Source organism: Zootoca vivipara, chromosome 7, assembly GCF_965207765.1.
Source record: "Zootoca vivipara chromosome 7, rZooViv2.hap1.1, whole genome shotgun sequence".
NCBI classification, from domain to species: Eukaryota; Metazoa; Chordata; class Lepidosauria; order Squamata; family Lacertidae; genus Zootoca; species Zootoca vivipara.
Window position 1 is genome coordinate 33375606 of NC_142590.1, and position 71534 is coordinate 33447139.

At 44.3% G+C, this 71534-nt stretch overlaps 2 protein-coding genes and 1 long non-coding RNA gene across 5 annotated transcripts in view; 2 read left to right on the forward strand and 1 right to left on the reverse strand.

Annotated features, from left to right (window-relative positions):
- Nucleotides 1-9244: 9244 nt before the first annotated feature.
- GADD45A (growth arrest and DNA damage inducible alpha) lies at nt 9245-12816 on the reverse strand. Its single transcript, XM_035121632.3, has 4 exons — nt 12483-12816; nt 11728-11829; nt 10699-10918; nt 9245-9966 (listed from the first exon to the last, which is right to left on the reverse strand). Exons 1-4 carry the CDS (start codon nt 12524-12526, stop codon nt 9853-9855), a joined length of 480 nt encoding a protein of 159 aa, XP_034977523.1. The 5' UTR covers nt 12527-12816; the 3' UTR covers nt 9245-9852.
- A 20466-nt stretch (nt 12817-33282) lies between these two features.
- Nucleotides 33283-53343, forward strand: LOC148685030 (uncharacterized). 2 transcript variants are annotated; one of them, XR_015951016.1, is made up of 3 exons: nt 33283-33397; nt 44822-44943; nt 52592-53343. It is a non-coding gene; the product is annotated as an uncharacterized LOC148685030 (long non-coding RNA). The 2 variants fall into 2 exon arrangements; XR_015951015.1 differs by lacking the exon at nt 33283-33397 and adding an exon at nt 40800-40953 and having other exon boundaries at nt 52592-53339.
- A 13877-nt stretch (nt 53344-67220) lies between these two features.
- The window catches only part of SERBP1 (SERPINE1 mRNA binding protein 1), a 25738-nt gene continuing 21424 nt past the window's right edge, over nt 67221-71534 (forward strand). For both annotated transcript variants that reach the window (XM_035121748.3, XM_035121749.3), the window contains exon 1: nt 67221-69443. In XM_035121748.3, coding sequence (XP_034977639.3) covers nt 69029-69443 — 415 coding nt within the window. In that variant the 5' untranslated portion in view covers nt 67221-69028. The remainder of the gene's footprint in view (nt 69444-71534) is intronic.

Here is a 71534-nt window from a genome sequence, read left to right on the forward strand (position 1 = left end):
GGTAGCACAGAAAGCAAAGCCACTCAATATTGTTTTTACAGCAAGGCCCAAAGGTTTCCATCTTCAGCCAAACTAAAGAAAAACCTCCCTAGTTGCAAAGAACTAGAATTCTCACTTTAAACTAACAGGAGTAATAGCTGGTTTGCGGCAGATGGGGGGACGGAACCCAAAAGACCTGACTTTACTGTGACTGGATCCTGAGAAGCTGGCTGCAGAGCCAGCAAAGCAATGTGCCTATTCCACTCCATAATGCTCTGCAATATATTAACTTGAAATTGCAGGAGCAAGGTCTTGCAGATTTCTGCCTAAAGGCAGATTTGGCCTTTATTTCTTTTAGTACTGTTCTATAAACTTTCACGCTGATTTTGCTTGCCATATACTTCAGTCTGCCCTCTCAAAAGGAATGTACCATATGTCTGTTGATAATATTAATTAATTTGACTGCAAATAATCTGTATTTGTGCTACCCATTGTGGCCATTTCCCTTGCTACCCGAAACATAGTTAATGGCTACTTCATCAAGAACCAGGATAACAGGTCCTACGAAACAAATACTCCCGATTACACATTTTGAAATAGCTGCCTTCCTTTCTCCGTTGGTTTATTTCAAAATATAGGGCAGCTTTTGATTTGTGAGATACCCAGATCTGTCTTTCTAAAGGCTGATTTACACATCCATATTATTACATGGGCAGTCTTGCATTTTCTGTAGGCTTGTTCGCATTGAATCAGTCATGCCAGTACAAGCATGGGTCTGGGTCATGACTTTACTACATACAAAGATCTTTAAAAAGTGTGTCAAATGAGGATGCGGTGTCTTGCCATCTTGATACCCATTCATAGAACTAGTTCAGCACCTACAAATCAATGGGGAAAGCCATAAGTTGTGGTTTTTACCAATTTTTAAAACATACTGATTCGTATGGCTGTGCACAGAAGCTGTGTCTCCGCTACCATATAATGTGAGTATTGTGTCTGTCTGGCACTTATTCCAAGTAAGCCACTAGCAGCAACTCCATGTCTATTCAGACATAACTTCTGTGGACCTTGCTACAGATAAGTGCATACAGTGGAGAAGTGCATGGGCACAATTGTTATGTAACTGTTCCCTCAGAGGGTTTGTGTCTTATACTGAACCAAAAGCTGGAAAAAAGTCCTGTCTCAGTGTCTTACAATGATGCTAGCTCCTTAAAAAATGCAATTAATCCTAGGAATGTTATTCTCCTTACCCGGAAGCCAAACTATTGCAGTTTTTAACTCATTAAATTAATGCATCATTGTCATTCTTGTTGTTAAACTAGAAAAACAAAAAGATAGTTTTCGATGCATTAATCCATTTGGTACTTTCATATTAAAATGAAGATGCTATGTCATCATTTGCAATCATTTTTAATTGCTTGCATATTAAGTTTAGGTGTTTTAATTTCATAAAGTGCCCCCCCCCCAGTGCTGCATACACTACTACATTGTCACCAGCAACTGCTGCTGTGTATGCTTTATTGGACAATAAATTTGGACACATTCCATTGTTGCAGGTGAGAAATTTAAGCTGCGTGCATTCCTCCCTGCCTTCCATTTACACTCCATTTTGCTTGAGATAACCATGTCCTTAAATCTTAAAATCAAATAATCAAACGCGACACAGTGCCGATAGGACCCGTTTAAAATATCTTCAAATTATTCAGTTCCCAAATATGTAAAGCTTAAATGCTGTATAAGCATTGCATACCTGTTGTCAAAGCCAGTGCCGACACTTGATGACCTAGGCAACTGGCATGGTTCAAGCTGGACAACCATTCTCTCTGTCAGAAAACTCTCAGGCTGGTTAGAGTAAGATTTGCAGGAAAGATGGAAAAGAAGTCTACGGAGGCTGCATTGCCACTGTCCAATGCCTTTCCTATTTTCTAATCTCACATATCCACTCCCACCCCCTAGTTTTCCTTATGTATGCCTAGAGGTGTGTACCCCTAGATGCCAGACCCATTTTCTGAGTTTATTTTGTTTTCCTTGATACCAATGCTATTATAATCTAAGTGTATTTTAAAACCCTTTTCATGTGTTTGGCATGCTCATGTGTTGCAGCACCAGGACAAAATAGCTTGGATCCAAAGGTGCTCTTTCGCACATGGCAGAAGGTGTTTTGTGCTCCTAGATGGGCACTATTTTATACCTCATGCTAAAGAGTTGCGCGAGAAAAGAGTAGACAGGTATAGGATTGTGCGGTGAGTCTGCAATCCTAGACACACTTACTGTGGAGTAAGCACCACTTAATCATAATGGGCCTTACTGCTGAGTAAGTACATAGGATTGCAGGACATACCTAAAGCTGATGGTTCTGTTTGGACTAGCGATTGCATGAGAACTGTTCTAGAACTTATCTCTTGGAACACTCTGTGACCTGCCAGCTCTTACAACACAGAGCTAGTAGCTGTTATACTTCTGCTCACGGTGCTTTGGATCCAAACCAATATTTTCACCAGCAGTGCTTTAGAACTGTATTATACATAATGTATTTTACTAACTGAAGGAGAGTATTAAAAATGTCATGTTGTAAGCTGTGGGAACACAATTTTAATTAAGTAAAAAATTGTGCCAACTTTGCATTCAGAAATGCCTTTTGACTTTCTCTTTAAAACACATGGTTTGAAAACTTTCACCCCAGTATTGGTTTCTTTTTCAGTTTTGGCCCATTCATAGTTTTTAGTCACAGAACAGCTGTATACACACCACCAAAATACAGCTAGCTGCTTCGGGACACTTCTATCAGATTTTAGGTAATTGCTAAATGCATTGTCACATTTTCCCAGACTTCCAATAATGGCATATTGAAGAGTCAGAACATGCATACATTGCTTTTTTGTGTGTAAAGCAAACTTTGCGATGATGGTTATAATCATAATGCAAAGCGTAGAAAATATTGCCGTCATATGCAATCCCATTTCTCATTCTCCATTTATTTCTGTGGAGCTTGTATGAGGCTCCCATAGACCACAATGGTGCTTAGATAATTGCACCTACTCGAATTCAACAGGGAAAACTGAACCAACCAAAATAATTACTGCTAGACCACTGTGAGGTTTTGAAATTAAAGACTATGATACTTAAACAAGAGTTTTCAACAACTGTACCACTACACTGCGTCTTCATGCTTTGATTAGAAATGCCTCAGAAGTAAAATATTACTCCAGTAAATGCTTTTGGTCTTTTTTTATTTTTAAAAAATTGTAATCTGCTTACTTCTTACAGGCACACTTCTTCTCTGGGTTTTTCTTTGAATTGCTTTCACAAAATATTGCTTGTATTATCTTTGTAATCCTGGATTGACAAGAATAATACCATGATTTGCCTTTGGGGCGGGGGTGGGGGGCGGGAAAGGATTTGTGAAATTATTTTAATAGAGCTAATTTGTTTTGTTTCTTTTGCCTTTCACAAGCAATTGTTCTCTAATAAGGTTGCATACCTTGTGCATCTGCATACAACCTGATCTTTTCTTAAAATATGGCTTCCAGTTGCCATTATTAGAGGGGTTAAAAAAAACCCCAACCCTGTAATTAAGATACTTGTTCACAATTAATATAGTACCATGGATATGAAACACTTTAATTAAACATCACTTCTTTTCATACGGTTCTCTGTTTTTCATTGTAGTTCAATTGACTTTAGTTATGCTGGTGGTGACCTGCCTGTGAAGGTGGTATCATATTCTAAGACTGCTGATGTAACACCGTGTTGTGGCATTGTGCTGCAGCTTTATCAGTTGGAAGGGCTGGCTTTCTGTGTTGTGCATGAAGGCCAAATAAGGCCAGTGGAGTTGTGTGTTCAGAATCCTGTGTTCCACTGGACTTCTACAAATTTGACCTGTCGTTTGCTTTGAATCCATGAGATTGTAGGTTCAAAAGAGTCCTTCTGGCTAAAAGGGAAGCTGGTTTCTGTTCCTCAGAGCACATCCTTCCAAGTTCAGCCCCTTTATGTAGACTCCCGGAAGAAATAGCCACATTTGCAACCTGTGTTCCTGAAAGTGCAGTGAACAGGAGGGAAGAATGGCTGGGTGGCATAAAAAGGCCTAGAGCAAAATGAGAGTCATACACAGGAAGGAGCCATTGCATGTATGAGGTTATTGTATCCTCACACAGGTAACTGACCTATTCCTCAAGGTGACTCATTTTGCTCCAGCCATCTTCATCCCATGAACTTAACTTAACTCACTCTCTTGTGTTAATAGATTTTGTGATTATGTCCCATGCATTCATCAGTACATACCTGGATTTCACCTCCGTGTTTTGCAGCAGACGTTGAGTTGCTTGGGCCTCCACAAGGTCATTCTTTATGAATGTTCCAATGGGACTGCCTTAGGTAACATACATACTGTCAGATTTACACCTGGTGGCAGTAAACTCAGTGTGCCTCCTTCAATTCTGTGTGCTCAACATGAAGACATGGTGACTAACAAGTGGGAGGAGAGGGAGGATGCTCGCCATCCGAAGAACAGAAATCCAACTGACCCAAACAGTTTTTATTGAACAGCATCAGTGATGGAGCAAGTCTGGAACATGGGGAATGGGATTGCCACCTTGCTGTTTCTGCAGGGCATCTGTGCCTGAGAAAGCTGCTTGCCAAAGGAGCAACAGGTTCAGCTTTCCCATTCACTGTCTTCTTGTGCTGGGTCCCAGTGTACCTGGCACACTGCTGCCTGTCTCTAGAAAGTCACTGAGCCCTAAGAAGATAAACACCATCCCCACCCAAGGGAGCAGTTGCTTTCCCACTGCTGCTGAAAGCTTCACGCGCAGTCTGCATGAAACTGTGGATGTGGAACTTCCTCCCATCTGTGCGGGTTGGTTGTCCACCTAGTTTGTGGGAAAACAAAATCCTTCGGGGTTAGTAATGACCAGCAGGTAGAAACTGCAACAAATCGTATTCTGACGTCTGGTTCATAGCTGTCAAGTTCTCCCCCTTTTTAAGGGAAATTCCCTTATGCTGAATAGGCTTCCTCGTGAGACAAGGGAAAACTTGACAGCTATGGTTTGGTTAAATGCCCATGATCACACACAGGTGCCTTCCCACTTGACCTAGATCCACTTCTTGCTCCTGTCGATAGCCTCCTGGTGTCAACATTGAAGCGCTACCTGTTGAGAAGGCTGATTCAACTTAGAGAGTTTGCCTGTGGTTGCTGTTCTGCTCGGTATACCTGCCTCTGGTCCAGCAAGAAAGAATGGGTCGTGGATAGCAGTGGCGGTGGAGTGGAATACTAGCAAAAGTTGTGGACATTCCATCGCTTTCACCAGTGCATGATGGGAGCTCACCTAAATTTTGGCAGTCTGCAGCCTATAGAGGTCCCTTCTTACATTGCATATATTTCTGTGTGAAGGCTCCTGCTGCAGCCTGTTGTGTAAAAAAGGCTTGTTAACCTAGCACACCCTTTCCCCTGCTCTCAAGGCAGTAGGAGGCAATTCTCTCTGACTGTGAATAATCTGCTTGCTCATCACTGTGCATGGGGAGAGTTCGAATGAATGATGGAGCTGCAGAAGTCTTCTGAAAAAGCAAGTGGTGTTCATTTGCCCTTCCTATCTTTTTTCCCCTCCCTGGCTCTGGCGTACTTGTTATTTGCATCCAGAGAATGCATGCCATACACCACTGGTGTATGTTTTGTGCATGCGGCTTTAACATGTTTCAAGTGACACTGTGTGGCACAATTAGACACGCCTGCAGAAAGATCCAAGGGCATTCTCCACCTGCAGCATTCCTAATGTGTACAGAGCTCCAGTTGTGTGTGCATGGAGGATAAGATGGTTGGAGCTGATACCTTTCAGGTTTTCGTTTCGGCAGTTTCAAGTGATGACTTAGCAAACTAGTTTTCAAGTTTTTGCAGCTACGCACATACTTTAGCAGCAGTTTCATCAGCAGTTAGTCATAGTTCTTTAGCTGTGTGCAGTATTCTCGGCCATCTGGTTCCATCCATCTGGCATATGCTGCTGAGCAGTCTCCATTCCTTTCAGTCAGGCATGCAGCAGAATTCCATACCAGCAATCCTTGAATGATTGCTCTCTTGCTTACTACCAGCTTAAAATAAATAAATAAAGTTCCACATAATTATTTTAATGAGCAGCATTTCTGCCTCTTAAATTTTTAAGATTAAAATACAGTGGAAAAATATTTTTTGAAGCCCAGTATGCCTTAATTGTATATATTTCAGTGGCAAACTGACACTTAAAACTGCATGCAAAGCAGCAATTCAAGGTTTCAAGGGACAGTGTCATGTTTCAAATAATTGCATGCTTTCTTTCATTGCTATTTTTTTTTGTTCTTTGTGCTGCAGTTTGTGCTTTTGCTTTCCATCAAGGCTCAATAGCTTAGGGTAAGCTGATGAGTGATGTGTGCTTTTTTTTAAATCCCCGTTTTCTAGCTCCCAATAACAATATTTTTGACATATCAGTAATACTTTCTGTGCTCTCTGTGAGCCTTGAGTACTGACCAGGTTCACAACAACATCCCTTGCACCTAAGTCTAGCCTTTGTGCAAGATCTGAACCTGTGCAAGAGTGGTATGATAACTAGCTCTATTGTATTATTGTATGGGACCCTTGTGTGAGATACTCCTTTATCAAACACGTTGCCCGAGGAAAGATTTGCACAATTAGTCTGCTTCCGCGTGTCCCATTTGCACAGGGTGGGGTACCTGTGTGCCCTCCAGATGGGACAGAAATGACCTAGCTTCAGTTGTCTGCGCTAAGTTGTATTACTGCAATGCATTGTCCAAGGGGCTGCCTTCGAAAACAGCTTGGAAACTGCAGCTGATTGCTGACTGGGGCAAGACAGTCTCCTGCCTCAACTGCACTGGCTGCTAATTAGTTTCCAGGCTCAATCCAAAGTCCTGGTTTTGACCTGTGACGCCTTCCGCAGGCCAGGACTCCCAATAGCTCAAGGACCACCTCTCTCCACATGAACTAACCAACCCAGACACTCTGTTGTGTACTCTACCCAAGGGAATTGCTGAAAGTGGCAACATGGGAGCATGCCTTTTGAGTGGTGGCCCCTTGCTTGTGGAACGCTCTCCCCAGGGAAGCACACCTGTCACCATCCATATCTTCTGTCCTTAGGCACAAGGCAAAACATTCTTTACCCAGGCTTTGGGTTTTTAATGGGGAGGGTGAAGTGGGGCGGGTAGGTCATGTTCTTTTAAATACATTTTTGGATGAGTGTTTTCATTATTGTTCATTTATACCTTGTTTTAATGTCTTTGTTATTTCTATTGTTATTGTGTAAGTCGCTTCGAGCCACTGGGGTGCAAAAAATGTGAGTATTAAATAAAAAAGAGCAGTGGTTAGTAGGCTGCCACTCCCATCATACTGACCCACAGCCATGCTGGCTGAGACTGATGAGAAATGGAAGTCCCAACATCTGAAGGATAACAAGTTGCCCTTTAAATGTAGTTGGCACAGCCTAGGAGAAAGCTAACATGTTCTCTGGAGTATATACTGCAATGTATGAGAGCACCTTAAGGCATCTGCTACGGGGGCAGCTGTACCATTACTCAGGATGTAGGTAAAGGTAAAGGGACCCCTGACCATTAGGTCCAGTCGTGACCGACTCGGGTTGCGGCGCTCATCTCGCATTATTGGCCGAGGGAGCCGGCGTACAGCTTCCAGGTCATGTAGCCAGCATGACAAAGCCGCTTCTGGTGAACCAGAGCAGCACACGGAAACGCCGTTTATCTTCTTACTGTAGTGGTACCTATTTATCTACTTGCACTTTGACACACTTTCGAACTGCTAGGTTGGCAGGAGCTGGGACCGAGCAACGGGAGCTCACTCCGTCGCGGGGATTTGAACCGTCGACCTTCTGATAGGCAAGCCCTAGGCTCAGTGGTTTAACCCACAGCGCCACCCACGTCCCTGCTAGGGTGTAGGTAGTCTGCAGCAGATACTGGATTATAGAATGCCATTAAGAGAGTTTCTACGGTACCTCATACACGAAAATGCATTGGGTTGTATCTGGTCTTGTATTGAATACAAAGAGCATCTGCTGCTTTTATAAATGTGATGGTTTAGCCTTTAAAGTCCTCGGTGAATGTTCATATCCAGAAAATTGTAAATTTGATTTCCTGCTCACTGACCTTCACAATATGCCCTGACCTCTCTTTGTTTACAAACCTAGTGTTGTTGATCTTTTTGCCTTGTTCCAGAATATTTCCATTTACTTTCAAAGGCTTCTGCAAAGTGTTCGCCTTTCTTTTGCTTCTTATGTGTAGATACTTAGGCCAGGCATCCCCAAACTGCAACCCTCCAGATGTTTTTGCCTACAACTCGCATGATACCTAGCTAACAGGACCAGTAGTCAGGGATGATGGGAATTGTAGTCCAAAACATCTGGAGGGCCAAAGTTTGGGGATGCCTGACTTAGGCAGTGCCCTCTTCAGAATGTATCTCTAGTGCATAATACAAGCAGCTCAATGGGTCTTTCCTAACAACCTGTAAAAATGAAATCATTATATATATAGCTATTGGGATGGTTTTCAACTTGTCTGATCTCCATGAAAAAGTTATGTGATGTAGCTTACTGAGTTTGGTGCATGCCGTTCCCTAGATTCCACTCAATTTTGAAAACATCCTTCCTGATTCAGCTAGCTAATCTTTTTAAGACATTAATCAAGTGCCATTTCTCTTTCAAATATCCATCTTAGGAGACATTCAGAGAACATTTGCCATTTGATTTGTTGCGTATCAAACTTGCAGACCTTAAATAATGAGAATTGGCCCTTCATAGATATTTAGGTCCTTATCAGAAATGTGCCTTTATTGCATACAGCATACGTTTCTCCAGCAATCCAGTGATTGCCACATTTTTTTTCCAGATACACTGTGTAAAGATTTGTTATCTGGGAAAATACATTTCCTTAAAATAATCCATTTGCTCTGATTGTATACAGTTGAAGAGTGTCAAGAAGTACCATTTAGCTACTTCCCGGGATTCAGGTAGTGACAACTTCTTCCCCCAATGTCCACACAAATTCTTACATTTTGTTTGTGAATTTTGTTCATCTTTTTTGCAGGAGTGGCCATCCAGTTCATGATAATGAACAGCTAGGACCTTTCCAGCCAAGTTTTGTACAACCTGCACTATGTGTGCAATGTCCTAGAGACATGGTCCTAGATCAGCATGATCCTGGCATTTGTAGTTATCGGCTTTCCAAGAACTGCTTTGCCAAAACCAATTCCTTCTGCTCTCTCTTACAAAAGTAAAAACACTGATTTGCCATAGGTTTGAAAATTTTATTTCAGTGAACACAGTCCAGTTTCAAACAATTTATTAAAAGATAGCAGTTCAAACATTTTTAATACAAGGGGTGCAAGCAGGATTGCTCTTGAAAATCCCAAGCATAAATAAATCTTTCATCAGTATCATAAAATAAGTTAATATTTCTTAGAATAAAAACTTAAGAAATCAAGCATGTTAAAACAAAAGATTTAAGAATAATTAACCCTTTTAGCTCTTACAAGTGAAAGGTATTTAAAAACGGAAACTAAAAGTTGTTCTTCTACAACTCCAACAAAGCACATTTGGTGTGTTCTGAAAGGAAATCGGCACACTGTTTTCGCAACCTTCTTGCAGAACTCAGACTTCCTCCACAAGGACTTCTTAATTGCTCCCCCAACATAGCTCTGCTTCGGGTCCATCATCTTCCAACAGCAAAGTCAAATGTCTCTCTGTTTCTCACAACATGTAGTTCAACCTCAACTTGACATCAGTTACTGTAATCCTTGTGTCAGGCTGGGAAATTGCCTCCTGAGCAAGCTACTAAAGTATTTTGAAACTTCAGTGCAATTTTTCTGTTCAATTCAGCTTCATCCATATGCTGTCATCGTTCAGGAAGGTTAATCACTGGAACCCACTGGTCCATGTAGCGGCTTTCCCGGCAAAAGCAAATCAGCTGACTTAAGGCTGGATCCTTCCATTGAGAGGCATGTGGATTCTGAAAGGGGGAGAAAAAGGATCATTGTCAGCATGAAATAAAATTAAATGATACTTCTAACAGTAAAAGAGACTGAATATAAATGATTGTGTAAATTTTGAGTTTCTAGCACATTCAACAGGGTATTTTGGAATTATTTTCTTTAAAACCAGTAAAAGAAACATCATTTTTCAAAAACAAACCAATGTTCATGTGCTATGTGCCAAGTCCACAATTCCCATTCAATTGGGTGAATTGAGTAACAGTGACGGAGTCTTTTCATCACAGCTCAACTGAGTTATCTAATAATGACCTCTGAGCCAATTAGTAATAAGGAAAGACAAATATAGACAGGGAGTTACTGTAGAGAAGTGACTCATTGGGTTGTTTTCTCCCGCTGACAGCAGGATGAAACGTGTTTGAACATGTCTTTGCCTCGAAAATCCCTATGAGCAAAGTTGGAAGCGTGGTATGATTTGTGCAGGGGAAAGGGTTAGTAAAGGAGGTCATGCTGATCTTTCCTTCAAACCACAGAGGCAGAGGTGCACCAATGCAAGGACACTCAAGAAACCACTACAGTTTTTGTTTTAAGCCAGTGAGATTGGAGTATTTAGACAGATTTTTACAATTTGCAATTCAGCTTCTTTCAAAGAAATGCTGTACAGTCCAGAAGGAGACTCTGAAGCAACAGTAAGGTCATGCTGGCTGGCTTCTATGCCCATGCCCAACATGTTAATGAAACACAGCACTTACTGTCACAAGCACACAGTGCAGGTCTGCAGGCTGCTCGCTCCCTCCACTCGCCCCCAAGAGCAGCAGCTCCGCTAGCCGGCTTGGGTTGCTCACTCGGAGTATGTTAATGTCATTCTCACAACAGAAAGCTTGGATCAGGGTGAAGTGAATTTGTAGAGCAACATCCTGGTTGTCTTCCTCATCGGCTGCCAGCAGACAAAGCACAACATTATCTGGATCCCTGGAGGGATAAAACAATGTCAGCTAAGTTAGTCACAGCCCCAACAAACAATGATGCATTTTTCAACGACATAAGGGAGACAAAACAGGAACCAAAGTCACAGGGCATATGAACACATGGTGACGCGACTGTCTATATACTATACACGGGGGGGGGGGGGGCAGTCCTATGATGTTGTTTTCTATGGACTGTACTCAGCTAAATTTCACTCACCACTGAAATCAACGAACATGATTATTATATCTATTTCGAGTCAAAATTCACTATCACCCGATGTGGTTGACCTTTCACACCCTGGATTTTAAGAGCTGAATTTTCAAGCGCTAGGTAACTACAACTAAGGCCTGTGGAGCAAGGGGGAGGATTTTTGTTGCACTTTCTCCTCCCCAAACACACACAAAAAGGGGGAGGGGGACCCGATTACATTTCAGCACCAAACTAAAGGGGACAGGCACATTTTCAAAACCACTGTTCAGCAGTTCCCATTGTGTCAACTGTCACTGGGTGCTTGGAACTCTGGCATTGTGGGTAAAAGGGGGAGAGGGTTTTTTTCTGAAATCTGCCCCACAGAAGCAACCCTGTGCCTAAGTGGGGGCAGTTATGCATGATGGGTGATCAAGCATTCAGTGTACACACAGCTGCCCAGAGGTTTTCCTATCCACACAGTGCAAGTTTGCCTCTTAAGTGACCTAGCGTTTCCTCAGAAAAGTCCTCAGGGACAGCAACCCGAAGAGAGGTGGGAGGACCTGCGTCTTGTTACTCATCAATACAAATAGAAAAGGGCACCAGAAAGCCAGTTTCTCACTTACACGTTGAGCAGCTTGGCAGCCTCATACACGCCAATGGTGATGCTTCTCTGAGTCAGGGCTTTGCTCAGGACTTCCTCCAGGGCATCCCCTACCTTCTCCATGCTGATGGCATCCGAATAAAAAATAAAGGGGGGGGAGCAGCGAGAGGCTCTAATTAGCGTTTTTATTTAAATAAAACACCAAACAAATCCAAAAGAGGGGGGGGGAAATGGATCACCTCGGGGCCCCCAGCCCACATTCCCTCCTGGCGCCCTCATGCCCTGCAAAACTGAGGGGAAGCTGAGCTGGAAACACCCCTGAATGGGATCTGTTCAGAAATAAGCGGGAGCCAAGTACTCCCACAGGAAAATCGCTTCCAAGCGCAGGTTATTTAAAGTTTAGTGTGCGCTTGCTCATCCTGTCAGGAAAAAGAAAAGGGGGAAAACCTACAACCCGCCACGCCTCTGAGAGAGAGCTCTGACACACGCACTCTCTGCAATCGACTCCCGGTTTTCTTCCTTCCGCGCGGATCTACTTTCTTCCGCAGATCCCCTCCAGGCAATTATTATTTTTTTGCACCAGAGCTTTTTTTTCTCCCTCCCCGCCACCGGTCCCAGCTGTGAGGCGACTGGCGGTGGCGAGCTGGGCGACCCTGTGCTGCCTGGATCCGGAGAGCTTATCGAAATCTGCAGCAGGCAAACTCCTGTCCCTCCAAACTCCACACCGCCCGCCGGCACGCAACGCAACGCCGAGCTGCAGCTGCTACCATCGCGTACCTTCCGAAAGTCTGGTGCTCCCCAGCGAGCTCTTCCAGAGTCATATTGCAGCTGCAGATCCCTGCAAAGAAACCAATCCAACGGGGGGAACGGGAGAGGCAGCCTTCAACCCTCCTCCTCGCCCTGCTCCCTCTTCCTTGCTTCTCTGCTCCTCCGGCTGCCCTCAGGGGAATCCGCGGTAAGTGTCACTCCAGTAAGTCAAATCCTCAGGGCGGCGGCGGCGGTGCAGCTTCGCTTCGCCCCTGTGCCTTCCTCGCCCACCCGGGCACTTGCAGCCCCGCTGCTCAGACCGATCCCTTCGCGCTCCTACCTCTCCCCACACGGCGTTGCCACTGAGGGACAAAGGGCTCCCCGGGCCGGAGTTATCCTGCCAACCCCCAGCCAACCGTCTCCCGGCTCGTTTGCATACGGCCACCCTATTGGGGCATGCAAATGAGTCCGGCGTTCGACTCACCCTTGAAAGAAAAAAGAGAGAGAAAGAGAGAGATCTCCAGGCTGGGAAAGCTGGGTCAGTAACTTTCCCTGCCCTCGCCCGGCGCTGATTGGCAGAGGAAGAAGTTTTAGGGGGCGGAGTTTGCTGCGGGTGCCTCGTGCTCTCCCGCCTCAGCTGTTTTTTCTTTGCTGGTTGCACTCCCCCCCCCCATCTCCACCCGCGCTGCCTCTCTCTCTCTTTGTTTTGAGAAAGGGGAGGGGGGATTGCGCGCGAGCTTCTGTTTGTGGGCTTAATGCTCTGCAGATCACCCCTGACAATAAATAGTTGTTAGTAAGCAAAGTTGCAAAAGCCAGGAGGGAGCGGGCTCGCAGCGGCTATTTTAACTCGATCGGTGCCTGTAGATATGGGAATCGCCACCCCGGGATGAGTCCTGTTTCCCCGCTTGCTGCTGCTGCTGCTGCTTTCCAGCTGCTAAGGACACTGTGGGTTGTTAGGATGGCACGCACGGCATAATTTTATGGGCGTTATTAATTAGACAGGTTGCGGGGATTTGAGTTTCGGGCTCTTGTTTCTTAAGCGGGCTGTGTGGCCTTTGGGTCAAAAAGGTGCAGCTTGATTTAAATGGGGAGGAACTGGCCGCTTGCTCAAGATCTGGGATGGGGAACTCGCCCTCAGGCGGTGTTGGGCTCCTGCTCCCGCCTCTCCCAGCTCCGGGGTTATGGGAGCTGAGCAAACGCCCAGAGAGAGGTTACCCAGACACCCACTTACACCCCAGCCCGCCCACCTACTGTAGAGGTGAATGTCAGGGAAGCAAACCACTTTAGCCGATGGAGAATTGTGCTTATGCTGCAGTTTTCCAAGTACAGTATGTGTGAGGCAAGTGACATTGAGGTAACCAAGCTTTGGAAGAGGCAGGGCGGCCTCCTCTTGCCTCAGCTTTGTCTCGGGTCAGCTGAGGCCTTTGCACTATCACTAGATGACAGCTGCCTCAAAGTGAGGTATTGCATGTGTGAAGAGTGAGCCGGCAAAGATAAAGCACTGCACACACACCTTCCACAGACTAAAGGGCATTGGTAGCTGTAGGTCTGCTCTGAGGGCTTCTCCACACTTAACTTTTGCACTGCTGTTTCCAGGAAGATGTCTGCACTCCCTCCCCCCAAGCTTTCTTGCTCCAATGGATCACACCTGACAAGGGTGGCAACTTGAATAAAATATTGGGGAGCAGGGGAGTTCAACCCCATCCTGCATAATCACAAGATGTGGCACATACACACCAGGTGAATGGCAATGCACATCAACTTGGGGGGCATCCCCCCAAATATTCTATTTGGGGACTGGGCAAGGGACCTCAGCCCCTAGGAGTTGGCTCCCATGGTGCCTGAAAAGAGCAGAGAAAAGGTAAGTGTGGATAACCCCTATGCTGAGGACAACCCAATGCAGTTCAGTCTATCCCAGGGGTCAGCAACCTTTTTCAGCCATGGGCTGAAAGCCATGATCCATCAGACCATGCGGTGGGCCAGACTATTTTTTTTGGGGGGGGGGGTGAACGAATTTCTAGGCCCACAAATAACCCAGAGATGCATTTTAAATAAAAGCACACATTCTACTCATGTAAAAACATGCCAATTCCTGGACCGTCCGCAGGCAAATGGGCCGCACCCGGCCCTCAGGCCTTAGGTTGCCTACCCCTGGTCTATCCCATTTGCTTTTTCAGCGGGAACATGAATAACATGCACCGCTTCACTCAGTGAGAGAGGTTGCAGGGCCCTGTCGCCCAGCCCCACTTGGCAGAATTCCTCTTGCCCCACCTCCCCACACCTTTGCATGTTTGCAATGTGTGTAAAAGGGCTCTCCCCTGGATACTGGTATATGTGGGTGGAGCTGCAAGCAACGAGGGCCCACGATTGGGCCAGAGTCCAACTCTGGGTGGAGGAGTTTTACCTGCACACACCAGTATCTGGGGAGAGCCATTTCCCACACTGTTTGAATGTGTAGGCAGCGGAGGGGCAACCCAGCAGTGAGGCACCAGTGCAGACCCCAGACCCCCCCCCCAAAAAAAAATGTTTCACCACATGTGTGAACACCATAAGTTAAATACATGCATGCATGAACCAATCCCCATTGTACAAATAATATTTTTGTTTATTTGTTGCATTTCTACCCCATATTTCCTGCAAGCAGCTCAAGGTTCTCTCCCTCCTCATTCTATCCTCACAGCAACCCTGTGGGGTAGGTCTGGCTGAGAGGTCACCCAACGAGTTTCATGACTGAGCGGGATTTCGAACTCTGGCCTCCCAGGTCCTAGTCCAATGCTCAGTCTAACCACTAAACTACAGTTCTATACACTGGGGTTGGGTGTGTGTGTGTGTGGCGGGATGAGAGCAGCTATTGAAGATCTGTCAGCAGATCTTCAAAAGACTGATAAGGCAAAAGCATGTTCCCTTATTCTCCCCAGGAAGCACTCTGAAGCAGAATGAAAACCCAACGATTCTATAGTAATGCCAAGCAATTGGTGTTTTTGTGTGTGTGTGTGTGTGTGTGTTTTCCACAAACTGTGTGAAAAATATGTTTTATTCAATCATTCGGCGCAGGAGAAATGGAGAATAAGAACCAAACAGGACAAAATACCGTAGCCATGAAGTACGCATTCTTCTTTCCCTTCCCTAATTTACATTCTTCACACTGTTAACAGGCGTTGGTATGGATCTATATGCATGAATGCACATGGTTTCAACAGGTAATTTTGCAAATTAATGACATTTTAAAACCTGTCATCTCAGGGCAAAATATGCAGAATTATCCTCTCCCATCCCTTTCCCATTCAGGCCAATGAGGAAAGCTTCTGGCCTGATTGACAATCAAGTGAAGCATTGAAGAGTCCTCCTCTCCAATTGAAAGGCCTATAAAGGGGAGGAGTTCTCTGCTTCCTGTCTTATTCCTAATGATATTACTGTTGTTGGCCAGAATCTAATCACCTCACATGGAGGTCACAGGTGATTGTTTTTTGAAGGCACCCATTCCATGAGGTGCCTAATGCAGGCACAGATAATTTCCACGTGACTAGGTGAAACTAAGAGTAAAACACATTTCAACATTACAGCTTCCATGTTGAGAACAAGCTAATGTGACTTTTGTTCTTGTTAGTAAATCCCTCATGGAGGCCTTGAGGTCTGAGGCAGCCGTTAGGCCCGGTTCATTTCAAAAAGGAGCTGCATTCGAGGAGATGGTTCCATGTAGAACATGGTTTGTGTGAATTAGCTCCTCACGCGGTTGTGACAGTTTCAGCCACACCAATGGAAAAAAATTAAAATCCCTCCCCCCCAAAAAATTTTTAGAAGAGTGTCACAAGTCACAACTACCTGGTTCATTCCAACTGTTTTACGCATTAAATTTACACAATTCCCTTTTAAGTAGCAACCACACCATTGTATTAAAGTGGTCATTAGGAGACCTGACAGAGAGCAAGACTATTCATGGCAAGAACAACTCAAATGTGCTGAAATGTCATGTCTGGTTGGAGCAGTTGGACTATAGTTACTGGGGAGCAGAGTGTTATTTGTGCCAGGTTTTAATTCCTGGATCCGGTTTTGAATGTCAGGGCTAAGCTTCAGCATCCATGAAGTGATAAAAGGTGCCTCTGAGCATGTGCAGTGTGCACTGCCCTGACCGCTATAGTGTGCCTTTCTGCAAATCTCCAAGACTGGTGACAGGGGAGCAAAGCAGGCTCAACGCTGTAGCAGCTCCTTCCTCCTTTGCAAATGCAACCAAGTAAGAAAAGATAACCTCCAAATGAAAGAATACATACATAATATGCCTCTAGTCAGTAGATCCAGGAGCCAGTCTCAAAACTTTTTTTTTTTTTTGCTGTATCTGGTTGCTTTCTATTCCGTACTAGTTTTTTTATTTCCTCTTCAAGGCCACAATACTCACTTCCCAAATATTAATTTCCGCCTGGGGTCCTATGTTAAAAATCAGCACCATAGATATATAAGCTCACACTTTCAAACTATAGAGATTAAAAACCCACACAAATGATATATTCTTCTATACTGTATATGCAGCCTAATCATATATATATATTAGCTTCTTATCCAGTCTTTCATTAGTACACTGGGAAGTGTTAACGAAGGAAACACAGGAGATGTTTCAGGGTGTTTGCACAAGACCCAGTTGAGAGAAAACAGCTGAAAACTACAAGGAGCACTTTGGCTAGCTTGAGGAAGGTAAGGAGCCACTAAGCAGTGAAAATAAAAGGGGTGGGAGGAATTAATAAAAATGGTTCCCCATCCCCACCCCTATGTTAGGGGCGGAAGAAAGTAAATTCCCAGTTTTCTGTTTTTCCTTTTCCAATCGGCTCTTAAAATATCATGGCTCATAGAGACCATTGAGCACGCTAAGTTATCACTGGCTGTGTTTTAAAGGTCCCCCTTCCCCTTTAATTTATAGGCATTAATACTTCAGCCTTTCTGGGCAATATCCTAAGTATTTAGAAACTACTAAGCTATCTTGGTTGGTTTCAAACTGGTAGACACTCAATCGTGTGTGTGCGTGTGTGCGTGTGTGCGTGTGTGCGTGCGTGCGTGCGTGCATGTGTGTAGCCCAATTCAATATATGTCTATTGAGAAGTATTTTTGGAATAAGGCTTTCTCCCAAGTAAATGCATAGGATTGCAACCAGACAATGCAATTCTTTCCATGTTTACTCAGAAGTCAACCCTGTGCAGTTCAGCAAGGCATATGCCTTAGTAAGTGTGCTCAGCTTTGATTTGGTTTGGAACAGAAATGTGAAACATCCGTTTTTACCACATCATTGACTGGAATGAAAAAATGTTTCTTATTTTTAATGGTGCTGCTATGCTTTCACCTGCTGTGGGAAGGTTCCCACGATTCACTGATGCATTACATGTTAGGAAATCTGTTCTAACCAAATCCATCTGCTTCCTTTCTGCCCTCCATCTGGCATCTCATTTCTGTTTTCCAGATCCATAACTGCATTTGCAGGATAAAGTCCTGCCTCTTCTAATTACCCCGAGATGAATGGAGAGAGGAAACAAAATAAATAAAATAAAATAGAATAAATAAAAATAGGGCATGTGTGCGTTTAGAGCAAAGGACGGGTTTTGAGAACCATAGAAGAAGGAAACAGGTGGATATAGCTGATTTAGGCTGTGATCCTATATAGCCTAACTTGGGAGCAAGTCCTATAGAACTCAGTGAGATTTGTGTTGAAGTAGAAATGTGTAGGATTGCACTGTGTGTACTGTTAAATGTGCATTAGCATTACAAGGCTTAATGGATGAGAGGCAGAGCACAAAGGAAAGGTGATTGCAATGCACATTTTAAAGCAGTAATAAGGAAGTATGGTTACATGGTGTGTGTGAATTTTCTTTGCAAGTAGATCTGCAAGAGGGCAGGAGGTGGAATAAATCAGAAGAGGGGAATAATAGAGACATTTCTGCATACTTTTTAAAAACTGGTTTCAGTTCTGCAGCCTAGGTCTGCTGGAGTTTGGAAGCGATATACCTGCCGTTTTTGTCTTTTTATCTTTGTGGTAATGGGACATATTTTACCCAACTTTTCAATGCATGCTTATATAGAGGGTCACGATTCAATTTGTCTTAACCAGCATCCATGCCCAATGGTTCTCCTGGGGGAATGTGACCCACAAAAGTTGTCGTGGAGCACTCCTCAATCTGATAGTGTCCCAAATTAGGGTGCAGGCTTATGGGCTGTTCCTATTGGTAGAATGAAGGGCAGTATGGAAATTTAAAAGTAGTAGTAGTAGTAGTAGTAGTAGTAATACAAAGCTGTCTTCTCCAGCACATCAAACAATGCTCTCTGCAAGTGGATCTGCTTGCAAATGGCCATCTGGAGCCTTCCTCCACATCCTGTGGCCAGGAGGTTTTCTAGCCCACTGCTTTGTACGTCTGGGTGCAGCTGCTCACCACAAATGGGATCTCCTAGGAGGGAGCAGACCTTCTGGTGCGGAAAGGCTCTATCTTGGCTCCTTCCCATTTGTAAAGAAGAAGATCTCCAGTCTGCTGAACAGCACAGCCAAACGGAGCAAGGTTTTGAAAAGTGTGCTAGTGAGCTTCATACATACAAATAATCCTTGGGTTAGTCTTTTCATGTGCGGACTCTGCATTCACAAAGGGTGCCCCAATAACTCACTGGGGCAAGGAAGAACAAGTGCAAAGGTGCTCCAGGAAGAAACAAGCAGGTAAGGAGACAGCCCTCTTTTCAGGAGCAGGTTTAGGGAGTAAGGTGGTGTCACGAAAGGGCTGCACATTCTTAGGTATTTAACTTATTATTTTTGCTCTCCATGAGAGCCATTTATGGGATTTTCTGCTTCATGTGACCAGATAACTGGGCCAGCCTTGGCTTCATACCTTCCAACGCAAAACTGGGACACGTGTCTTCCGGGACACAGTTCCGAGTGAGTCACGTGACCCGTGCCTCACCCTTGCCCCCCAAAAAACACACTTGGGGGGGAGCAAGATTTATAGGCATTAATACTTCAGCCTTTCTGGGCAATATCCCCAAAATGGCTGCCGAGATCTTGCAAGAAAAAACCCAGGATGGCCCATTTTTTCCAGGGCACTTGAAAGGTATGTGGCTACTTTAGATATCAATGGCTGTTGACCAATATGTTCCACCAGCACAGGTAGTATGACTTTGAATACAAGTTGCTCAGAACTGCAAGTGAGCAGAGCGCAGGTGAACAGGCCTGATTCAGCAGATTATTCTTATGTTCTTAACCACCCACCTTGACATGGTTGCACTATTTGTTGTTTCATCTCAGATAACAAAATGCCTTGGGCCATACCTCTTTTGTTGAATTTCCCCAACTCGGCATGCGTAGACAAGCGCCCACATCTCAGCATTAGGGAATGGGACACATTACATAGCCTTTCGCACTACCTTCCTTTTAAAAACGCAGTCAACATCTTGATTTTCTCGCTCCCTTCTTATTCCAGTAAATTATTGACGTAAGAGCTGAGGCAGAAGATATGGTGAGAAACTTTGTACCTCTGTCGAAACAGGAAGGGTTGAGCCCTCAAGCTATTAATGTCACAAGGGTTGCTTTGAGAAGCCGGGTCCTGGAAAAAAGGATTAGGTATATAAATGGGTATCCTATTTTCTGCCCGAGAGAAGCACACAAGATTGTTAGCAAAGAATACAAAGGGGTGCATTTTGTTCAATACCTTCAAGGGGGGCCCCCACAAAACTACATATAAGGCAGGTTTTTAGATATCCAAGGGTTTGTGTGGAAAGGAAATTATTTTTATCTAAGTTCTACTTTCAATTTTGGGGTGTATGGGGTGTTAGGGGAGGGGTAGTACTTCTCGTGGGGGGGACATGTTATGCTCCTCCTTGGGTAGTTCGTCCATCTTTGGTCCCCACCCTGCAATCAGCCCCTAAAAGCTATCAAGCTGTCAGTATGCAACAGCGGCTGAGAAATGGCTTTTGCTGACCGGCTAAACCAGTGGCACTGTGGGTTAAACCACTGAGCCTAGGGCTTGCCAATCAGAAGGTTGGCAGTTCGAATCCCTACAACAGGGTGAGATCCCGTTGCTCGGTCCCTGCTCCTGCCAACCTAGCAGTTTGAAAGCACGCAGTGCAAGAAGATAAATAGGTACCGCTCCAGCAGGAAGGTAAATGGTGTTTCCGTGCACTGCTCTGATTAGCCAGAAGCGGCTTAGTCATGCTGGCCACATGACCCAGAAGCTGTACGCCAGCTCCCTCGGCCAGTAAAGCGAGATGAGCACTGCAACTCCAGAGTCGTCCGTGACTGGACCTAACGGTTAGGGGTCCCTTTACCTTTACCTAAACCATGTGAGGGTAGCTGATAGGTCTCAAACCCTCAGTGAGTTAGGTGGCTTCTGCACATGCTATGGAGGGAAGTGAGGGGAAGATGAGGTTTGTCAGCCTGGAAAAGTAGCCTCTGATCCTAAGCCTTGTGGGATATCTTTGGGAGAAGAAAAGTCTACACAAATCTGGGGTGGAGTCTCTAAGACAGTCTCTTAGACAGTGCCTTGTACGCCTCCTTCCAGCAACTCCTGCAGCCAAGGTGGTGCCAAATGTATTGCTCTGCTTTCCACATCAGTTGAGGCTGAGGAGGGGGGTGTCTTGTCTAGTCCAATCCCCTGCAATGCAATGATGATGGGATTGCATCCTCCAGTGCGCTTGAGGCAGGAGTCTAGTTTGCAGAGTAGGGGGAGCAGAGCAGGTCATCTAGTATAGTCAGATGGGAATAGTTAGGGCTTTTAGGAGGGACAGCCAGCATCTGCTGCTGCTGTCCAGCATCTGCACTTATCTCACTTTGTCTAATAGTAGGGCCGGCACTGGGACGGGAAGAATGATTAGGTTTACTACCTATTTTTCTTTAAATTATATATATCTGTGGGAACTTGATAACTAATCGAAACTCAAATGAATGATGTGATTTATGGGCAACCCTCCTTTACTTGTAGATTTAGCCCCTGTAGTCCAATGACTTTGACATTCCTTAGCTACATGTTAGAGGAGTTGCAAAGTTCTTGATATGCTCACCTGCATGAGTCAGCATTTCCTCCCCTTGGTCACGAAAAAGAATATTAACACAGAGGAGTCAGAGGAGGGAAGCCAACTTCCTCCTATAGCTAGAATGCAGATTACAGAGGTACCAAGCAGGGTTGATAAGAGTGCTGGGTCAGTCATCAGTCTTGCAGTCTTCTGCTATGCTTCAGCTGTGCTCAAATACTTTTAGTCATTTAAATATTTGTCACCTTAAAAAAAAAAGTGAGATTTCAAAGGAGTTGAAAATAGGAGGCGATCTGCTGAGAGGCAAGGGGGAGTGGAAGTTTGCAGAAGTCCATTTAAAAAACCACTATGGAGGAATACCTACAAACCAGCTCAGTGAGGACTGAGCATTCTAAACAGCCATGAAATGTTGAGAGTTGCAGGGTTGGGTGTTTGGAGTAGACAAACCAAGGGGAGAGTGAATGTTCTGCTTGATTGGAATGAAACTATAAAGAAAAAGACTCTTGCCATTCTTTATTCAAGCTATTTCTATACAACCTTTCATGCAAACATTACAAGGCAATGGACAAGAAAGCATTAAAAAAAAAATAAGGAGATTGTGGAATAAATTAGAAAAAAGGAATAATTATTAAGAGGGAGGTTACACTACCCACAATTTTTATTCAAAGTCCCAATGGCAAAATCTAGAGTGAGATCTTTTAGCAGCATTTGGGACATTTGGACAGGAAATATGATGAGGAAATGGAAAAGGGTTTTCTCAAGCGGCGGAGCTAAAGCAGCACGTCTGGTTTCTGCGTCAGTGAGATGTGCTGATATTGGAACACCTGAAATTACTGGTTACCAAATTCAGCTGTCTTCTTAGTATCACTGGACTGCTAGTAGGAAGTGAGCAGTTCAGCCTGTGCCAGAACTTTACATGAAGGTTGTGGGTACTTTATAATAGAATCAGAGTCAAAGATCGTTGAGTGCCAATGTAGGAAACCGATTACCTCGTAATAAAACCTCTAGCAAAGCAGAGTCTACCCCTTTCTGATAAGGCAGCCTCTTCTGCTGTTGAACAGGCTGTACTATCAAGACATTCTAATCAGTTCTAGCATTTCTCTCTGTTTTGAGTATTTTTAATTCTATGAATATTTCTGCGGACTTGGAACAAGGGTAGGGAACTTGGGGACCTCCGAGGGCCTACAACTCCCACCATCCCTGGCAGGGGCTGATGAGAGTTGAGGTCCAACAACTACTGTGAGAGAGCACAAGTTCCCCATCACTGGCCAGAGTGATGCTAGCGAGCCTATTGATTTCCTGTTTCAGGGCTCTCCGAATCCACCAGTGCAAAAACTGGAGAAACAATAATCCGAACAAAAATTTTGTCCACAACATAACATTATATCAGTCCATACTGGCTGGGGTTGATGGGAGTTGGGATCCAAAAACAGGGTTCCCATCCCTGCCTAATGCTATCCCACTTTGTTTGATCATTATTTATTAGTTATATACCGCCTTTATCTTCCAAGGAGCTCAAGGCAGTGTGCATGGTTCGCTTCCTCTCCATTTCATCCTTGCAACAGCCCTGAGGTGTACGTTAGGCTGAGAGACGGTGATTGGCACAAAGTCACGTAGCGAGCTTCACGGCTGAGTGGGGATTTGAACCCTGGTCTCCCAGATCCTAGTCAGACACACTAACCATTACACCGCAAAGGCATATTTTGCTATGTCTTTTGGCCAGTAGTAGGTGGCATAGTGGGGCAACGGCACTTAACCTGACCTCCTGACAGCTGAGTTGCCACTGCTTAATGGGAAAGAGAGGGCCGAGGTTGGCATGGTGCCAGTCCAAGGCTGCTGCCAGTGTGCTGGCACCAACCTCCCTGCCCCCTTGCCCCCCTTTCGTTCCCAATAAGCAGCAGCAACTCGGTTTTGGGGAGACCGGGCGAATGCCGTCATCCCACCCTCCATCTACTGCTGTTTTGGATCTGAAACATTCAGTGTAGTCTAACACAAATCAGATTTATGGAATCATAGAATTGTAGAGTTGGAAGGGACCCTGAGCATCATGTAGTCCAACCCTCTGCAATGCAGGAATATGCAGCTATCCCATTCAGGGATCGAACCTGCAACCTTGGCATTATCAGCACCACGCTCTTAACCAGAATATCTTTATAATGTAGTTCTTATGCCCTGATAAGCTCCCTTAAAACCGCAATGTCCATTTTGTTACCAGTAACAGGTAGGTAGCCGTGTTGCTCTGCTGTAGTCAAAACAAAATTTAAAAATTCCTTCCGGTAGCACCTTAGAGAGCAACTAAGTTTGTCATTGGTATGAGCTTTCGTGTGCATGCACACTTCTTCAGATACCAGATACCAGTTGCTCTCTAAGGTGCTACCGGAAGGAATTTTTAAATTTTGTTACCAGTAGATCGTGATAACTTTATTTCCTGTAACCGATTATAAAGCAGGGCAAAGCACAGATCTGCAAACTGAGGGCCACACTTCAACTTTTGATCTCGCTAGGTTAGCTCATACGCTGCCGTTGTGTTTCGTGACAAGATGTGACGTGACACATCGTCAAGCCTGATGCCTGGGAAAGCGGCTCTTGCAGCAGGTAGAAAGGGAGCAGCAGATGGTAAGGCAGCAGTAAAACAGGTGGAGGCATTGTTTAAAGATAGCCTGAATTAAGCTTGCTTAATTTGTTGGATCTCTGCTAAATCCCAGCAACGATTGTCTCTTGTGCAGCACCAGGTTTATCCAGCGGGCAAGCAGTCAGAACTAGACCATCTGTAATCACTTATTGTGCTAAATCTTCTTTAAAGCTAGCCACCAAACAAATGTCTTCCCTCTCGCTCATTCTAGGTGAGAACAGCCCCTGACACCAGGGCATGAGAAAATACGCTGCAGAGCTTGGAAAAATGTTTATTTTCCTGGGAGTATTTTCAGCTGGAGGGTAACTCCCTTCTCTTCTCACTTGGCTGAAGTGCAAAAGAGACCTCTGACAGTCACAGAGTTTGCCTTTCTACTGGGGCCCTCTTCCAAAAGGAGAAAAGCATTTTCCAAAACAAGGGACTCCGAGGTTGCTGAGATTGCAGCCTTGATGTGGGAATCAGCTTCAAGACACTCCTCCCACACTCAATAGAGCTGGAGTAGCAATACAAAGGAGTGCTGAAAAAGAAAAGTGTGGCAGGAGCTGAAATGAACCTTTGTGTTCTCCTTGGCATGGGCAATTCTGTCTTAAACTTGGGGGGGGGCACAATCACAAGCTCTTTCTGCCCTACCCTTCCACCTCTTCCACCAAGATATCAATACTGTAGAGGTTTCCCTGGATGGTGCTTTTGCCAATAGCCAGGAGCAAAAGAGGACGATTCTTTGGAAGCAAGGCTCCACACAAGACTCCAGCACCTGTTTGCCCATCTCAGGTGTGTGCATCCCCACACTTGTCTTTGGGGAGACACTGTTAGTGGTCCTCCATAGTTCGGATCCACCAGAAGCCATCCTTTTTAGTATTATGAGCCCTACTTAACTTTCAGAACCTACTGAAGTTTTATTCCAGAGTATTGTTCCAGCAGGCAATTTAATATTCCCCCCTCCCCAGTTTTTATTTTTTTTGTACTGTATCTTTGTAAACCACATGGGCGTATCCTGCAAGCATCCCGGAAAAACTGGGACATTTTGGGGGGGGGGGTATCATGAGCGTGTGATGTCCCCTCCACAATCTCACATGGTGACCCAAAATGCACATTCTGGGGCACCATGCTCCCTCAAAGTACTTTTTTTGTGGGAGGGAACCACAAGGCAAAATCATGTGAGATCATAGCTGCCATGCTCTCACGGAAGGGGAAAAAAAGGGAAGATGTTGTCTGGGAAGATGGCATCCCAGATTTTGGCTTCAAAGTGTTGGAGGGTATGTGCGGATAATATTGTAATTGGGCGGTACATAAATTGTTTACATGAATGAATGAATGAATGAATGAATGAAGTAAATAAATAAATAAATAAATGATATATAACATAAAATCCTAGAGTTGGAAGGGACCCTGAGACCCTAGATGACCCTGAGAGTCATCTAGTTATTTTGTGAAAACTTTGTGCTCTGAATGGACCTGCATGAACTGTTGGACCATGTATCAGGGTGTATTAGGAGTGTGTGTGTGTGGGGGGGTGTCGTACCTCGGAAGTCGAACGCCTTGTGACTCAAACGTTTTGGCTCCTGAATGCCACAAACCCGGAAGTGAGTGTTATGGTTTGCGAGCATTCTTTGGAACCCGAACGTCCAGCGCTGCTTCCACGGAAGCCGTGCCTTGGTTTCCAAATGTTTTGGAAGTCGAACGGACTTCTGCAACAGATTCCGTTTGACTTCCAAGATATGACTGTATCCCAATTGCCTTGCCCATCCACCCAGAGTAGCGCCTAAGCTTTTTCTGAACAGTTGCCTGACTGCCTGATGACACCTTTCAGGTCATTTCTTCCCAGTCAGCACACCGTGCTTCTCTTGCATAGGCAAGCAAGCTGATCCAGGACATCAGATCCCCAAACACGCTTGTTTACCCTACAGACAGGCAAGGGAGCATTTTATTCACGGTACCCTTTGTCCCTTTAAAAAAAAGAAAAGACCTTGTATTTCACCTTTAGGAAAAGGAACTCTGCGCATGCTGAGAGGCACTGTGCCAGCATATCAAAAACGGTTGTAGGTGTGAGCCAGAAATAGACTCTGGAAAGTGCTGTGGGAGAAAGGCAGGCTAGGTCAGCCAGCCCAATGTACATTAAAACCTCACCCTTAGGACCAAATTAAAGCTGGGTGTGTAAACACAGATCTGGCTCGGTTTCATCGGCTGTGTACTACACATGACTGGCTTGAAATGCAGACAAGGTTGCTCTTTTCCTCAATACAGATTGAAGCTGGTTTCGGAGGATCAATTTTTTTTTGGGGGGGAGCAGTATTTTAATCAGAAACGACAGGATAGAATTGTAGAGTTGGAAGGGACACTGAGGATTATCTGGTAAATGGGTAGACAAACTAAGGCCCGTGGGCCGGATCCAGCCCAATCACCTTCTAAATCCAGCCCGCAGACGGTCCAGGACTCAGCGTGTTTTTACATGAGTAGAATGTGTGTTTTTATTTAAAATGCATCACTGGGTTATTTGTGGGGCATAGGAATTCATTCATTATTATTTTTCTTTCCAAAATATAGTCTGGCCCCCCACAAGGTCTGTGGGACAGTGGACTGGCCCCCTGCTGAAAAAGTTTGCTGGCCCCTAATCTGGTCCAACCCCCCAGCAATACAGTCATACTTCGGTTTAAGTACGCCACGGTTTGAGTATTTTCAGTTTAAGTACTCCGCGGACCCGTCTGGAATGGATTAATCCACTTTCCATTACTTTCAATGGGAAAGTTCACTTCAGGTTAAGTACGCTTCAGTTTACGGTAAGTACTCCACGGACTGTCTGGAACGGATTAATCCACTTTCCATTACTTTCAATGGGAAAGTTTGCTTCAGGTTAAGTACAGACTTCCGGAACCGATTGTGTTTGTAAACCGAGGTACCACTGTACAGGAACACACAGCTGTCCCATACATGGATCAAACTTGCAACCTTGGTGTTGTCAGCACCATGCTCTAAGTAAGCGAGCTATCCAGGCTAATGATAGTGACTGACATAGGCATAGCTAGGATTTATGTTGGGGGTGGGGGTGGGACACCCACCTGTCAAGTGTGTACCCAGATACAGAAAGCAAGCAGTGATGGGTCTGAATTTAACAGCAAAAGGGGAGGCGTGGCAGACAGAAGTCTCCTCTGTCGGCAGCTTATGCCCCCTCAGGCCTTCTCCCATAACACTTTGTGCCAGTCAAGCACCGGTGTATTGGAGCTGGGCTGAGGAACGAAGCGACTAGGGAGGCAGACTCTCGGAGGTAAGTTGTGCATCCAAAGCAAGGAAAAAGGGAATGAATAAGTAGCTGACATGGGTGGTGTTTTAAATACTGAATGAGGCACTCCACAGGCTAAAATGCTTATTTGGGTAAACCTGAGGAGAACCTGGTTATGCGGCAGTAATGCCCGAAAACGAAACTTCCCCCCCCCTCAGCCTCACCAGGAGAGGAGTCTGAGAGCTTTCCAACAAGCTTACGTCCAGCGTGCATTCATAGTCGCACATCGGTTTCCATCTGGCAGCTGTCACTAAAAGTACTTCAGATCACCTGCCAAGAAACTGCAAAGGGCGTTTCTTCCCCATATGGACCTTTGTGCTTTAATCTTTACTTTCATAATTTGCCAGGCTCCTGGCTGGAACTCCCTTTTTATGGAGCTCATTTGGCCCCATAAATATGGTGCGCAATACCAACCAGCCAATCACAAATGAGGTATGGTAGGAGCTGGAAAGGGCACAGAAAATCACATATGCATTAACTCTTAGCAGTCACTCTGCATGCCTTAAGGCTGGTCTGCTGCCCTCATGTGCTGTGGAGGACTCTGCCCCATTACCATTGGTGGGGTAATGTTCAGCTGCCTATCTGGTTAGTTTCCAGGTTACGGAGAAGTTGCCGTCTATTCCTTTCCTTCAGGCAGCAAAATATAGTATGATCAGCCTTGGTTTCTGGGGGATAGATCTAATTTCTAAATGCTCCCTGTCCATAGGCAGTCTGTCTCTGAATACCAGCAACATTAGGCTTTAATTCTCTATAGATTTTCCAGAGGTTATCTTGCTGCCCACTTGTAGAGACTAGATGGGTCCTTGACCTGAACCAAAGGGCACTTACGTTCTTTGGACTCCTTGGCATCATGAAGCAACAAGTTTGCCTTGGATGTTGTAGTTTGCTTCTCAGGATATCCTTCACAAAGGGTGTTTCTGATTTATCGGTTGGTGGAGTCTATCCAAGTTGGGCTTTGCAGGTGAGATTTTTCGCTTGGATATGTGCTGCATTCATCATTTGGTGGTGCAGTCATGAGCGTCTTTTCCGCGCACACCTCTTTTTTGGCAATGCATAAGTGGCCACACTCTAGCAGCTTCTACTTGCCCATCCTGTGGTTCTGAAAGCCACCCAAAGTCTCAGAAAGCCACTCCATGTCCTTGCACTTAGAGATGGCAACCCATAAGCCACAAATTTCTGTGTTTTGGGCTCGTGAAGGGGACCATGTCAGAATGTCCTCCCCTGATTCTTTTGCCACAAGTAAAAACAGCTTACAAGAAGCATAGGAGCTGAGTCCAGGTGCAACAACTCTGGTCCAAATAAGCAATGTGAGCTCTTCTGGTATACCAAGTTCTGCTACCCCACATAGAACATAGAATAGTTTAAATGAGATCCAAAGTACTATTTCAGGTTTTAGAATCAAAAAAAGAGATTAAGAGGGCAAATTTCAAGAGCCCTGATCTCAGATATATTCAATATTAAATTGCCTCAAAGCAGTCTGGGTGCATTTATAGTGGTTAGTTGTTGTTGTTGTTTTTTTAAAAAAAAAACACCTTATGTGGAATCACATGTGATCCAAACCATCAGGGTGGTAGTGCTTGTTCTCTCATTTCCCTTAATGATGCCCTTGCCAAAGCAAAAGCCATTGACACTTTTCTGGCAAACTGCAGAGAATGACTTCCTTAATGGTCCAACTGAGAGTGTGTGGAGGAGTGAAGAATATGGGTGATACATTTGCATGACAGGAGAAGCTGAAGTCTTTCATTTACCCGAAGAAGAGAGTCTGCATGGGAATCAGAAGTTCCAGATTCTCCTAACCAGATAAGCCACCAAAATGGCTCAATCGAAGCTTCTGACACACAAAAAAAATTGACAATCAAAGCAGTCTTAACTACTGTGGTCAGTTTCTGCAGACCCATCTCAGTTCCTAGTCATGCAATGCAACACCTATAAATAACAATACAATTGGAGGAAATTGGAGCATGCATTCAATATAATTGAAGGGAGGTTTCATCCAGTTCTTCAGATTCTGGGCCAAACGACACTATCTACAGAAATGTGTACAGCGAAACTCCCAACAGCTGCTTGGCAAAGGGAGTGATTTGGAGCAGGGAAGTAGCCAGTTGGTGGGTGTGGGTTGCCGAGGTTAATATTACCCTAGTCAGCTGCTTTTATTTTGAAATCCACCCCCCCAGCTGTTCTCCTCCAATGGGGTTCTAAAAACATATCTGCAAAGGTGTGGAATCCCACCAGTGGTGGGGGATGGAAGAGGCTGGAGAGAAGTTGTGGTGGGCAAGAAAAGGGTTAAGGGCCCTACACTGCTTTTGCACTCTAAATTCCCCCCTCCAAAAGCTGCTTTTCCTATTTAAAAAAATAGACATGCATTTGGGTGCAATGTTTTATTTGGCCCAGAGTTTACAGTGCAGGTATTCACAGTGCAGAGTGGAGCTGGGTCATGCTCGGATGGTAGTGGGTTGCCAACTGTGCAGGTCACATCCATGGAGGGACCAATCATGGACATGTGCTAATGCAATGAAGGCATAAAGAAACGACCTAACCTTGACTCTCGGATGTTCCAAGCCAAGAATCTTTCCCACAGGAGCAATGCTGCTTTCTGCAACTTGCTCATTCATATGCTCCTACCCTGCCTTTCTATTTCAAATTGCAGTGCCCAAGGCCACAAACATCAAGATTTAACTCAAAACTTAACTCACACAAAGGGAGCGGCAAAGAAAATTGGGGAAGCAGGAGCTATAAATTCAAAGAAGACTCACCTGGCTGAAAGGCCTGTCAGAAAAGGGGAGTCTTCAGCTGTCATCAAAACATAAACAGGGAGGGACATGATAGATTATCTGCAGCAGGGTGTTTCATAGCCTAGGTACCACAGCAGAGGACACCTTTCTGCACATTCATGCACATTCAACTGTGCAAAATGTGCACCTCCCAAAATGGCAGTTGGACACTGAGAAGGACCTCGGAAACTGAGATTCTAAATGAGCAGGCAATAATATGGAGAGGACATGGCCCTTTCAATTGCAGGGTAAGCAGCCTCATAACTAACTTGCTTAAGTCTAATTAGTGCATGAAGGACTTAAGACAATTGAATGTGTCCTGCCAGGCTTAGCTCGCCTTGGGAGAGACTAGGTAATCAAGCCACTGTTCCCCTCCAGTCTCCCTTAGATTAGAAGCTCAGTGGGTTAAGAGGCTAAACAGGTTGCTCCAGCTTAGCTGCATGGCTTTCACAAGCCATTCAGGTGTTCCTATATCAATAATTTAGGAACTTTTTCATCACTGTAACTAGGCCGAGTTTTACTGCCTGTGCAACTCTTTATGAATGCTGTATGGAAAAGCACATGAATCTGACCTGTGGGGAGTTCATAAGTACCGTAAAGCATTTAAAAATTACCAAATGTGGTTTTTTTATGTGAAGGGGAGAAGGAAGTTTTGGAACTCACGATGACATATTTTAAAGGACTAACAACCTGTATTTCCATGCTTTACTTTGTTGCTTATGTTGTTATTCTCTCACCAAAGTTTTTCCCTTGCCACCAGCAGAAGTACTGTGGGTCCAAACAGTTTGGGTCTTTGAAGGTAAGCAGCCTTTTGAACTGAGCCTGGAAATGGTGGAGCTGCTATAGGAGGGAAGTTGCATAAATTAAATAAAAAGAACCCTGGTTACTTGTGGAGCTGTTTGTGCGTGTTCTATCATGCAGTGTTCACATAATGGAAGTGTGTGGGAGACCTGTGAGCGCTTCAGTTTTAATTGTAGGAAGCATGTATTGGAGAGAATACATGCAATGCCTCTAGGGAATAAATTTGACAAAAAGAAATAAAAAGCAGAGGAGAAGATCAAAATTGGTGGGGATTTCTGTACCCTCCAACATTCTGCCGATCAAAATCGGGACTCAGATCTTTCGCTACCACGCTCCTGGGAGAGCCAGCTGGGGGCCTGGGGCCCCACCCCAGCCCCTTGTCTCCATTACTGGCAGCAGCTCCCTCAGCGAGCACCACAGCGGCACCTCCAGCTCCTCCTCTTCCTCTTCCCCATCCTCACCATCCTCACCTTCATTGGCTTTTTTTCTCCTCCTTTAGCAGGGGTGGGGTCAGGAGGAGGAGGAGTAGCCTTTGGGCCTGGCCTGCAGCAGTTCCCCCTCCTCGGGCTCCAGCTCGGTCTTTTAGTGCCAACCTCACATGGGAGCCAGCTGACTCATGGAAGAGCTCAGCACCGAAAATGGGACATCCAATCCGAAGCCAGGGTAGCTTCTGTCATTCCAGGGTGTCCCAGTCAAATCGGGACTGTTGACGGGAATGGATTTCAAACTGGTGGCAGGAGGCAGAAATGGAACTGTTGACGTCCCCTGTTATATTATGGGCATTATCCCAGAGGGTCGCTAATTATACTAGCACAACTGCCATCTCCGGAGCAAAACAGCCATGAGAGCTGCACTTGCTGAATGAAGAGTAGCAATTGACCGGCAACTTGACTTAGTGGTTTCAAGTATGGGCAAACACGAGTTCTCCTGCAACCGGAGTGCTTGCTGAGGTTATTTACTGATGGCTTTGCAGTCCTTATGGGGGGAGAAAACCCCCATGTATTTACAAAACTGAGTATGAAGATGTATATGTATTTTCAGGAAGAATTTTAAAGAGAGTGGTTAGCAATTACAAATTGTTGTGGGAAGTGAAAAAGAGGGGGGAATGCACAGGTACAAAAACGGAGTCCTTAGATGGCTTATGCCACCCTTTGTATAACCGTAAGAATCACACATGCTTCATTAAGCTAGGTAGACCAACAGAAGAGGTGCATTAAAAGTGAAAAAGCTTCTTGCGTGTCAAAGCAAGAGCCATCTGCTTGAGCTCTGTGGGCGGGGTGGAGGGGAAAATAGTAAATTGTGTAAGGGAAGCCGTTGGAGCAGTAACCATGTCAAGAATAAATTGAGCAAAGTTCCTTGTCATTTATAAACTGGGCTTCTAAAAAACAACAACACCCAACTGTTGCTCGGGAGGGAACAGTATTGTTTGTTTGCTTGTTCCTATATTATGTATTTTTGTGCTTTTATAATGTAAACTGCCCTGGTATCCTTGGATGAATGGCAATATAGAAAAGAAAGAAAGAAAGAAAGAAAACTAAACTGGTTTTCCAAGCTATTTTGGGAAGTTGTTTGCATCCACTTGAGCCGAGAGCCTCAAAATGCCCTTGAAATTTATGCAAATTGTGTGTGGTTTGCGTAAAACAAATATGCTGTGATAATAAATCTCATGCTTTCTGATGTTCCTGTTACTTCTAAGCCCTCAGCAATTCCAAGGATAGTTCCCCTGTCCAAAAACATGTAGAATTCTATTAATGGGACAATCCAAATGTTGCACCAAAAACATTAGGATTCTCTTATCTGTATAAATTATGCAAGTTCAGAATTTGCATGGTTTATCTTATTTTTCAGAACTTATTCTACAATTTTGACTGCGGTGCATAACTTATTCTGGTTTTTCTAGTTGCAGAACAGACAAGGAGCTGCTCATGGCACTGAAGCCCTACCCCAGTTCCTGGGAATCTTGTTCAGCCACCTCTGTTTACACACTTCCAAGCATATCTTATCTTCACAGCTATCAGGGCTAGGGTTTTGTTTCAGTTTTAAATGCAAGTTGAGATTCATCAGCCTGCAGTGTGGTGCAGCAGTCGAGTGTCAAATCAGAAACCAAGCAGATCCAGCTTTCAAATTCCATAAAGCCATAAACCTCACTGGGTGACCTTCAACAAATCACTCTCTCTCTCTCAGCCTAACCTGCCTTGCAGGGTTATTGTGAATATAAGGTTGTGGGGAACCATGTACCCTTTCCTAAACTCCTTGGAGGAAAGGCAGGGTAGAAAAGAAGCAAAAACGAAAACACTTCTTCTGCACTCCTGCAGAATTGTGGAGTGCATAGCAGCCCTGCATAATATACCCTCTATCCCCATAGGCTAAAGGCATCTGCTTTGAGTTTCGAGGATGGGGAAGAAAAGTCATCTGGTGTTCACATCCTGTGCTTCATTTCCAAAATTAGAGTGGAAGTTGCCCCTTCAGCAAATCTCAGGTATGATGCCTAACTGTGGTTGATTTGTGGTAGCAAAAGGGCTCTGGCTGTGAATTTTTATGATATGCCATTCTGCTGTATTATGATTGATTGATTGATTGATTGATTGATTTTAGCATCTTTATGGCTACCTGCCATTTAGGGTTTGTGGGTTTGTGGTTTTTTTTGTTTGTTGCTGTTTTGCTGTTTTTGTTTTTTTGTTTCACCACTGAATTCGTGGTGAAACAGTTGCTATATTTTAGAAATAAAACAAACACAAATCAGTTCAGCTTGTGGGCAAACCCATTCTCATCAGTGTCGTTGCTCTGTGTCACCAAAGCGACTTGGCTCGTTCCTAGTGGCCCTTGGCACTTTTGGCATTGCAGATTGGTGGAATTGCAGGCTTATTTACAGGCATCAGAAAGATGCAATGATGCTGAGCAAGAGGATACCTTTCCTTCCGGGTTGTGTTATCCTGTTGTGTGCTAAAGGCACTCAGTCAGGAACCTGGGAAGCTTTTAGGTGGACCATAGTTGGTAGTATGTTCTTATTAAACCGGATCAGTTCATACCATCCTAGACATTCAATGTATGAAAAGAGCACTAGACCTCCAGCTCTACTGTGGCCTCCTAAAAACAAAAGCATGTCAACATACTTATTCACTAGCAATGTGTCAATTATGGGATGGGTTTCAACGGGTAGGAGAGGATATATTAATTGCAACTCATCCCTCCAGGCTCCCACTTGTGTGGGTTGAACAGAGTTTCAAAATTCCATCCTTGTTGGCAGCAGAATTAAAAGGCATTAGGCTGTAAAGCCTTGCTTTGAGCAAGTCCAGCTAATGAAGTAAGCTGGTTACCCCCCCCCTTTTTTTACCCCACTTAACAAAGAATCAGGCAACTGCTTGTGAAGTAAGTTTAAAAATAAGATTTACTTACTTTATAATTATGCATTGGTTCACAACAATGGCAGCAGTAAAAACTACGCAGGCAAAATACTTATATTTACAGTATAACCAGCTTCAATCAGGGGCCTAAAACTGGAGCAGGCAGAGGCATGTCTGTATCCAATGCTGGTCAAAGGAAGAGAGAGGGGAACAGGAAGTACTATATGATCCTTCCGTTCTAGGAGAGGAGGGGAAATGACATCACCCAGAGCCCTCTCTACCAGTTGTATTTCTGTGGTCTGACCAGCTGCCTATCAGCAATACAGCTCTGTGGACTTAGCCCCTTCTCATGCTAACTAGCAAGACACAACATAGCGCACACAGATACAACCCAGCCATCTCCCACTTTTGTGGACTGTTCAACAAAGAGTTAAAAATAGAAACTAGAACATCAAGCTTCCCAAACCTTAATCACCATGGCCAAGAGAATCTGGTCCATCATATTATATTCTTCAGGGCTTTTGTGAATCAGGCTAATTCAAGGGTGAGGAAACTATGGCTTGAACCTTTAAGCCTTGCTTCATGCCCCCATTAAACTGTGCCCCCAAACCACTATTTGCCCCAAGAGGGAATGTCACGTTGGCAGAGGAGCCGATAATGCAAACCAGTTTAGTAACAGCAGTGACTGAACAAGGCAGATACTGCAAATCCCTTGCCAATGTTTCTCTTTCCCATTTTCATTGTGAGCCAAATTCATTCTGACTTCACGCCTGTTCTGTTTCCAGAAGCATTTGAGCAAGCAATTGCTGCATTGCTAGATACCTATAAAAAGCATGAAGCATATTTTAGATTTGTAGATCAAACACTGGCATGAGAGTCTTCAGAAGTGTCTTGTACTGTACAAAGGTGAACAAGAGTTCATATTCATTCTCTCACTCACTCACACACACACACATCTGTATGCTGCTATGCAGATGTTAATAAGAAGGCTCCATTTCTTAGAATCATAGAACCATAGTATTGTAGAGTCAGAAGGAATCCTGGGGCTCATCTAGTCCAACCCCCTGCAATTCAGGAATATGCAGCTGTCCCAAACGGGGATCAAACCTGCAACCTGTTCTTTTTTCTGGAGGGATGCAGGGGTCCACATACCCCTAAACATTTTGTGAATCTAAGTTTGGCCTCATTGAGGGGCAATATTTTAATATGAGTAGGAAAATGAGAGTACCCCTAAACATTTTCTAAGGGGAAAAAGCAATGTCTGCAACCTTGGTATTCTCAGACAATTTACCAGAGAAATGGGCAGTGGGTGTGGAAGGGCTAAAAAGAAATTGGATGTCCCAAGTGGGCTGTTGATGACACTATCCATTCTGGCCAACAGGAACTTGCTATCTTTTTTCCTTCATTGATCTTAGATCTCCACAGTCAGTAAACTGCAGGCCTGTCATTTTGCAGAAGGGAATTTTTCAACTACGGTAGTGTGGGTTTTCCCCGAGAGCAGTGTGCAGTAGTGGAAGCAGCAGCAACAGCTCCCTTCTTCATGAGGCCTGGAGGCATGGAAACCCTCTTTTGTTCTGTGAGAAATTAGGCTTTTGGGGGGGGGGAGAGAGAAGCTGCCAGAAGAAAATCAGGTCTGAGGAAATGTATATGAGGTTTTTGTGCTATTTGGGCAACCCCTTTCTTTGGTTATGTCCTGGCTTGCCTAATGAATCGAGCTAGCAATTAGAAATGAACTATTTGATTAACAGAAAAGTAGTGGGTTAAACCACAGAGCCTAGGGCTTGCCGATCAGAAGGTCGGCGGTTCGAATCCCCGCGACGGGGTGAGCTCCCGTTGCTCGGTTCCAGCTCCTGCCAACCTAGCAGTTCGAAAGCATGTCAAAGTGCAAGTAGATAAATAGGTACCACTCCGGCGGGAAGGTAAACGGTGTTTCCGTGTGCTGCTCTGGTTTCGCCAGAAGCGACTTTGTCATGCTGGCCACATGACCTGGAAGTTGTACGCCGGCTCCCTCCGCCAATAACGCGAGATGAGCGCCGCAACCCCAGAGTCGGTCATGACTGGACCTAATGGTCAGGGGTCCCTTTACCTTTACCTAGTATTAAACATACAAGATGCAAAGGTGCAAGTTGGTTTTGAAGCAAGATGCGTTTCTGAAAGCTCACTCTTGAAGTCTTGACGTATTAGACACCTACAGAGTCCAAAGGAGCTGTTATTTATTTTCTTTGGTGAGGACAATGAGTTCTGTCTGTTTCTCTTCCTGTTTTATGGGTTATTTCTCCCCACCTACCTGCAAAAAAACCCTTCCTTACTGATGCAATTGCTACCAACCCAATTTCTTCCACGCCATGAGTTCTCAACTATATCCCGTATTGCAGTCAATGTACTGCATCCTTCCTGTTGTTGACTCTACAGCTTTGCCCCAACCGCACAGTTTCCCTCTTCAGACACGTCACGGCAGCGTAAAAGCCTTGTGCTCCACTCCTATATAAACATGTCCATACAAAAGAGGAAAGAATGGAAATTTTCTGCAGGGTCCCGGAGAGGAAATTAAATACAGCCCACCCCGTCCTCCAATGTTGGGGCTTGTTCTATTTTTTATTTTTTTAGTGTCTAGGTTGCAATATCATTCTTTTTCAAATTCAACCAATACAAAATATTTTCAACAGCACCGTTATCATTATTATTATTATTATTATTTACATCTCAGCCTCAGTGGTTATTTTTTTTAAAAAAAGTAAAGTTACACTATGCCATGCTATTGTTTGTTTGTTTGTTCTTATATCTATTGTTTGTTTGTTTGTTTCTTATATCTTTTCCTCCAAGCAGCTCAAATTGGTGTACACAGCTCTCACTCTCCCCATTTTACCACCCCAACCACCCTGTGAGGTAGGATAGCAGGGGCTGGCCCAAAGTCACCCAGCAAGTAAGCTTCAAGGCTCAGTGAGGATTCAAACCCTGATCTCCCGGGTCCGAACCCAGCACTCTAACCAGTACACTGCACTGTCCAGTTACCACACCACTGGTTATTAGCATTTGTATCTTTCCCGCAGTGTCCTAGGCATGGAAGCAGCCCAATCCCTGCCCAACAGCCCTGCGGTTCACAAGAAACAGAAGTCAGGAAAACATAGGAATTTATTACACTTTCTCCGTCATTCTCACATTGCCCACAGTAACCCTGGCTCATGCGAAATCCTGAAATCAATAACTGTAGCTTGATGGTAAATAAATAATCTGCAACTCACTTGTTGCTGGACATTTCCAGCAGCTATGACCTCACTGGATTTCCAAGGAATAAGCATCGTCATGGCATAGCTTGAATAAAATGCCCCAAGGATATTTTGTTTGTTTGGCAATGCACAGGAGCTGCTGCCAGGAGCTTCGCTGCCCAGGAAGGAAGCCTTGCTAGAGGGGGAATGCTGCTTTTACTCTGAGGGAATCTTGAGCAATGGGGAGCTATCAGGGCGAGAACGAGTTGGACCCCTCTTAGAACATAATTGGCTGTGCACAGGGTAAGAAGTAGAAAGCGAAGGGGTAATTAAAGGGTGTGCATATCAGGTCACTCCAGAATGCTGTGGGGTTTTTTTGGCAGGTGCATTTTGCACAATGTAATTGATGCAATAATAGTGCATCAGCAGTAGGTATATGCTGGACTGTCCACACATCCTTTCTCTTCATAATTTGTTCTGCGATGCTTCCACAATGTTACTGCATTGTTGCTGTCTTGGAAGTGCAGTCTTGAACTAGAGCACTATGTCCTCCTAGTGGCACAGCAGTAACTAGCATAGCTCGCAAAGCTAAGCAGGGTCCGGTATGGTTTCACGGCATGGTTTCAAATTGGATGGGGAACCGCATGTTGAGATGCCTGCAATGCATGGGGTCAGATTAGATGATCCTCCGGGTCCCTTCCAACTCTACAATACTACCATTCTATGAAAAGCAGGGCAAAAAGTTTCAAAACAAAACAAAACCCCAAGCCAGAACATGTGTGGTAACAAAAAGTTACGGAATTTCAGTGAGAAGTTACGGGATATGCCCTGACTGGAACTGAAGCCCTGTGACTGCTCCAAAACAGTTTCAGATGCAAACAGCATTGAAACTGGGATTGCATTTGACTGGCCTGATACCATCATGAGCACATATAATCAGGAATAAAAAAAAAATGTCTGCAGAGGCCCTAGAATTTCAGCAAGAAGCTATGGAACAAGTGCTGATTGGAAATGAAGCAGTATCTTGAAACTTTAGCAGGCTCAAACGGTGTTGAAAGTGGGGTTGCCTATAGTCATCATGAGCATAAATAATCATGCATGTGCATTATAAAGGTTACGTGGATAGGCGCTAAGGTTTATGACAGGGGGGTTGGGGTGAGCAACTGAGGCCAACAGGCTAGACCCAAGCCCCCAGACAGATATTATCCTGCTCTCTGCAGCCTGGCGGATTGACTGAACCAGAAAGATCTTGCAGCAATAATTGCTGTAATATTCTGGAAGAGAAACCAGCTCTCAAGCATTACAAATGCCTATTAAAATAAAGAGACATCTGGCAACTGCAGAGTCTTGGTTTCTATCAGGGGGAGCACAATGGAGCTGGAGCGGCTGCTTCCTTCTCCTCGCTGGGCTTGCATGCGGACTCTTGGCCAAGCGTAGCGAGTGGATCACACAGCTGGGAAAATGCAACCCTCTCCGCTTGTTTGGCTGCTCCTGAGCCATGTGGCTGAACATGAGAGCATGGGCAGTTGGCCAGCTGCTTTCCTCAAAGTCTGGGTCAAGGCAGTCCACCGGGGAGGCTTGTTTACGCCATGAACTGCCGTCGCTTGCAAAGCTCTGCTCCGTGCAGAGTGCTGGAGAGCGACCTGTCCAGGGCGCTCCGCAGTATAATTTCTGCCGCTTGTTTGTTTACCATCTGCGCTGCTTATTAGGGAGGACCACCACACTGAGCTTGGCGACTAAGCCCTGTGGTCAGCATGCACACAAGAATCTGCAGAGCTAGGGGTGGAAAAGGTCACGGCATATGAGGGGCTGGGAGTGGCCCTGCAAGGCTGATCCGGCCATCGGGGTCATTACTAGGAAATGGAATCCAAAGTGTTTGACCCATTTAGGCCTGCACACTTTGCTCTGTGCTCCCTTAACTGAGCGGCGTCTCAACAGGCCAGTTGTATCGTGTTGCTTCAGTGGCTGTGGTGTAAACAAAGGCTTGTGCTGCGGCAATTAAAGCAGCATTTTTGTGCAAGGCAACTCAGATCCTACAACTCGACCCCTCGGTCACTGGATACTTCCCCTTACTAGTCACTTAGCTTTGCAAGTATAATGCTATCTTACTTTTATCCCCCTAGAAACTCAAGGCAAGGTTCCAAAGGGCCATAGTTCAGGGACAGAGCAGCTATTTTGCATGCAAAAAGGTCCCAAGTTCAATCCTCACCATCTCCCAATAGGGCTGGGGAGGACTCCTGCCTCAAACCAGCCACTGCCAGTCTGACAGTACTGAGCACTGCTCTGACTTGGTGAAAGGCATTTCCCTGTGTTCCCCCATTTTATCCACACAAGAACCCCGTGAAATAGGTCAGGCTGAGTGTGTCTGGCCCAGCAAGTTACATACATAGCTGAGTGGTGATGAACGGTGTCGTGTCTATTGAAAGAGCAAGGCAAAAGAATGTGTTAACCTTGTTTTGGTCTGCACACCGCCGCAATATCTGTGAATGTTGAAATAAGATGCTGAAATAAGTTTTGAAATGAGATCCACCTGCCAGGATGGCAGGGATTCTGCACATGAATTGGGAGTGGGAGAGACATCTTGTCCTTCAGATCAGGCAGTGAAATGCTTTGGGCTGACTGAACTTCCTCTCTCTGGTCGTTCCCATTAGAGTGCATTGGAGACGTGAAAAATCGAACTGGCTGGAATTTGTCATTCTGTGGAATTCTCAGAAGGATGAATCCTTCGAGTTGGGAGAGGTTTGGCCCAGTGCTAAAACATAGGGAGAGCTGTCTCTTCCCACCAGTGCTGGGACCCCCCAAATTGGGGGGGGGGGAAAGCCAGATGGACAACAGGGCAAAGCTTCTGCACCTTTAATGGTTATCCAGAAGGGATTTCAGCAGGTGTGTGTCGTCTTCATTCACACGGCCGTCCTAAATCTGCACCTTTAATGTAGCAGAATATAAGACAAGAGCTACCAGGGTGGATGCGGATAATTTTACTGACAAAATGTTTGACAGCAGCACATACGCAGGGCCATCGCATAAGCGGCGTTAAGGCTGCAATCCTAACTCCACTTACCTGGCATTAAGTCCCACTGAATTCAGTAGCAGTTGAATTTTGAGTAGGCATGTTTAGGATTGCAACCCAAGTGCATCTTTGCGTAGATGCAAGGTAAATGCCATATCTAATTCGGTTCCTATGGAAGGTTGGTGAGGAGCTTAAACTGACAGCTTTCGACAGAATGAAGCTTGCATAAGTGCTTGCAGTATTTTGGCCTCTGCGATCTGCACCGCTTTGCAACCTCCAATTGCCATTGAAGCCTTTGCTTATACAGTAATTGGCCTCTGCAGAAAGAGAGAGGGGAGAAACCACAGCAGATACTCGGAAAAGGTTGCTCAGGAACTTAATGAGGCAAGAGCAAGACTGACTTGGCAGAAGCAGAGTCTCTGCTTTTCCTGGAAGGGAGTGACGGTACAAAGCTGATGCAAACCTGCACTTCCTGGTACGTTTTTCAAGGACAAAAAACGGTTGGGTATTTTGGTTGTGCCGATCAGGCAGGGGGGGGGGGGGAGGAAAGAAAGTTAAACTATAACAGGCAGTTAGTTATTGCCACTTCCTTAATTCCTTTGGCACCCAAAGTGTTCGCCGTTAAAAAGAAAGGAACTAAAAATGGCAGTGTTGTTTGTGGATAGTGGAGGACAAAATATCACTGCAATCTGGGGTGGAGCCTGGATTCTATGATTTTATTCCAAGTTGTAGCTTGCAAGGTTTTCCTTCTTCTTTTTTAAGCAAAATGTTTATTCATGATCCTGAAAGGTCATCTAGTACAGTGTTTCAAGTAGAACTCTTGGCCCATTGAACAATATCCTTTTACATCCCACAAGTTGCAGGCATTGGGGACAAGGCATTCCTCTTGTGCTGCTTGCTGGTCCACCCTTTTTAGCTGCTGAAGCCTTGGGAGGAAAGTAACACAGTTTTGCACAAAGGCTGATAGAATATCCCCGTCCTCTGCCATTTGATATTTCCCCCCTGTGGTGATCTTGACACAAAATGTTTCTCATGAACTGCAGCCACCTACCAGCGTGTTTTGAAAAGGGCTGGATGCTGCTTGTCCGTGTCAGCCCCCACGTCCAGCTAGATTATCAAGGCAAACAAAACAACATGGGAAACTGCTCCTCAAAAGGCATGCTGGGATGGGAAAAGGAGGCAAGAGCATTTTTTATTTATTTTTTGCCTGTGTGGAATGAGGACATCTTTGAGTCGCGTTGCTCACTCCTGCCAAAGCAACTTCCTGATGTCTGGATGAAGCTTTAAAGTTTTCAGAAGAGAAACGGCAGGGAAACCTAGAGAGATACTGTAAAGTGCAGCAAGGCCCAAAGTATGTTTGCTCAGGTGTAAGTTCCTGCTGAGCTCAACAAGACTTCCTCCCGGGTTGGTGTGCATAGGATTAAAGCGTTGATTTTTTGCAAAGTGCTTTATTATCCTGCTTGTGTTTTTCCTCCTCCTAATAGCCTCCTACATTAGGTAAAATTGTTGCTCTCATTTCACAGATGGGAACTGAAATGGAAAATCACTTGTTCAAGACTCCCAGTATGCTACTGTGAACCCCATCCCTCTAAACCTATGTCCTGGGCAATGTATGTAGCCAAGTGAAAATGGGAGCTGGGCTCCCTGCACCTTTGGTAGTTGTGTAGAAGAGGGGATTTCACCAGCTGCAATTCCCTCTTTTGTGCTGCCCTGCCCTCTTTTTCAGCTCCCCACCCTAGTCGAGGACTGGGATCTCTGGCTCAAGTGAGACCTCCTAGGGCTGATTCCCCTTCCACCGCCCCATGAGGTGTGTTAGGATGTTGCTGAAGGGCTGGAAGCTGTGCCTTTAAGATCACACCCACGTCATACATTTAAAGCACATGGCTTTCTCCAGAGGAACCCCCCCCCCCCAGGAGCTATAGTTTGCCTCTCAGAGCTACCACAACCAACACTCTCAACATAATACAGTTCCCAGGATTATATGCATTCTATGTATGTAAACTAACCGTTTTAAGACAGAATTTCACCTGAACTGGCCTCTACCAAGAAACAGAATAGGAGTCCTCCAAGCATCCCTTTTAACATTATGATTATTTGTGCTTATGATCTTCTTTCAATATTGTTTGTGCCTGCAGACGTTTTGGGGTGATCATATGACTTCATTTCCAATCAGTGCTGCATACCCTGTAACTTCCTTCTGAAATCCCATAACTTTTCTTGCCACAATGTTCTGAGTCTGAGGGGTTTTTGCTTTTTCCATCCTACATTTATTGTGCTGCAGCTCCTCCAAACAGCAAAAACATGGTAGGATTGGGAAAGCATTGCAGAACAACTGATGAAGCAGAATACCAGTAAATTCGCTACTAATGCACTATTGTTGTGACAAGAACAGCTGCAGAGTACACCCAAATAAAACACAAGCATGGCTTCTACTTTGGAGATAAGACACATTTTCCTTTTTCTGTGTCTCTCTGTGTGGGGGAGAGACAGAGAAAGATAGAGAGACCCTGCAGCTGCTCGTTTGGGTGGGGGGAGATTGCTAGAAGCCATATTCACCTTTCTGCCCCCAACTCATGTCCAAGGCTTAACTTAAGCCAGGACTGCTTGCCAGAGGATTTGTTTTCATGAGCTCTGGCAAGGAGCACTAGTTAAATGAAACCCATATACTCGAGGTTTGCAGCTTCACAACAGCCAGAAATGTTGCCCCTGTTGCTTCCTCTGCCTACTGTGAAAGCCTGCTACACCTGTTGAATTTTTGCCTGTTGTGTCATGCATCTCTGAAAAGCACAAGAATTCTAAAGTTGGCAATTCTAGTGGATGACACCAGTGCTGCTCAGGCCCCCCCTCCCCAGCCTTAGCTGCTGCCTCCCTCTTATCACTGCTACTGAATACAGCGTCAAAAATGTCTGATCTTTGGGGTCAGATTACCTATGGCAGCAGATGTTTTGCGGGGATTTGAGCCAAGTGCCTGGCCTGGGAACACCAATGCTATAGTAGTGTGGTGGAACTAAGGAGGTCTGGACTGGATCCAGCTAATGGAATGGAGATTTGCTAGGAAGCTATTCAAATTGACCAAAAGCTGGAATAGGCTCTAGAGTGTGATCAATAAATAGTTATAGGGCTGCAAGTCAATCTACTAAAATTCTTTCAGTCAAATAAAACATCCCTCCACCCCGATTAATTGTGGCTTCCCCAGCCAGACAAATTCCCAGCTCTTCATGGCCTCGACCCCTGGGCCCAGTAGGAAACACAGGTGTTTAGGCTGTGGTCCAGCAGGGTAAAGCCCCTCCACGTGGGGACAAGTGGGTTTGGGCAAGGCGAAAGGATCCTCTGGCATGAACTCAACTACCTTGCTGTCAAAGCCACAGAGGCATGGGAATAGCATGCTGGGCCCATCAAGGATCCAGGCTTCCTTCTCTCTGATGATGGAGATAGGTTTCCTAGTGGAAAAAGGGAGAGGGCCTTTTCTGGGGTGGCCTCATTGCCTTGGGACTTCCTGCCGATGGCTCTGTGGTGGTCTCCCATGCTTCAAGCCTTTTGGAAGGCCCTAAAGACATACCTCTTCCATGTGATTTATTGTATTTTACAGCCTGGGCTGGGTTGTAGCCTATCACTGAGGCTTATTATTGTGTGAACATGGGTTGCTATAATGAAACAATTGGGTGGGGGCGGGGTAGTAATTGCACCTTATTCCTAGATCCCTCACTTTGGGGAAGCCTGTAAAAGCTTATTTTTTGTCAAAGGGGGGGACCCTTCTCATTTTAAATGAGGATTATTGGTTTTTCTGCAGATGCACAATTAGTGGGAAATTAATCAATCAATTGGTGATTTACTGACTAAGATTTATTTAATTGAACCATAATGATGGCAACCCAGCAAAGTTTATCTTAATTGCCTAGCATCCAAGCAGCACCATTTTACAGTTTAAAAAGGCAGTGGAAGAACAAGAGAAAGCCAGAAAGTAAAAGTCCCCACCTACAGGGAACATATTCCCAAAGTGTAAATCTGTTATTGAGCTTTTGGAGGGGGAGAGATGTTAGGAAACCTCTATTCCCCCCCCCCCAGAGATATAGTCCTGGTAAGTTATTTAGCAGCCAATCCCTTTTTCCAGGGAACTCTTGAGAACTGTCGCTCTTTGAAGGAAACGCTCGGTACCCTTAACAAACCAAAGCTCCCAGGAAGCCATGCTTAAAGGGGTATGATGCTGCTATAAATATACAGTGCAGATGGGCCATGAAATCAAACTAATCATGCAACAATTCATATGGAAACATTAGAGCAATATAACTTCTACTCCTTCTGTGTTGAGTCATATGGAACAATGGTTTTGATTTGGTTTTCAGATTATTGCAGAAAAACAATGCCTTCGTAGAGCTGAAGTGGAAGCAACACTATGAGAAGAGAGCAGTCAAGGCAATGGGGACCAGAGGACCTCTGACATTGCTGTGACATCACAGCAGATCAGGTAATGCCAGCATGAAGGAAGTGGCCTGTCCTTCTCCTGTCTCTTGCCCTGGCATGGAAGTAAACATCATCACCTGCTAACTGCTGCTGAAAAATAAATTGTTGAAGGAAGGGCTACGGGGGTCAGCTGAAAAGTTGGCACCCCTGCAAGGAAGGTGTGATTTCCAAAGACATCACAGATTGTGGAAGGGATTGCAAAAATAAAGTGATCCCTGGAGGAGGATGGGGATACATAGGAAAGACAGACCCTTGTACTGATTTAAATAAAGATGTGGATGAGCAGATGGCATAAGTCATCTGGCCAAAAAATCTATAAGGGCATGGAGGTTGCATATTCTTGTTCTCAGAGCAAACATGTTTATATTTTATCCCTTGGCTGGTCAGACAGTTGAGCTTACTAAGTGCTCAGCGCTCTGCAGCTGGGTAAGAGTCAGTCAAGTGTGCAAAGGGCAAGGGCTGAGGCTGGGGCAGGGAGGGCTGGTGCCTGTGGAACAAACAGCACAATCTCTGTATACATGTCTACTCAGAAATAAGTCAACAGAGCTCACTCACAGGACTGCTGCCTAAAGAAACTTGCAAAGCATTCAAACGAGCCAATAAGATAGCTAAATTATTGGGATAGGGTGGGGACATTTTTTTAAAAAAAAGGCCCAGTGTGTTTTTAAAGGGCTTCCTCCCTACAGGATAGAAAACCAGTGGTGGATTTACAAACAGCTTCAACGTTTTCCCAAACGACAGGAAGACATTGTGTAGTTGCAACATTCCGGTCCTAACACCAAGGAGCAGTGTTTGGCACTATTGCAAATTTAATCGCTGCACGGTTCTGCCCTCTCTGCTGTTGCCCGTACACACTTCACTTCTAGATAATAGAATTCAAGTGCAACCAATTTCTGAAAAGCATATCACGGGACAAATAACACAATCAACACTGAAAGGTAAAAAAACACACAGAAACTCAAACCTAAGAGCAATAATAAATATGTGATTTTTCAGAGCATAAAGATAAACACTCTGCGGTGCAGCTCCATTTTTTGTCAGAGTGGCAACCTTGGGTACTTAAACTGTTTGTGCACCAATCTTTCACACATGAAGATCCTGCAAAATAAAATGTTACAAACAAACGAAAAGCTAAAATGGGCCATCATGATATTATTGAAGCAAAACATTTGCAGTGCTTCCCCTACATCTCTAGTGCCATCTTGTGGCTATTTATGTTTTTCATTCTCAAACTAATAATTCTTGTCTTGAACATTGCCAAATAAACTGCCAACCCAGGTTTTTGTCTTTTACATATGTTCCTGGTTCTTTCCATATTGATCTGTTGAAACATTATGCTAATTACTGCACGCACACACACACACCCCTACCTAGTTACTTAGGTTTCCCCCAGATTTGTCCCTAATGGACACTTCATTCTAGGGAAGGGATTTGCAACATCAATAGGAGAAATCCCGTTCCAAACACTGGCCAATATTAAAATGATCTGCTGGATGGATAGAGTTAGGAACAGCAGCCCTGCCTTGTTGACAGGGAGGCTGCTCCTCTCACAGAGCACACAGACACCGTGGGAAATACAGCCAGCCTAGATCAACCACAGGCGATGTTGTGAAGCTCTGAAATGTGCATTCTGCAGGAGCAGGTGAGATTAACTGGAATCTGCTGAATTATGGCCTGAATAGGTCCCAGAATCAATCCACACCAACCTAGAGAAGGTATAAATTATTGATTCATCCCCTAGTGGAATCAGTTGTGGAGATTGCAAAAGAAACTTGCTTGGGGTTAAAAATTAAGGTAGGTCTCCCAAAATCACCTACTCCTGCTCCAGCTGCTCCAGGGCTTTAGAAATGCCTCTTTGCACCCAGTCCAGCCCCATTTAGGATTGCACTGCAAGGTACAACAAATAAATAAACTGAGCAAAGAGATGGATGAGAAAAACGGTGCCACCAGCCACTCCAAAAGGAGATGTAACTCATCATACACCTTTTAACCTGTATGATATATGTGTTTCCAGATGCCTATTTTGTCACATTCATACTTTATACCATGATGTGTGTGTTGGGAGGAGTGGGCATCTGAAGGTGACAGGCTCATCTCAGCCCTCCCTTTGAACACCCCCCTTCCAATGTGCTTTGCAGCACTCAGAAGTTTAAGCAGATGGACCCTGGTGTAGTGGTTAGAGTGTTGGACTAGAACCTGGGAGGCCAGGGTTCAAACCCCCACTCAGCCATGAAGGTCGCTGGGTGACCTTGGGCCAGTCACAGTCTCTCACCCAGCCTAGTAGCCTACATCACATGGTGGTTGTCAGTTTGGTACAGCCAAGATTTATGTTAGGGGGGCAAGCTTTACGTTGGGGGGGTGAACCTCAGTTAAGTATTTTTATTGATGATTGGGGGGGGGCAGTTGCCTCCCTCCCCCCTGGTTGTGAGGATGAAAAATGAAGAGGAGAACCATATATACATTGAGCGCCTTAGAAAAAAAGGGAGGAAATTAATGCTATAGCGGTGGTGGTGGTGGTGATGGTGATGATGATGATAGTCTAAGAGCGCACTAATCAGAATGTCTAGACAAAAACAGAACAGCCATAAGAACTGTGGCTTCCATCTAGCTACAAATAAGCCCAGTGCCGCCTAGTGTTTAAATTAAATAATGGCACTTTTCTCATATCTCTCATCAGAAATAAAGAGTCTCTGGAACTATTTCAGGTTAAGAGATTCTGTTTCAGCCAAGAAGCTCATTTGGCCCTCCTAGTTTGTAACCTTCTTTAATGATAAAACCAAAATCTCCTAACTCTCACCATCCTCCTCCTCCTCCTCCTCCTCCTCCTCCTCCTCCTCCTCTTCTTCATATTATTATTATATTAATAATAATAATAGTAATAATACCGGTAATAATATTAACAACAACCCACCCATGTGGCTGGGTTCCCACAACCACTCTGGGCAGCTTACAGCATATACACAGAACAATATATATATATATATATATATATATATATATATATATATATATATATATATATAATAACAAAACATCAAACATTAAAAATATCCCGACAATGAGCTTTAACTGTTAGAATTTTTCTGCAAATCACGCAGTGAAATATGAAATCTACATAGATTTGGGTGGTGCTGCTGGTGGGTGGATCTCTACACGTTAGAGGTTTGTTGATAAGACTGATGATATTAGGAATATAACTATTGCAGGTGTAATTTTTCTTTGCTTTATAGCAGGGATGGGGATCCCGTGTCGCCACCCCCCCATTGCTCTGGACCTGCAACTTCTATCAGTCTCGTCCAGCATGGCCTGTGGTCAAGGATGATATGCATTGTAGTCTAGTACCTCAGGTTGTCCACCCCTGCTTTTAAGAATTTAAAGAAGGCTGATAATGAGTTAATGTAGAGCTATTTCTCGTTGGGTTGATAAACAGCTTTTGGTGTGAAATTCCCAAGAGGAGGCAAAATGGGTGGAAGAAGTTGAATCACCACAGGTGTTGACAGGAAACCCTCAAGTCGCTAGAGTGACGCTTTGTATTTTCAAAACAAAGAGAAAGTTCCAGAAGAAAGAAAGTAGAAACCTGAGGGAAATTTCACTTTAATGAAGGCACGCCTTGCCACATTGACAAGAGGAAACAACCTGCTTCAGGTGGTAATGGGGAAGGAGGCACACTGGAATAGCTATAGAAGTATAGCTGAAGGCAGGAGGAATTGAAATCTGAATAGTGCAGGGAAACTTTGTGAAGTGTTGGTTCTGGGGGACTGCTTAGATTCGACTTCAGGCAGCAAAATAACTTGGGCTGGCATTGCATCAGTTTTATGACAAAAGAGGAGAGAGTGCAATTGTGTGCTTTCAGGCTTTCCATAGGCATCTGATTGGCCATTGTGAGAATAGGATGTTAGACTAGATGAGCCACTGGCCTGCTCTAGCAGGGTTTCCCCCAAGTTCTCGTGTTTATCTTATATAATTATTTATGTTTTAGTATGACGTGAGCCATCTTGGAAGAATTAATTCTCAGGTTTCAGCATGTCAGAACACCAGTCTCTCAGTCTGTCCCCCAAATCATTCTGAAACTTTGGTGCTCGTGTTACAGAATAAGGATGGAACTTAACATCTCTGATTTTTTCCTCCTTCTTCTTGTCCATATGTGTTAGGAATGGGGAACACTTTTCAAGAATTCTCTTGTATCAAGTATTTTCAATACTTCATCAAACCATTCCTCCATGGAAGGTGTCTTGAGCCAAGGTCTTGAGCCACCATGAAATCAGTAGAATGCAATGCTCTGGTCAAATTTCAAAGGAGCCATTCCAGTGTCTGGCACAATGTGTCCTACTTCTCACTGCACCATAAAGCCTCCATTATAAGAGAATGAGGGAGGCGTTCATGGTGAATGAACCTCTTTTTCTAGAAAAATGTGAAGAGTTCTGCTATCCTCTGAAGTAACCACTATTATAAATACATTTGGCAATCTTGACAAGGAAAGAGAGCATCTTAGATCTGCAGAAGTATAAAAATTAGAAGATGCAAAGAATTAGGCTATAGGACACACACACATTCTCGGATGGAGTCTGAAGCATAATCAAGCAAATAACAGAAGCAAACTTTTAAAATGCATTTGTAATTTCAATGAGACATTACAGGCAGCAGTTGAAAGTAGCTCTTTAAAAAGCTGACGTACTGGAAATTTAACAATGAGATGGGACAGATGCTTAACACGTGGGGGATTCTGAACATGCTAAAATTAACTTGTGAAGCCAAGGGCTTAGAAAAATGTAAGAGTGTTTTATTCCATACTCAGAATAAGAGAGATGCTGAGGTAATTTGGTTGTCTCCTCTGAAGTTCTAATGGACCCCTGTGCTAGAAAAGGGGCAGGGCAGAAATGGTCACATGATTACAGTCGGTCACAGGCCATAAAAGGGGTGAGAGCTGAACTGAGAACTGAGTGAGACATACCCAGGCTAAAAGATTGCTGGACCTTGCCTGAGAGCTGAACCTGGGCTGGCAGATTGAGTTTTGTGGACATGGATCCAGGTCCAAGGCTAGCATTTTGCTGCCTGGCCTTGGCTCTCTCTCTCTCTTCCTTCTTTTTCAAAATGGTAGTAACAGTCATACAGGCTTGTTGCGAGTGCAACACAGTAAAGTCTGTGAAATACTTGGCACGTCATTAGGGTTATAGAAATGATAAGATCCGCCCACCATGCTCTTGCATCCTTATCTGCAGCACGCAGGGCTGATACTGCCTGGCAGGGTGGGAGCTGCTCCAGGGTGGAGATGTCAGATGCATGTGCAATGTCTCAGTCCAATGACAGACATCAGGCGCAGTCTTGGAGAAGTTGCTTGCTTTGCAAGTTTTTTTTTTTTGGGGGGGGGGGACTGCAGAACAATGAATGAAGAAGGAAACAATGTGTGGACAGTCAAGTCCGCACATATAAATCTGCCGCTAACGCAATATCATTGTATGTGCAACACCTACCAAAAGAATAAAATAAAAATGGCAGCCTCTCTGCTTCCCACCCTGTTGCTCCACCAGTTCCTTTGCTGAGTTTCCTTGTCTTGGCACCTTGGGAAACTAAACTCAAGGTGCCTGCAGTTGTGCTGGTGTGTGTTTTTGGCTTTGCGAGAGCCAGTGTGGTGTAGTGGTTAAGAGCAGTAGTCTTGTAATCGTGTCTACGCTCCTCCACATGCAGCTGCTGGGTGACCTTGGGCTAGTCCAGGGGTCAGCAAACTTTTTCAGCAGGGGGCCGGTTCACTGTCCCTCAGACCTTGTGGGGGGGCAGACTATATTTTTTTGGGGGGGGGGATGAATGAATTCCTCTGTCCCACAAATAACCCAGAGATACATTTTAAATAAAAGGACACATTCTACTCATGTAAAAACATGCTGATTCCCGGACCGTCCGCGGGCCGGATTGAGAAGGCGATTGGGCCGCATCTGGCCCCCGGGCCTTAGTTTGGGAACCCCTGGGCTAGTCACTTCTTTGAAGTCTCTCAGCCCCACTCAACTCACAGAGTGTTTGTTGTGGGGGAGGAAGGGAAAGGAGATTGTTGGCTGCTTTGAGACTCCTTCGGGTAGTGATAAAGCGGGATATCAAATCCAAACTCCTCCTCTTCTTCTTCTTCTTCTTCTTCTTCTTCTTCTTCTTCTTCTTCTTCTTCTTCTTCTTCTTCTTCTTCTTCTTCTTCTTCTTCTTATTGCATCCAGTGGGTGTGCATATGTTATAATTACTAGAATCCCACCAGATGTGGCAGGTAGAAAAGTTACCCTCTCCTCCTTCCCTGCTGTAGCCTGGAGAAAAAATCCCTCAGGAGGGGGCTCCTCTGTGTTGTATATTCTAGGGTTCACGTATAGAATGAGCTTAAGGCTTTCTGCTGTATTTTATCAGCCTATCTACCCATGTTCCACTTTGAATCTCTCACTTACTCACATGCAAACACTTTATAGGGATTTGGTGGCAACCTCTGTTTTGCATACATGATGTTCTTCTGCCATGGCTAGTTTTGCCTTCCATCTTGTCAGCTCATTTGGCTGCTGTCCTGCAGATGGGCAGCTGCCAGCTCTGATAACAAAGAAAAAGAAAAACCTGGCAACCATGCAAAAATATTACTGGTTTGACTTGATTTTCTTTTTAACATAATGCTTGGCTAATTGCTTCATACCTTTTTAAGTGTTCCATGACTCAGAGATATGAAGTGCTTGCCTCGCAAAGCCAAAAAGGGGTCTGCTGTGCAGAGCATTAAACATTTTTACTCTAAATGCAAAAGTCCCTAGGGGGCCAAATGGCACCACCATTCTTCTATAGATATAATCAAGTGTTTGAATCCCCGTTTCAATAGCCTGCCTTATGAGAGTCACTGCCCCTTTTTTCATGAGCATTGCATTGTTTTGTTCTTTCCCCCAAAGCAAATAATAAAGACAAGAAGCATATCTTAAAAGCTTTCAGTGGGAAAAAAAAATAATGTAAAAGAAAAGGAATGTGGATAATTTGAAAGGAGAATGAGAGAAATTAACCAAGAAAGTACAGTACAATATAGTGTCATTAATAATTTTTACATGTACTGTATTAATAAATCTGACATCAGGAACCAAAAGACAGAGAAACCAGTAGGAGAACACTTCAATCTCCCAGGACATTCTATACAAGATCTCAAAGCAGCTGTTTTATTACAGAGAAATTTCAGGAACAGACTGGAAAGAGAAGTTGCTGAATTGGAACTAATTACCAGGCTTAAAACCATGGAGCCACCTGGGATGAATAGAGACATTGGATTCTTATCTCATTATGTATGATCAAGCTTTCTTTAGCACCTCAGCCCTTTTTTCCCCCCAGGACTAATTGCAGCCATCAGCAGCCGTTAACAGCCATCCACAGGTTTACCACTCCCATCAGCCCATCACCCATCCCCACCCACCCCTGTATATATATATAAGGGCCTGACACTTCCGTTTGACAGTGTATCTGAAGAAGTGTGCATGCACACGGAAGCTCATACCAAAATAAAAACTTAGTTGGTCTTTAAGGTGCTACTGAAGGAATTTTTTTATTTTGCTTCGACTCAGACCAACACGGCTACCTACCTGTTACTTGTATTAATTGTATCACTTATGTACTCATATACTCTATTGCATACTCAATTGTACTGCTTTACGTTCTAGAAATGGAAGTCCTATGAAGAGGCCTGCTGGGATCAGTCCTAAAGCCCACCTCATACAGCATTCAGCTTCCCACAATGACTGGCCAGATGCTTCACAGAAGGAGGCTGCAAGGAGGGCCTGAAGGCAGGGACCCTACTAGGTACTTTGTCTCTTTCTTGCACACACACCTACCTCCATCTCCTTTAGGGTGGTCATGTTTCATACTTTACAGAGAATTATAATCCACTTTTTGAAGGGCTGTCAGAGGAAACGCCTCTCTTTGAAGGTGTCCTCTGCTGAAAGAGCTATCCAGTCCCAAGCTCTGATTAAAGAAAAGGACTCTCAGAAGGGGAAATGGGGTCTGAAACCTACCTGTCAGCAGCCAGCATTTGGACAGTAGACAGAGCAAGCACACAGGTCACTGTCTTCCCCACTAGGGTGAGATGTGTTTCTATGCAAATGATAGCAATTGCAGTCGTACCTTGGATCCCAAATGCCTTGTGAGTTGAACGTTTTGGCTCCCGAACGCCGCAAACCCGGAAGTGAGTATTCCGGTTTGTGAACGATCTTTGGAACCCGAACGTCCGACGCGACTTACGTGACTTCCAATTGGCTACATGAGCTTCCTGCAGCCATTTGGAAACTGTGCCTTGGTTTCCAAACATTTTGGAAGTTGAACGGACTTCCGGAACAGATTCCGTTTGACTTCTGAGATACGACTGTATTTCTAAATCTGTATCTGTGCATATAAATAAGCTTGTGCAATTGCATGCAGGTCTGTGTCTTATCTTTTTTTGTGATGGTGCGTGTATGGGCCCCTAATCTCCTTTTTACACACACACACACACACACACACACACACACACACACACACCACATCCCGCTACTACACAAATGTCTGGGCAAATTAAGATGCTCCCTGCCTTAAGACAATAGCCCTTTCCTGCTATTCCTCTCCAGCAACTGATCTTCAGTTGGTCTGCTGCCCCTGAACATGTGTTGGGCATTGTGGAGCGAGATCGGTCTCTAAATGAAGAGAGTGTGCTCTGATAAATGGAGAAAGAAAGTCCGGCCTGCAAAATAGGTTTTGGGTGTGACCAAGAGATCAAATGGAGAGGTTTCTCTTAAATCATGTACAATGCAGATGGCAAAGCACAGGATGTGTCCACCAGTTTCTCTTATAGTACACTGCCGCGGTGCCACAAGGATGGCTCCAAGGGAATCATTTTTTGGTTTGTTTGTTTTTTCCCTTCAGAAGTAACCTGGTGATCTAGTTGGACAGGTGTTTTTAGCTGGAAAGCATGTAATTTGCTGTTCAGCCAAACACAGCAAGTCTTGCCTGTGACTCAACAGCATCATTTGTGTCTAATCATGTATGGAATCATTTTCTGTTCAGGCAAAAGTTCTTCTCTAGTTTTGTATAATTTGGGGGCTCAGTTAGCCACATGGCAAATGACTCCCCACTCTCCGTTTAAATCTGGATTTCCCCTATCCCTTGCTGAGATTATTTTGTTTCCTTGGTTTTAGAAGGTGGGGTAATTTGATCTCTCCCGCAAATCCAGATGGGTTGTAATTCGGGTAGTACTGTAATGGTTGAAATCTTCCTATACTTTAAAGAACTATCAGCTGCACTGTCCCCATCTGATAATACAGGCTCTTATCTGCAAAAGTACATGCTGCAATGATTTAGCTAGTTTTGACACCATGGGACATTCTTCTTTAACCAGGCTTGGAATGTTCAATTTCGGTTTCAATATTCTCAATGAATGGACAGATACAAAAGAGGCCAGGGTTCCTTCATCTTCAGTCATTGTCTAGAAGAGGGAATTTAAAGTGCAGCAGCTATGGCCTCTTTTGTATCTGACCACCCTAGTTCCATTTGGAAAGAGCCAGTGTGGTGCAGTGGTTAAAGCAGGCATCCCCAAACTTCAGCCCTCCAGATGTTTTGGACTACAGTTCCCATCTTCCCCGACCACTGGTCTTGTTAGTTGGGAATCATGGGAGTTGTAGACCAAAACATCTGGAGGGCCACAGTTTGGGGATGCCTGGGTTAAAGAGTGAGACTAGGACCTGGGAGACCAGAGTTCAATCCCCACTCAGCCCTGAAGCTCACTGGGTGACCTTGGGTCAGTCACTGTCTCTCAGTGTAACCTACCTCACAAGGTTGTTGTGAGGACAAAATAGGGAGAGGGAGAACAATGGATGCCACCTTTAGCTTCTTGGAGAAGAGGGGGTACAATAATAAATAAATGCTGCTTTATGTCCATTAAAATTGCTCTTGCTCTATGTCTGTGTGTGTATGCAGCACACTAAAGTCAGAAGGAAATTACTGTTCCAGAAGAGTAGATGTATTGGTCTGCATCAAGACAGGTGTTGTTTGAGCCTAACATCATGTGGGCTGTCCAAATTAAATGGGAACTCAAACCGCTGCCAACACACAGTAAACTCGAGTGTGGAGAAGGGATGGTATAGCACAAGAATGCAACGATTTGAGTCACCAAACCCCCAATCGCTCATTTTATAATCCTAACCCTACTTACCTGGGAGTAAGCCCCAATAGGACTTATTGTTGACTATACGTGGTTTGCACTATTAGTCTATAAAATAGGCTGTATAATTAAAACAAAAGTTAAACAAACACTGTTGTTCCTGACAAAGGTGTTGGAAGCACACTTATTTGGGAGTGGTGCTTACTTCTGCATAAACATTCATAGGATTTCAACATTGGGAGTCTACAACAGAGCCTTCCTTGCCAGGACAGCACATTTGAAAACCCAACAGTGTCCTCTCCTCTGTGTTAAATGTTAAACGCCAGAATATTAGCATGAATACATTGTGCGGAGGCTTAGAAGGAAAGCTGTGCTGCCCACTCTAAAGTGAGTCACAGTTAAACTGCATATGAGGATAACAGTGAAGCTTATTAGTTGTGGCATGCCCTTGTGGGGAGGTTTTTTGTTTGCCTACAAGTATCTGAGTTGAAAGGAGGGGAGCAGTGTGAGTACGGTAGTGCTCAGCAGAAAAAAGCCAGCTTTGGGCAATTAAATACTTGGGTGTGGTGAGAGAGACAGGTTAGGGAAGAATGGGTGTGACCCCAAAGTGGAGCTGCAGCAGCACGGAAGCACTCCAAAGAACGTACACAAGGTGTGCTGTCTGTGGTAACTTCAAGGGCCAAGAGCAATGGCTTCTTAGGCCCAGTTCCCAGCAATAGCTGCATGGTGGCCTCAGCATGGTGAGTCAATCAGAATTGTAGAGTCGAGGATCATCTAGTCCAGGCATCCCCAAACTGCGGCCCTCCAGATGTTTTGGCCTACAACTCCCATGATCCCTAGCTAACAGGACCAGTGGTCAGGGATGATGGGGATTGTAGTCCAAGACGAATTTTCACAATAACACATCTCTGCATAGCTGCCAAGTTATCCCCTTTTTAAAGGGATTTTCCCTTATGCTGAATAGGCTTCCTCGCAAGAAAAGGGAAAACTTGGCAGCTATGCCTCTCAGCAATGTGCTAGGGATGGCACAATGGAAATGAGCGATCTCTGCGGTAAGGGGCTTCAGGTGCAGAAGGCGCCCACTGGATCTCTTGTTGGCAAGGTGTTCCACAGGACTGGGCCAGTGACACTAAAAGCTCTACTTCGTGTTGGTGTCAAGCAAGCCTTGCCAACACAGGGGACAACCAATTGCACTGCTACAAATGATCTCAGTGACTGAGAGTGAGGAAGGGTTTTCGGCAGTCCCTTAGGTACCCTGGACTCAAATTTTCAGGGGTTCCTAAACTAACTTTGAACCTGGCTCAGTAGGAGATGGTCAAGCAGTGCAGCTATTTTAACAATGGTGTCACATGTTGTTGACCTGAAGCTCCCATCAGCAACCTGGCTGTATAACTTTGCACCAGCTGGAGCTTCCAAACCAGACCCAAGGGCAGCCCCACATAGAGTGCATAGAGTCAAAACTTTAGAGGGTTACCATCACCTATTGGCTAGTAGCTGTGGCGTCTCTTGCTATAAGCAGCAACACAACCTTTCCCCATACCTATGCTACCTGAAGAACTTTTTCAAAGTTCAATTTTACCTAGAACATGCTTAGAGGGTATTTTAAATTATGAAATAAGACTGTAAGCCCATAATGCCCTTTTATTTTTTTACTTTTGCTCACAAACCTGACAAATAACCGGCATATGGCTGATAAAGTTTGCAGGTTCTGCAGAACTAGACGTAATCAGAGATGCTGGCTGCAATCCAATGGCGTGTGACAAGGCTTATTAGAATATTGTTTTTCTGCAAGTCTAAGCTTAAAATGTAGATTGTGGTTTAAGAAGGGAGAAAGCACCAGATAAACTCCAGTGCCTGCAAATAATTATTTGCACATACGTAAGGCACTTTGCTGGATCATACCAATCACCTCCATGGTCCCCAGGGAATCCTTTTGAGGAGTGCCAATAATTACCTGTAGGGTTGCTTCCAGATGACCTGTTTGTTGAGCATCTGTCCTGATTTGCTTGCAACAATGTTAGACAATAAGTACCTCCAAACAACTTTGATGATGCTGAGCATTCATAATAATTTGTGCTCATATGCTATTGGGGCAGCTAGACATTATTCTTATTCTTATTATTAAATTAAATTTGTATGCCATCCTATACCCACAGGTCTCAAGGCGGTTCACAAGATAAAATCAAAATATAAAAACACAACATACATAATTGAAACAAAACCAAACCCATAACCCCCACAATTGTGCTTTCAACACCATTTGCACCTCCAAATAATATGAGGCAGTCAGAACACTTCGTTTACAATATTTTCCTGCTAAAATCCTGTAACTTTTCACATCACAAATGTTCCACTTTTCTTCTGCTGCAGCACAAGAGTCCAGACAGCAATAACTCAGTAACATTAGGGAAGCATTGCAAAACAACAAACAAAGCAGAATGGTATGTGGATGGTCCAATATGTATCCTCCGCCAATGCGCCATTATTGCATCAGTGACAGGTTGCCAAATACACCTGCTTAAAAAAAAAAAAAGTCTGAAGGAGGCTGACATCAGCTATTTACTGTTCATTTATTCTGAATTTGTTTACAGGGAGGTTGAATGAATGAATTAATAATTTATTACTGTCAGAGACCAGCTTTTAGAACACATTTGAGGAAACATTCCCAAAGGACAAAACATACATATAAAACTTTGTACAATGATAAAAAATAATGTTTAAAAATACAGCGAACGTAAAGGTACTAAAACTTAAAAATAAGCTGCCGCAGAGATCTGGCCCTGGGTCACTCAGGTTTACGGACTTTCAAACAAACTAGTTTGGCTCAGGAGGAGGTCTATGTCTGCAGATCTGAACACAGAATCTGGCGACTGTCCGGGTTGTCTTCTGATCTTTGCCTAACAGGAGCAGGATGTATATTTGCTTCTCTGTGAGGTCAGCTAGCCTAACCAGCGTGGAATCAAGGATCTCCCTACGGGCCTCTTCAAAGAAGGGACATCTAAAAACTAGATGCTCTAGGCTTCCTATTTCCTACAGGGAGGTTATATAATATTGCATCAAGCAATTGTCACACAACTCTTCCCAGTGCATTTCCTAGTCACTTTCCTGAATTTGCTGGTATAATAATAATAATAATAATTTTTTTATTATTTATACCCTGCCAATCTAGCTGGGTTGTCCCAGCCACTCTGGGCTGCTTCCAACCCATAGAAAAACATAATAAAATCTCCCGTTCCAGGGCTGCCTTCAGATGTTTTCTAAAAGTTGTAGTGTTATTTACCTCCTTGACATCTGATGGGAGGGCGTTCCACAGGGAAGGCACCACTGTGAATAATAATAATAATAATAATAATAATAATAATAATAATAATAATGTTATTATTTATAAATAATATGTATGCATGTAATTGAATCCCACCCCAAAATACTGAAAATCACCGTTCTCTTTTTAAAATTCTACTCCCAAGATTATTGGAAACTAAATGTATTAAATCAGTTTGCATACGGTAGTGATGTGTTTTCAATAAATTCTGAAGCAGCTTACTAGAAAGATCCAATGTTTCCCTAACATTCCAACTGAAAAGCTCTAAGGTAATAAACCAGATATAATTGATAGCTTAAGTTATCTGAAAGAAAAAAACCATGTCCTGTATATTATAAAGAGAGAATCAGCAAACAGAAGCATGTCTTATGCTTATATATATACAGTATATATACAAGGGCAAAAGGTTAATCCATTTCAAGATTGCAACATTTCAAGACTGTAACAAGGGGGTGTCCCTAAGAAATATGCAGGTTGTACTTAGTTACATTTGTATAAAATTAGCACTTTTGCAAGAATGGGCAGAGCAAGAAAAAGAAGAAGAATGTCAATGAAAAGTAACTAGATCATTCCTTTTTTGAAGCACACATTATATGAGAAAGGAGGCAAAGTAGCATTAACTGTTGTTACAGTTTGCTGGAGAACTCTGAGCTAGTGTCAAATGATACTTTTGCAGAAGGACATGAAAAAAATGTCTACATTGCCATCATTCAGTAAAATAATGATGCTGGACAGTCTTTCAAAGTCTATGACGTTGTCCTGAAGACAATGGCCCGGTTTTTAATATATGCTTTATACTGGCATGTAGAAGCAGCTATAAAAGGGGGGGGGAGCATACAAATAGTGTTCATTGATTGTTGTTGTTGTTTAGTCGTTTAGTCGTGTCCGACTCTTCGTGACCCCATGGGCTATAGCACGCCAGGCACTCCTGTCTTGCACTGCCTCCCGCAGTTTGGTCAAACTCATGTTCGTAGCTTCGAGAACACTGTCCAACCATCTCGTCCTCTGTCGTCCCCTTCTCCTTGTGCAAAACAGTGAATCTAGCTGATTATATATATATATATATATATATATATATATATATATATATATATTACGTAGTTGTCCAGGAACATTTTATACATTATGTTTGCTGCCAAGCAGCAAACGAGGAGCCCCAGCCATTACATGAAAATAGAAAAGCTTGTAGGCGTTTCTTGATATGCAGATGAAATGATATGAAAAGCTTCATCTGATGGATTTCTGCCTGTCACAGTGGTACTCAGGGCACAGAATCCTGCTAGGGAAACATGGCAACCATATCCTAAAAGCAGGCTAAACATGTGGTTATAAGTTTGGGGTGGGGGTAGGCTGTGTGCCTGAGCCCGCTTCTGATTCCTCGATCCAACACAGATTCAACTCCTGGGATAGCCAGGCTAGCTTCCTGGTGAGGTAATGGTCCTCTAAGTATAGGCCATTAAAGCAACAAAGGAAGTGGCTCTGTGCCAGATAACAAATGGGTGGGTAGATAGAAAGAAAGAAAGACAAAGGCCAGAGTTTAGAGTTGTCCTGCAAGCTAGAAACTGGCAGGTTGCAGGCTGGGCAGACAGGAAACAGAATGATGCCTGATTTTTGCTGGAATCATAGATGGTGGATATGAAAGAAGTGAGACCTTCTTGGGGTGTTAATCTGTGAACCCCTCCATTGTAGGCTCAGATTGTGTGTGTGTGTGTGTGTGTGTGTAAATAAACCATGTATCCTAAAGACACAGTAGTCTCTGCTGTCCCTCATTCCAAAGGAAACATGATCTCTGAGTAAGAACCTGCAACTCCTGGGATCTTCTGCCACTTGGAGATTGGGATGGCGTGCAATAAAAATGTTGAAATAAGTGGAATTTCAGATGAGATGGGGGATAAGTTTGATTCAGTTCACATTTAAAGGTGAACCTACCTAATTCACACTGTGTAAAACAGGAGCCAAAGCACAGCTACCTTTCAAAATTCAGAGTCATGTGAATTTCACAGTGCAGTTCTCCAACCAAGAAATGTGTGCAAAAAAAAGCATATACCTACTTGGAGAAATTGTGTTAGTGAAAATAACATACAAAAATGCATTTTATTAGGGGAAATCGCTTTCAAAAAGGAGCATGTCTATATCAGGGGGGAAATTGCAGCAAACTGCTGATATGGAGACCGATGTGGAAATGTGGGGAACTGAACTTCTGATTGGAAAAAATGAGAAACTGAAATGGAACAATCTGCACATCCTTAGTCCTAGTCACACTAGAAACCAAAAATCCTGTTGAACTTGGTGAGATTTGGGATCCAGCTGTAAGTGTGTTTAGGATTAGGATTCTCAGCTGAACTTCCTGCAGCGATAAATTTTTTGGTGTAACTGAGCATGCCTCCACTTTAAACCATGAGAATGTATGAGGGAGTTCTGCTAAAGCACTTAATGGAATAAGCAGATGGTGATGTTTCAGACACAGCTGAAAAGGTAATGGGGAGTATCTCTGTCTGCTCATATCTTTCATTTACTTAAGTTGTTCTGCTTGTCCCTCTAATAGAGGAGTAAGTAACATGACCTGCTCTGCGGGTTCTTTTAAGAGAAAGGAGTAAAGTCAATTAAACTGTCATTTTATACCCACTTACCAGGAAGAAGCCCTACTGGACTCAGTGGGTCTTACCTCTGAGTTAGACATATATGAGATTGCATTGCTAGAGATCTGCTGCCGTGTTGTGACTTTGTATAACTTATATATGCTTATGGAAGCTGAATATGATTAAGCAAAGCCTTTGCTTGGTAATGTTAAGAGGAAGAGAAGTGTATGTTGAATGTGGAAGAAATGGCACTAACCATTGCATTTTGCTAAAAGTGGTGCTACGGTTTGCTTTGTAGGGGTTTTACCTAGTACTTGCAGAAGTACTCTTCCTGTTCCTTCTCTGTGTGCCATGAAATTGACCAAGGAAGACATCTCTAAGCAAGCCCCAAGCTTAGAACACATGTTTGAAGTTATAAAGGTAAAAGGTAAAGGACCCCTGGATGGTTAAGTCCAGCCAAAGGCGACTATGGGGTGAGGCTCTCATCTTGCTTCATGCAGAGGAAGCCACAGACAGGTTTCCAGGTTGTGTGGCCAGCATGGCTAAACCACATCTGGCACAATGGAACACCGAGACAGAAGCCAGAGTGCACGGGAATGCTGTTTACCTTCCCGCCACAGTAGTACCTATTTATCTAGTACTTACACTAGCTAGTTTAATTTTCTACCCAATAATATTCTGACTGTGATCTCCTTGCTGCTGCTTGGCAAAATGCATTAATCTGACCCTTGGGACGTTTTGTAAGTACAGTTTTTTAAACTTACTTAACAGTGTGTGGTCTGTTCACTGTAAGAGAGATAGAAAGAGGAGCGCCGTTTGCAAGTGGACTAAACAAGATTAAAGGGTCTAACAACTTACCGTACATTCCTGCCACTTTACTGATGCTTGTCTTTTGTGAGTTTAAACTCTGCTACTTAGGACTGTCTCCTACTAGAGAGTTAATGTAGCCCTGCATTTCGAATCCAGGCACCCAGCTGATTCTTCTGTTATTTACCCCACACACGAGTCACAGGGATTCTATTTTCCTCCCATAGCTACTATTAGTAGATGAAAGCCCTTAACAGCTTGGAACTAGTGTACTTGCTAGATTGCTTTGCCTCATATATTCCCACTTGACTGATTTGGTTGGCAGAACTGCCATTTCCCCCGGTTGCCACATAATACTCATTCCACATTGGTAAGAAATTGATCTTTCAGTGTGGTAGCATCTGAACTTTGGGACTCCCTGCCTGTGGGCGTCAGGCAGGCACATTCCCTGTGCTCTTTTTGCCTCCTGCTGGAATCATTTTTGTTTAGGCAAACCTATTTGGCAGGTGTTTTAATTTGGTTTTTAGCTTTAAAAAAAATCCAGGTGGTTTTTATTTTTTCAGTCTTTTTGTAGACTGTTTTGAGGTTTTACTACAATAAAGCAGTAAATAAATTGTAAAATAAAATAACAAATTCACTATTATTGTGCCAGTCATATGCTGCCAAATTCATGTGCAATAAAACTCCTGTCTAGAGAGGCCCTTGGTCTCCAAGATCAGTTTGCTGCATTGGCGGCTTCCTGCTTGGTGCTGCTTTAATAAGGAGTCTGACAGCAGCTGTTGGCTCCCTGCTTGAAAATAGCACAGGCAACACAGTGTCACAAAGCACTGGGCTCCACTTTTGGTAAAGGAGCACAGGGGCAGTTCCTTAGGTAGGCTATGGACGAGTCTGTGTGAGCCAAGTTATGCTGCTTTCATTCTGTAGCCATAAATAGCTCCAGCTTCTTGTTTCTGTAGCTGCTGGAAGTGTTGGCTTTACTCCAGGGCTAAATAGTGACTAATAGAATAAGCTTCTTCTGCAGAAGCTCAGTGCTTCAGAAATTGATTGAATTATTAGAAACCGTCAATCTCCAACTTGTATGACAATAGCTTATTGAAGTTCGTTACTGCTTCCGGTTGCACAGCTAATTTGAAGAATGAAGCGCTGGTTTTCAACCCCCTCGCCCCCAGCGAACACTGCCTAAAAACAAATGTTACAGGTAGCAAAAGCTTCAGAATTCTGAGAATGCCTGGAAAGTCACAAGGAATAAACTGCAAATGTAATCTATATATAGCCAGATTCTTACTCAGCTTTATTGTGTTAGAGCAACATCCCTTTAGTTCTAGGCTTTTCAATCTGCTTCATACTTTTGCTGTATGTTTTTCTATGTATTTGATTTTATGTTTTATTTGTTCATTTTGTAACATTCTGGAATCCTCTCGACGGATGGTGATTATTACTTTTTTAATACTAAAGGACGATTAGCTGTTAACACAGAAATAATAATGGCATGTTATTCAGATACAAGTTAATATTTCATAGTGAATATATACAAGAGAGTTCAAAGAAAGCAATGGAATTGCCCTCAATACAGATAGATAATTTTTAGCAATGGAGTTTTGAGGAATTTTCAATTTTCCATGCACTTTCTTAAATTGCTTCCTTTGATGGAATATTATTATTATTATTTTTTAAAAAAGACAGTTGGAGGAACGGAATCCATGAATTGACATATGTAGTATGCGGTGAGTGAGTTGCCCCAGATGGACAGACAGTGACAGCTGGTCAAAGGAGGTTTTTGAGTAACCAGCTAGAGAGAATGAAGGAAGGCTTGTGGAGAAGAAAAAATTGGGATCATGAGGGATGATCTCCACCAGGTGTACAGTACTTAGAGGGTGGTATGTTGGGACCCTTGTTTCTATCACGTGCTTACTAATTTATTTTGCCCTGCTGTTGCCTTTGATCAAACAAGTTTCAAGGAATTTAAAGCTGCAGGAAAGAGTTTTAAAACTAAATTTGACCAAGGATTACAGGGAGATGAGGATGTGTGCCATAGGCAATGAGTATCCAATCTCAGTGTTGGAAGCGGTTCCATGAATGCATGCCATCAAACATCTTTTTTAAAAAACCACAACCCTACTCTTCAGTCTGTGGCTAATTCAAGCATTTAGGCAAGACTAATCATTGATGCGTTTCCTTTTCACATGGAAGGAGAACTTTCAATAAAGTAGGTTTTGCTGGTGTTGGTGCCCCCCCCAATTAATCCATGCACATACTTCGGGGGTCGTCTTATACGCCAGGTCGTATTTCCTATACAGTGAGTATATCTCAAACTCTATATTTTAACTGGGGGTCGTCTTATACACCCAGTCGTCTTATACGCCGAAATATACGGTAATTACAAGATGGAGATAAATGTAGCACAGTCCATGGCAAGCTTCTGCAAGCTGGTGCCCTCTAGATCAGTGTTCCCCAACCCCAGGGCCGCGGCCTGGTGCCGGTCCGTGGATCAATCGGCACCGGGCCGCCCGAGGAACATTAAATACAATTAAATTAAAATTATTAAATCAAAACAATCTGAATAAAATATAAACAATCAACGTCCCCCCCTCAGTGGGCCGCGAAACAATCAACGTCCCCCCCCCCTCAGCGGGCCACAGTAAAATGATCAAACGTTGACTGGTCCGCGGCGATAAAAACGTTGGGGAGCACTGCTCTAGATGATTTGGACTACAACTCCCATCAACCTCAGCTGTGCCAGCTGGGACTGAGAGTTGTAGTCTAAAAAACCAGGAGGACACTAGGGCTGGGAAAGTCTATGGAGAACTGTACCATGTTTTCAGTTGACTTTCTGAGTGACAACTCCAATACGTTGAATTCTCACTATTTCCTGCCTCTTCCTCCTTTCCTGTTCTCTTAATTCCTCCCACACTGCCCAGACATCTTGCCTTTAAACATTTTATTTACTTTGGCCTGATGGCTGTAATTCAGGGATCATTTGTAGAGCTGGTTAGTAAATTAAGAGTGTGGGTTGGGGTGGCTCCTACACAGGTCTTGGATTGTAGTATTAAGCTTGCAGTTATATGCTTGCTTTACCATGTGCCCAGCTTACAACTTGACACACAATGATACTGCATAGCAGTTGCATGGTGACTTTACATTTTCAGAGTTCTACATGGAGCCGTTCATCTTGCTTGCTCACCACACCAATTCAAGACGGCCCTGAATGTGAATTGCAAGCTTCAGAATGTTCCATCTTTCTGTTGATGGACTTTGGTTCTGAAGAGTGAGTACCATTGTGCAGAGTAAGCCGAAATACTTGGTGTGCGTGGATTGCTATTGGACTCAGTCACTCAACAATACCTGGAGGCTCAAAGAAACAGACTGAAAATGCAGAACTTCCTAGATAAATTTATTACAGTGTTTAAGAGTCCCATCCAATAAATATCTATTCAGAAATATGCCCCAGAGGCAAACAAGTACCAGGGTGCAGTTTAGGTGGCTAAAGTGGGAAAAGTTACAAAATGAAATCGTAAATATAAGCCATGCTAATATGGTTGCTTTCCTTGACTGCTGCAGTTTAAGCCAAAGGCTTAACCATGGGTAACCAAAACTAAGCATTCTTTATTTATTTCCCTCTTTCCTTTCCAGCTTGGAGAGAATTAGATTTAAGAATAAAGTCTTGCTTTGTTCCACTAGTTGCTTTCTAAATTTCAGATCACATTGGTTTAGGTCACAAGACTGGAAAATATGTGTCCATTGCGTCTGGATTGTGTGCTTGTGTACATTTTACAAAGAAAGCGACAGATACCATTATACAAAACAAAGGACTGGCATTTTATTTGATTATTAGTTCTCCCCCTGCTTGTGAGCTAAAGATATACCTGCAAAACTTACAAATGTGCAACTGGCTTTGCATACGTCTCTGGAATGTCATTTAAGAAACATGTATGTTATGATATCTAATTATACAGTAAATAATTGGAATCAACATATCCAGCTCTGCTCTGTACAGCTTGTCAGACTAGGCTAAAAAATTGAGGAAACTCGCTCTGAATTACTCCCATGAATTGGAAAGGAGGATTTTGCAATAGTTTCCTGTCAGATTCCCCTCTCTGACCAAGCTCTGCTTTAGGTATGAATGGAGAAAACATTATGTTGCATAGCTACAAACATGCCTATTTATTAGCCTTTGGTTACATTTTGGGTACATGATTAATCCCATACTAGCAACCACAGTTCTCTGACTGCCATACCTGTAATTATGCACCTGCTTGCCTTCATTATATTTTTTGAAAGCGAACACCCAAAAATTGTGTGAATCTGCTCTTAAAATTTATTTTTTGAAGAGTGACTAACAATTTTTTATCTACAGCTGAGGGTTTTTTATGAGTGTATCAACTTAGAATCTCATTTTTATTATGTATTTTGTGTTTCTTGTATTGTAATTTTATGTTGTGAACCACCCTGAGATTTATGAATGTAGAGCAGCATACAAATTTAATAAAGAAATAAAGAAGTGATTGTTTCTTGTTACCCCGCTCCTGCTTACAGCCCTCTGTACCACTCAAAAAGCTTTCTTGAACAATGTCAGGTGAGGTGTGTGGGGGGGGGGGCTACTGAGAAAGAGGAAGATTTCCCTAAAATTGGAAAGGCTTTTGCCCAACTGTGAGCAATCTGCTGCTGCCTCTCCTCCTGTGGTTCATCTTGCATTGTTCAGGAGAGCTGCCCAACCTCAGTTTAGAGAGGCTTTTTCTTAGGGTTGGCCCTACCATTAAGCAGAGTGAGGCAGTTGGCTCAAGGGCAGGTGCGGGGGGACGTGCAGGGATAGTGACAGTGACTGCCCAGCCATTCCTTCTAACCCCCCCCCCTGTCTTCCCCCTCTTCTGTAGGACAGAGCTGTGTGTGCCCTATATCCTGCCTTGTACCCCGTAAATGCCAACCTAGCAGTTCGGAAGTACGTCAAAGTGCAAGTAGATAAATAGGTACTGGCTCCCTCAGCCAGAAAAGCGAGATGAGCACCGCAACTCCAGTGTCGTTCGCGACTGGACTTAACTGTCAGGGGTCCTTTACCTTTATTAAAATGTACATGTAGCTTCCCATTCCTCCTTTCCTAATGTGGGAAGATCATGTGGAACAAAACTTTAATAATTAGTTCATTATATATCTGGATGAATCTGTCATGATGCAGCAACCTTCTTTTGCCATGGTCAATTTGTTGCTGCCACAAATACTTAGATGTGCATGATCTCTAATAGAAGGGCAGCATTGTTTAAGAGACACAGTGATTGTATGTACCGTGAGCCCCTTTGGCAGCCTTTGGGACTGATGAGGGTAGATACAAACACTCTAAAGAAACAAATAATTTGTTTGCCCAATGGGATATTAAGGCTAACCTCGTCCGCTTTTTTCTTTCATGCTTATGGGTGACCTGATTATGTGTAAACATGGACTCAAAGCATGGTTGTTAATTCTAGAACAGTTTAATACTGATTTCAGATCCTGTGACAAGCATAATGTTGAATACAGAGACCACAATTTTACTACCATTTTTTTTAGTTCGAAGCTTTATTTATTTTTTCCTTTCCAGGAACCTGAAGGCTGCCATTTGTAGTTGTTGTTGTTTAGTCGTTTAGTCGTGTCCGACTCTTCGTGACCCCATGGACCATAGCACGCCAGGCACTCCTGTCTTCCACTGCCTCCCGCAGTTTGGTCAAACTCATGTTTGTAGCTTCAAGAACACTGTCCAGCCATCTCGTCCTCTGTCGTCCCCTTCTCCTTGTGCCCTCCATCTTTCCCAACATCAGGGTCTTTTCCAGGGAGTCTTCTCTTCTCATGATGTGGCCAAAGTATTGTAGCCTCAGCTTCAGGATCTGTCCTTCCAGTGAGCACTTGGGGCTGATTTCCTTCAGAATGGATAGGTTTGATCTTCTTGCAGTCCAGGGGACTCTCAGGAGTCTCCTCCAGCACCATAATTCAAAAGCACAAATTCTTCGGCGATCAGCCTTCTTTATGGTCCAGCTCTCACTTCCATACATCACTACTGGGAAAACCATAGCTTTAACTATACGGACCTTTGTTGGCAAGGTGATGTCTCTGCTTTTTAAGATGTTGTCTAGGTTTGTCATTGCTTTTCTCCCAAGAAGCAGGCGTCTTTTAATTTCGTGACTGCTGTCACCATCTGCAGTGATCAAGGAGCCCAGGAAAGTAAAATCTCTCACTGCCTCCATTTCTTCCCCTTCCATTTGCCAGGAGGTGACGGGACCAGTGGCCATGATCTTAGTTTTTTTTATTTTAATGTTGAGCTTCAGACCATATTTTGCGCTCTCCTCTTTCACCCTCATTAAAAGGTTCTTTAATTCCTCCTCACTTTCTGCCATCAAGGTTGTGTCATCTGCATATCTGATGTTGCCATTTGTAGTTACAATCCTATTAATGTGTGTTTGGAAGTAAGGTTTTATAGGATTGCAGCCTTGATCGAATTCTGCACAGAAACTAGCAAGAAAATCTGGCAATCTGCACACTGCCTTCTTCACATGCACAAACATTTACTGCAGGCACATTACAGCGGACGGTATCTATACCGTCTACATCAGGCATCCCCAAACTGCGGCCCTCCAGATGTTTTGGCCTACAACTCCCATGATCCCTAGCTAACAGGACCAGTGGTCAGGGATGATGGGAATTGTAGTCCAAAAATCTGGAGGGCCGAAGTTTGGGGATGCCTGGTCTACATCTATATCAGTGTTACATATATCCACAAAAACAAAATAGCTGAAGCTATCAAAAAATAATCCCTCCTCACTAGTCGTTTGAGTTGACCTTTCAAGTTTTCAGCCTGATTTGTAGAGAAGAGCACCCCACATTTTGCTTTTTGTTTAAAAACACTGTCGCTTCCTTCTAAGAAAGGAAGGAACTGCCTGCCGCTCTTTCCCGCTCCCCTCCCAAGGATAGTCTGAGGCTGGGGGAGGCGGGAACCCATCGGGAAGTTCGCCTCTGCCTCCTTGTCTCTCGTTGCCGCGGTGCCTGCCGGGAATTGTGGTCCCGCTCCGCGAGGCGCGCCTAATACTCCGGCAGTCGGAGGGCCCGGCCTCCACTTCCCGAGACCCTTTGCGGACGCTCGAGGCCTCCTGCCGCCTGTTTCCCGGATGTCGCTCTCGCCGGAAGAGAAGCGAGTTTCTTAGGGGGCCGGCCATCTTGTGTGGGCAGCAAGCGAGCGCGGAGGGGGTGGGCCAGGGGCCTGGGCAGCATCGGAGGAGGATCCCACCGAGAGGGGCCCATCATGCCCGGACACCTGCAGGAAGGCTTCGGTTGCGTCGTCACCAACCGCTTTGACCAGCTCTTGGACGACGAATCCGACCCCTTCGAGGTGCTCCAGGCGGCCGAGAGCCGCAAGAAAGAGAGCGGCGGCGGAGGGGGAGGCGGCGGCGGAGGGGGCCATCAGGGCGGCCGCGGCAGTGGCGGCGGCGGCCCGGCGGCCCAGGCCAACTCCTCAAGCGGCGGGTCGGGCCAGCCCGGCTCCGGCGGCGGGAGCGGCAGCGCGGCTAAGCAGCTGCGCAGGGAGTCGCAGAAGGAGCGCAAAAACCCTCTGCCGCCCTTCGCCTCCTCCTCCTCCTCTGGGCCTGGCGGCGCGGGCGACCGAAGAGAGGATGGCGGCGGCGGCGGGCAGCCTGGCTCCGCGCCCCTCAGGAAGGAAGGTAAGTGGAGGGAGGGGTTCCTCCCTTTAGGGCCTCCCTCCCGAGAAACCAGGGCAGCGTCTCCCTTGCGCGGGTGGAGGCAGCCTCCCCCCCGTCACCCAGTGAGTCCGGCCCGCAGTAAGAGCCCCCGGCCCGCCTTTGACGCAGCACGTGGTGCTGGAGCAGGACGCCCCCCCCCGTCCCTTCCTAGATAGATTTCCTAGAAATTACACGACCCCTTTCCCCCGTGTATTATTATTTTTAAGGCAGGGCGGCCTGGGGTGCTGTGCTCGCGTTGCCTTGCTTGCACCGGGGCCACCTCGTGTCGACCAGGCGCCGTGTGAACGCGCGCCTCATGGGTGTGGGGGGACGAGGAGAGGCGGCTCGCTGGGCATCTGCACTTCTTCAGAGGGAGGGAAGCGAGGAAGATGAAGGCTGCGGGGCAGGTGTGTTTCAGGATACTTAAGCCTTGCCCCGGGAAGGGGGGGCAAGTTAGTGGCGGGTCGCCAATGTTTGTAATGGTGGCGCTTCTTTGAGGGCTAAAAAGCCTGCGAGCGGAGAGTGCTCTTTGCGAGGCGAGGGGTTCAGGTTTGCGAAGCTGCAAGCACCCAGGCAGCAGCGTCCTGGATTGCTGCTACTAATGAAGTTTAGCTCATTTGCACCTGGCCACGTGCGTGGCCCGCGTGTTGCTTGGCTCGAGCTATCTGCTACCGCCTGCTAGGAGCTGAGGGAAGAGACAAAATGGAGTGAGCCCTTGATGTGCTTTAAGTTGGGCCTTGCAGGCTAACGTGAGAAAGGAACTTTTTGAGTATAGTTCTTAAGTTTTAATTGCAGGCATGCCACCTAATGCTAGGTATGCTTATTAGGACGTAAGCTTCACTTCAGTAGGTGTTTTTTTCATTTCCAGTTGAGAGCCACTAGGATTTGCCATGGAGATCTCTATTTAGTTCAGTGGTTGCACTGTTTTTCTGATGTGGATATGAAATGAGTTGTGCATGTTCTGAGATGAAATTTTAAGAACTGTGCACTGCTATGTGAACCTTCCACCCCTTTGTAACTTGCGTAGTATGCAGAACACCACTTTTTTGTTTTAAAGTTGGAACCTAAGAAAGTAGTATTTTTCTGTCACTCTGCAACTAATTAAAGAACCCACATGTTTAATGTGATTAAGATTACAGTTACTGCAGAATAAGTCCCACTGAATTCAGTGGGACTTATTAATGAGTAAGCACATAAAGGTTTGGGCTGTAAATGTCTAAATTTTCAGAACATTTGGTGAATGGTACTCAGCTTCATGGTGATAATTGGGTTTATTTCTCTGAACCTGAACAAGACAAAAAGAAACATGTGTTGTACTGTTTCCCCATGTACAGTAATTTCATTAGGAGGGAGAACCATGGGCCTGTAACTTGATGATAAAAATTAAGTGTCAAGTTATAATTGAGTTGCCAGATATACAACATTCTAAAATACGTAAAGTAAACAATTAAGAGTTGGTTACAGATGAAGTAAACACTTAAAAAAAACCTTTTGTGTATTGGACTTAATGCAGTAACATTTTTCTTAAGACTGGACTGCGTGGGTGCGTTTTCCAGATTACTTGCTACAAATGAATAGCTACTTAGTGTGATTAATTCACTGCTTTATGCTTACAAATAAGTTGCAAAAAGCATGAAGTGTGCTCTTTCAAAAAAATGCTTTCGTACTTAAGCATTCTCTTGATCATGGGAACACTGCTGTATCACAACAGCAAATGTGCTAAGATTTTTGAATAGAGCAGACTTCTGACATCTGTTAATTGGCAGTGCACTAATGTCATAACTACTGTCCAAAATATTTGAGAACATGATAAATAAGGCACTTTGTTTATTATTTATATGCTATGAAATAAGCATTTGAGCTGTAATCATTAACTGCTAGTCCTTGTGTCATATGCATCTTTTTAAACTGCTTGTTTGCCCAGTTATGGAGGCTCTTCATTTCTCTTCCCACCACCAGCCTGCTGTTGTACTGTACTCTTGTGGTGACCCCATTTCAGCAAGGAGGGAAAATGGAAGAACCTTGTAGATTTCAGCTAGACCATCAAGTTACCAGGTTGAACCAAAAAAAATT

What these genes read in the sequence shown, in the direction of transcription:
- GADD45A (XM_035121632.3), bottom strand. Translation starts at nt 12,526, where the DNA reads ATGACTCTGGAAGAGCTCGCTGGGGAGCACCAGACTTTCGGAAG. An exon ending in GAGCACCAGACTTTCGGAAG is followed by an intron (nt 11,830 to 12,482) that starts GTACGCGATGGT and finishes GGATGCCATCAG; the next exon opens with CATGGAGAAGGTAGGGGATG. An exon ending in TGCACTGTGTGCTTGTGACA is followed by an intron (nt 9,967 to 10,698) that starts GTAAGTGCTGTG and finishes TCCCCCTTTCAG; the next exon opens with AATCCACATGCCTCTCAATG.